The following is a 72,089-nucleotide window of genomic DNA, read 5'->3' as shown; positions in this document are numbered from 1 at the left end:
TGCTTGATGCTCTCGCCTGCACTTGCTCCCTTTGCACCAAAGAGGAAAGGAGGACACTGCGCGGGCTGGCGCCCGCCTGGCGCCCTTGGTCGTCATGGCTTGCGTCACGGGCACCTCGTGCGGTACCCCGCCTTGATCTCTCCGCCTCCTCGCGAGCCAGCCTGATGAGGCCGTGCCTGAGGAAGCTCCATGTCATCCGCCCCGCGTGGCTTGGCCCCTCGCGAGGGTCTTGGGTCTGTGTTGATGAAGACGGGCCGTGCTGGGCCCCCCTTTGAGCCACGCCGCAGGCCGCAGGTAGGCAAGTCTGGGGACCCCCGTTCCCAGAACACCGACAGTAGCCCCCGGGCCCAAGGCGCGCCCGGACTTGGCCGTGCAGGGAGGCGAAAGGGCAAGAGCGAAGTGCCGCGGGCCCTAACAGCCTGCGGCCTTGGGCGCCGCGTGGCGGTCGATTGGACGTGGGCGTTTCCACAACCGCGCGAGTTGATAAAGGAGCGGCATCTACCTAGGCTTTGCTTTTTGCTTTCTCCGGTTGCTGCTCAGATCCCCTTTCTTGCGCCTCTCCTTCCTTCCTCCAAAATTTCCAGATCTACTCCAACCGCGTGACCTAGGAAGCCATGGCGCCTCGTCAGTCCCCGGCCGGAGCTTGGTACTCGTCTGCCCTGGACTCGTCGAACATGTCGGAGGCGAGCCTCGCCCGGTTGCGCCGGATGGCGGCAGCGCAGGGCATCGACGGGGCGAAGGTGTTCAAGGCTGGCTCCGCCACCCCTGAGGGCCAAGGGAGCACCTTCTATCCGTTCTTTGTAAGCGCCATTGCTGCTGGCTTGGTGCCTCCCTTCTCCGAGTTCTTCTTCTCTGTCCTCCGTCATTATAAGCTACAGGCTCTGCATCTCCACCCCAACTCCGTCCTTCTCCTGGCAATCTTCGCCTATTACTGCGAGGCTCACATAGGGGTGCAGCCCTCGGTGGCCTTGCTGCGCCACTACTTCTACCTCCGGACCTCTCGCGGTCCTGCTTCCGCGTGCGCGAGCTTCATCGCGTACGGTGGCGCCATTGCCATTTCAAACCCCGGGAAAAGGATTGATGGCTTCAGGAGCAAGTGGGTCTTGGCAGATGCTGGGCGCATCCACCCTCGGCTGATCTTGCCCATGGAGCAACCCACGAGCTCCAGCGATTGGGGTCGAGCGGAGCTCGCGGACCCCCGCGCGAAGCTGGTGTTGGAGAAGATGGACACAGATCTGAGGCCGGCCAACATGGCGGCGGTGAAGCTGACTGGCGCGTCGCTGCTGAGGGAATTCCTGGAGCACCAGCTGGCTCCGCTTCGGCAGTACTCACCTCTGATGTGGAGGCCCCATCCGAGCACCGCGGCCTTGGCCGACGGATATCTGGCTGCGGTCCTCCAATCTCTGGTCGGGGGCGATGTGGCGAGGTTGGAGGGCGCTCCTACGCCCTTGTTCCTCCGCGACGACTGGGAGCAGGTAGTGGAGTCCATGCCCGTCTTCAATGGGGACGGGCCTGTGCCCATGGAGACTCCCGGGGAATCGGTGGGCGTGTCCTCCGACGACTCCAACGAAGAGGAGGAAGGAGGGGAGCGGGAAAAAGGGCCTGACTCCAAGGCGACTGACGGAGAGTCGAGGGCTCCCCTCCCCCGTTGCAGGTCCCGCGTTCTCCGCCTCTCTCCGAGTGATGACGACGAGGATGATGACGAGCAGGATGGCGGGAGCTTGCCCCCGATCCCGAAGAAGGACAGGACCGGGCTGATCTCCCGCGGGTCTGCCCCGGCCCCAAGGCAGACCGCAGACGCGCCTTCCGCTTCCAAGCTTCCCGAGGTTGACCCTTCCAGCCGGCTTTCAGGCTTCAAATTTGGCCGGAGGCCGCTTGAGCTTACTGGCGACGACCCGTAAGCGCTTGATTCTTGTCTTTATTTCTTGTTCTGCTTTTGAGGCTTGACGTCCGCATCTCTTGGACAGACTAGCGCCCGCAGCAAAGAAGCCGAAGGGAGCTCCTGAGGTTCCATTCGTGGCAGCGCCTCTGCCCGCGAAGGAAGGTGACCGCGACGCGCGGGCTTCTCCTGCCCGGTCGTCCTCGCGAGGCCTGGCTGAGCTGGCTGGGGCGAGCTCAGCCCCCATGGCCCAAGTGACTCCCGAGGTGCCTTTGCCTGCTGCCGCCACTACAGCCGTTGGGACGCAGCAGGCTTCGCCTCAGGATGCTGTGGTCGCGCTGCCGCCTTCTCCTCCTACTCCATCGACTGCTGTCTCTCCGACTCCTGTTGCCGTTCTGGATCGTGCTGCTGCTGAGCTGGACCGGTTGCGGCAGGATCTTCTTGGTGCCGACCCTCGCTTGGTGGCCGGGCGCTTGGATCTGGCTTCAGGATGGATTCGCTCCGACGCTTCGATTCGGGCGGCGCTGGTCCAGGCCTCGACGGCTTGCGATGAGGAGAGGCAGGCCGTCCTTGAGGCGAAGGCTGCTCGTGACGCAGCCCCGGGGGAGGTGGTCGACGTCCGTGGTCGCTGCAAGGCACTGGAGGGCGAGCTGCAAGGCCTGCGGGACCAGCTCGCGAAAGAGGTCTGCCTTCGCCAAGAGCAGGAAGAAGGTGTGAAGGCTCGCGAGGCGGCCGTCGAGGGCCGGGAGGCCAAGCTCAGGAAGCGCCACGACCGCCTAGGCGCGCTGGAGCAGGAGCTGGGGGCGAGGAAGGTCGAGCTGGATGACAAGGCCCAGGTTCTTCCGAGGACCGCGTGGCCTTCGTGGAAATGGAGGCGAAGGCTCGCTCCTCGCTGAGGACGCTTTACGACAGCGGCCTGGAGAGCCCGCTGGCTGGCGCCGAGGACGGCCCCGCCAAGCTGCTTCCCTTCCTGGTTCGCGCTCTTGAAGATGTCGCCCTTGGCCTTGGCCCCATGGCCGAGGCCGAGGCGCGTGTCCTGTCTTCTGCAGCGCTGACGCGGGTCCTCACCCACATCTACCTTCGCGATCCCGGCGTCGACCTCGACAGCCTGCTGGAGCCAGTAAGTGGCGAGCATGCTGCTGCCGCTGCCAAGGCCGTGAAGGGTCGCGCGGAGGCTCTGCTGGGGAAGTTCCGGGCCTTCAGCACCAAGCCGAAGCAAGGCGCTGCCGACCCCGCTGCTCCATGAGGCAAACCCACTCCGTGCTGCTCCACCGTCGACAAGTGACTCCGTTGTGGCTCCTGTCCTGCCTTTAATTCCTGCACATGTATCATGCCTCGGGGAGGCGTCTAAACTTGCGTTTGGCATTGAGATAACAGTGTGGACTGTAATATTTGCTTTTGAATTCCTTGAATTTTACGCTTTTCCTTCCTACTTGCTTATGTTCTACGCCGGCAGAGCCCGGCCCCGCGCATACCTCAGCCGCCGTTAGCCCCGACCGGAAACCAGGACGGGACCAAGGAGTGAGGGGCTACGTGACAAGTTAGGCTCCTGAGTCGCGATGCTCAGGAGTCCCCCTTGGCGCACGAACAACAAGTAGGGAGGTGTGATGTGGGTGGATCTACCGTTCTACGTCTGCAGGGCCCGGCCGCGCGCATACCTCAACCGCCGTTAGCCTTTCGGAACTAAGGAGTGAGGGGCTACGTGACCAGTTAGGCTCCTGAGTCGCGATGCTCAGGAGTCCCCCTTGACGCTCAAACGGCCTTCGTACCTTGGCTCCGCTCGGGGAGAGACGTGTGACGAACCAGGCCCGGGGGGGCCTGGCTGGGTGGCGTGCGTCTGGGCGTGACCCAGGCGCAGCCCCCGTGCCCAGCCCCCTCGCGCGGCACTCCCGAGGGGAGGCATTACGATGAGGCTAGACACTGAGCTCTGGGCTCCCTGAGGTTGATGCGGCCTGGGGGCCGCCCTCAGTTGTTTATCACCAGCGCGGAGCATAGCGCTTCCGTATGTGTACGGGCATAGCCGCTCCTCGGCAGTGTCGTCAGCCAGCGCGGAGCATGGTGCTTCCACTGGTACGTGGGAGGGGGCTCCCCTCCGGGAGGAGCCCCCGGGGCGTGTACAACCCCGCCCTGACACGTGGCTGGCACGGTAGGGCCTGGCGAGGTGTATCTGGGCACCCGTGAGCCAGCGCGGGACTCACGGGGCCCTACCTCTAGGCGGGTTGCGCCTGGCACTGGGCCTTATCTTGTGATGTGTCCCTGCAAACTTGGTTAGATGCCGGTACTCTACGTCCTCGGGTCCCGACCCTCGAGCTGGTCTCAGCAGTCGCTGGTATGCCAGGTCGCGATGCCGTGGACCAGGCCAGAGAGTGAGGGCTGGAGAGCCAGTAAGAGCCCTGAGTCGTGATGCTTAGGTACCCCCCCTTTAACGTGCAAGTGGTTGGCATGGAGAAGAAGAGGTGCCGTGGACAGGCATCAAATAATCAAGCATGGTGGGTCGAACGCATAGCCAGAAATAAAAGCAAAAGGGATACATGCCGCTGGGTCTGGCCCGAGCGACTTGGGGATGATGCAGCCCGTGGGGCGCCCCCAACAAGGTAAGCTAACAACATGAAATAAAAGGGATACATGCCGCAGGGACGGACCCATGCGGCCTGGGAATAATGCCGCCCTAGGGGGGCGCTCCCAGCTGGAAATGAAACTTGAAAGATGTCACCTGACGATGTTGAGGACGAAGGAGTGTTGGTGTAGCTGACTCGATGGGCTGCGGAAGCCGATCCTCATGAGCCCCTAGGCCCAGGGGCCTCGGGAGGCTCCGGAGGCGCTGGTGGCTCCTCGCGGACCATCTCCATCTCCGCCAGGGCTGCGGAACGCCTGGCCTCTTGAGCCTCCATGATGCCCCTCATGAGGCGCTGGTACGTGGCAGCCGCGTTCGGCAAGCCGTAAGGCATGCGAACGTAGCTGTGGGGTGGACCTTCGCAGCGCCCCACTCGCGAGGGCCAGAGGCACTCCAGAGAGGTGACTCAATTGAGCCCTGGTATGTCGATGCAGACGCGCAGCCCACCATCCTCGCCTGGATGGGGAGCCACAGCTGGTAGGCGGTGGCTGCCTCTCATGACTCTTGACTCCTGTAGCTCCTGAATAGCCTTGCTGACGAACTCCTGAGGGTCTGGCCCTCCTTGCCTTACTCCTTCTTGAGGGAAACGTGCTTCGAAACACGCCTCGATGTGGTGCCCAAGCGCCTCCCTCGTGACCTTAGCCAGGTCGGTGGCCCTCCAGGGGAGAGCCCCCGAGCCCTGCCTGAGGAGGGCGCCGGGCGCGCTTTCCTATGCGATGGAAGGAGGTTCCCCCTGCGCAGGCACGGGCCCTGAGGGGCCTGCCTCCTGAGGGGCCGGGTCGGACGATGTCTTTTTCTTCTTGGGGGCGGTCTCGGGAAGCCTCCTGCTTCCGCGATCCGGGTCTTCCAGTGATGCGGCCTGAAAGGCTTGTTCCAGGGAACACACTGCGTCCTTCTCTTCACAGGGCACCGTGATGACTCCGCCACTTCCTGGCATCTTGAGGACGTTGTAGCCGTGGTGAGTTACGGCCATGAACTTGGCCAGTGCTGGGTACCCAAGGATGGCGTTGTACGGCAGGCGAATGTGAGCGACGTCGAAGTCGATGAGCTCGGTGCGGTAGTTGTCGCGTGCCCCGAAGGTGACAGGGAGGCGGACCTGCCCAATCGGGACCGTGGAGCCCTCGGTGACTCCGGAGAAAGGCTTGGTTGGCTGAAGCTGGGTGTAGGGCACTTGGAGATTGTTGAATGTTTCCACGGACAGGACGTTGAGCCCCTCCCCGCCATCGATGAGGGTCCTGGTGACCAGCACGTTGCTGATGATTGGGGAACAAAGCATCGGGAGGACTCCGGCTGTGGCCGCACACTTGAGCTGATCTGCTAAGCTGAAAGTGATGGCGCACGCCGACCACCTGAGAGGGCGCGTGGCTTCCAGCTTGGGGAGGACTGCGTTCACTTCGCGGGCGAACTGCTTGAAGATGCGTTGAGAGGCTGGGGCTTGAGCCCCGCCCCGGATGCAGGCGATCGCGCGCGGCTCCTGGAAGCCCCCAGCCCCTTCGTCCTGATGGCGGTCCTCGTTTCTCCTTGGCTGCGGTGGCAGTGGAGGGAGGCCTGCGTTGCCTTGCGGGCGATCCTCGCGAGGCTGATCCCTCCGGTCTCCCTTGCGAGGCGGGTCTTGCCAGCGATCCTCGTGAGGTCGATCGCGCCACCCCTGGCGCGGGCAGCGGTCTTCCCAGCGTCCTGCGTTCCTTACTCCTCCTCGACCGTAGCCCCGGTCACCGCGGTTGGGGCAACGACCGACCCTTCCTTCCCGCACGGCTCGGAGCTCTTGACACTCGTTGGTGTTGTGGGTGCGGAGGTCATGGTACACACAGTATCGACTGCCCTTGGGAGGTTCGGGCTGATCTCTGCCCCGCTTGGTGTCTGGTTCTGCCGCGAGCACGGCAGCCCCCTTGCGCTTCACATCCTTGGCCTTGGGCTTCTTCTCTTCTGGGTCTGCGGCAGGCAGCTCGTGGAGGGAGAGACGCCCTTCCTCAGCCCTGGCGCACTTGGTTGCCAAGTTGAACAACTCCAAGGAAGTGCACAGGTCTTCATGCATCGCCAGCTCCTCCTTCATCTTGACATCGCGCATGCCGTCGGAGAAGGCTGAGATGATGGCCTCCTCGGTCACCTTGGGAATCTTGAGGCGTGCGTTGTTGAAGCGCTGGATGTACTTCTGCAGGGTCTCTCCGGTTGTTGCTTGATGCGGCGCATGTCGCTCACGGCGGGTGGCCGGTCGCGAGTACCTTGGAAGTTGGCGATGAAGCGGGTGCGCATCTCGTCCCAGGAGGAGATCGTGCCTGGAGCCAGGTTCAGGAGCCAGGTGCGGGCCCCGTCCTTGAGTGCCATGGGAAACCAGTTCGCCATGACCTTCCAGTCTCCGTTGGCAGCTTCGATGCCCACCTCATAGAGCTGGAGGAACTCCGCAGGGTCGGCCGTGCCGTCGTAACGAGGAGGCAGGTCTGGCTTGAACTTGCCGGGCCACGCGATGCTGCGTAGCTCGGCGGTGAAGGCGCGGCAGCCTGCTGTGGCCACGGGAGGCCTTGGGTGATGGAGAGCTTGGTCTTGCATGTCCCCACATGCCGCAGCTGGGAGCAGCGCGGGGTCTTGACGTGCGGGAGCAGGAGCATGGTCGCGACGTGCTGGAGCAGGGAGCGCCCGGGCAGCTTCTTGCGGGCGAGGGACTTCTTGGCAGCTCCGCTCTTGCCGCGCTGGCACCTGACGGAGCGGGTTCCGCCCAGGGGCCACGCGCCTTGGAGCCATGGCGCCTTCTTGAGGAGGAGGCGGCCGGGGCGCCGCCGGAGCTTCGTCGCCCGCGCGGGGCGGTGTGCAGTGCAGCGGAACGGACGGTGCAGGAGAGCCCCCTGCGGCGCGGACGAGCTCGGTGACGCGGTCGAGCCATTCTTCATAGACGTCGTCGACGGGACGGTAGCGCAAGAGCTCGTTTGCCACGATGAGCGCAGCTCGAGCCTCCATGGGTGCGCGGAGCGCGCGGGACGAAGAACCAGCTGGGGTGAGCGAGGGAGTAGCGGTGCGGCCGTCTTGCCGCACGGATGGATGCTGAGACGACGCTTGCTGCTCGTCCCCGGCCGGACCGATGGCAGCGTTGACGGCAGGTGACGGGGAACGGCAAGGACGCCCGCCGACAGGAGCCGTCTGGGCGACGCGGGAAGCGAGAGCGGCCCGGCGCTCGGCACGGGCCCGACGAGCGTCAGACATGGACGTGATGGTCGGAGGAGAATGGGGTGCTGGAAGACGAATTCCGGCACACCCGTACCTGGCGCGCCAAATGTCGGATTTCGGGTTCCGGCAGACCCTTGAGGTTCGAACACTGGGGTGCGCGCGGAGATTTCGCCTTCTACCTACCTGCACCCCTCCGCCTCGCTAAGATCTAAGCTATGGAAAGAACAGCACGAGAGACACAGGGTTTATACTGGTTCGGGCCACCGTTGTGGTGTAATACCCTACTCCAGTGTGTGCTGTGGTGGATTGCCTCTTGGGCTGATGATGATGAGCAATACAAGGAAGAACAGCCTCGCGAGGGTCTGTTCTTGGTTGGGGGGATGAACTGCTAGGGGGAGTTCAGTCACCCTTCTCTCTCTCTCTTCTCGATTGCGATCCTGGCTAGTTTCTGGGTTGGCCGATTCTGGATCCTTCTACCCTGTGGGTGGCTAGTCCTATTTATAGGCAAAGGCCCTGGGCCTCTTCCCCAAATATTGAGCGGGAAGGGCGCCAACAATTGGCCATTTTGAAGGGGAACATATGGTACACTTATCCTGACTAAAGTTGGTCCTCGCCTGGCAAAGACTCTGGTGGTGACGCTGGCTTGGGCTCCACAATGACTTCCTCCCTGCCGTTGGACTGGTCTTGGTCTCGTTGCACCGAAACGGGTGCCTTTGCTTGATGCTCTCGCCTGCGCTTGCTCCCTTTGCACCAAAGAGGAAAGGAGGACACTGCGCGGGCTGGCGCCCACCTGGCACCCTTGGTCGTCATGGCTTGCGTCACGGGCACCTCGTGAGGTACCCCGCCTTGATCTCTCCGCCTCCTCGCGAGCCAGCCTGATGAGGCCGTGCCTGAGGAAGCTCCGTGTCGTCCGCCCCGCGAGGCTTGGCCCCTCACGAGGGTCTTGGGTCTGTGTTGATGAAGACGGGCCGTGCTAGGCCCCCCTTTGAGCCATGCCGCAGGCCGCAGGCAGGCAAGTCTGGGGACCCCCGTTCCCAGAATGCCGACATTGACCACCTTCGGGTTGGTACCTTCGGCATTATTAATCTTGATAGCTCTAGAGTGATAAGCTTCTTCGATGATATATGGTCCTTCCCATTTGGAGAGAAGTTTTCCAACAAAGATTCTAAAACGAGAGTTGTACAATAGAGCATATTCACCAACTTCGAGCTCCCGCTTTTGGATTCTTTTGTCATGCCATATTTTTACTTTTTCTTTAGATACTTTGGCATTTTCATAATCTTGGGTTCTCCATTCATCTAGTGAGCTAATATCAAATAACTTCTTTTCACCAACAAGTTTCAAATCATAATTGAGTTCTTTAATTGACCAATATACCGTATGGTCTAACTCAAGAGATAAATGAAAAGCTTTCCCATAAACCATTTTATCAAGAGACATACCCATAGGATTTTTATAAGTTGTTCTGTAGGCCCAAAGTGCACCATCAATTTTCTTAGACCAATTCTTTTGGGACCTATTGACAGTATTTTCTCTATTGCTAAGTTCAACTTGACCACTAGATTGAGGATGATAGGGTGATGCAATTCTATGGTTAACATCATATTTAGCAAGCAATTTACGAAAAGCACCATGAATAAAGTGTGAACCACCACCAGTCATTAAATATCTGGAGACTCCAAACCTTGGGAAAATAACTTATTTAAGCATTTAAATTGAGGTGTTATGATCAGCACTACTAGTTGGAATAGCTTCTACCCACTTAATGACATAATCAACAGCAACCAAAATTTGTGTATACCCATTAGACGAAGGAAAATGTCCCATATAATCAAAGCCCAAAACATCAAATGGTAGGCATTTCCTGACGCTTACCAATATTACCAATTATTTGACATTCATCACAAGATAAGACAAACTTACGGGCATCTTTTAAAAGAGTAGGCCAATAAAAACCAGATTATAATACCTTGTGTGCAGTTTTATCTCCCGCATGATGTCCACCGTAGGCTTCAGAGTGACATTTACATAGGATTTGTTCATGTTCATGCTCATTTATACAACGTCTAATAATACCATCTACTCCTTCTTTATAAAGATGTTGGTCATCCCAAAAGTAATGTATCAACTCATAGAAGTTTTTTCTTTTCTTTTTTTGGTATGTGAAACTAGGTGGTATAAATTTAGCAACAGTGTAATTAGCATAATGAGCATACAAGGAGTATTATGAGAAGCATTTATTATAGCTAGTTGTTCATCACGGAAGCTATCATCAATGGGTAGTGGGTCATCAAGAATATCTTCTAACCTAAACAAGTTATCAGCTACTGGGTTCTCGGCACCCTTCCTTTCAATAATATGCAAATCAAATTCTTGAAGCAAGAGAACCCACCTAATGAGTCTAGGTTTAGCATATTTATTTTCCATAAGGTATTTTATAGTAGCATGATCGGTGTGCACAATTACTTTTGGAATCAACAATATAAGATCTGAATTTGTCACAAGCAAACACAACAGCTAAAAATTCTTTCTCAGTAGTAGCCTAATTTCTTTGGCACTATCTAGAGTTTTACTAGCATAATGGATAACATTTAATTTCTTGTCAACTCTTTGTCCTAGAACAACACCAAAAACATAATCACTAGCACCACACATAATTTCAAAAGGCAAGTTCCAATCAGGTGGTTGAACAATAGGTGCAAAAGTTAAGGTTTTCTTAAGTGTTTCAAAGGCTTCTACAAAATCATCATAAAAAACAAATGGAACATCCTTTTGTAAAAGATTTTTAAGAGGCATAGAAATTTTAGAGAAGTCTTTAATAAACTTCCTATATAAACCAGCATGACCAAGGAAACTAAGAATACCTTTAATATCTTTAGGACATGGCATTTTCTCAGTTGCATCAACCTTAACTTTATCCAGCTCAATACCTCATTAAGAAATTTTATTGCCCCAAGACAATGCCTTCATTAACCATAAAGTGACACTTCTCCCAATTCAAGACAAGATTAGTTTTTTCACAGCCATCTTCAACAGTTTCTGCCAAAAACTTGTCCCTAAGCTCTAGTCATGTCTGGTCGACCTAGAAACAAACCAAGGGCATCAAGAGGCTCAGTGTTGAAGGGACTTGGGCCTAGACACGGTCGGGCATCCGTGGCACACCGCATTGCTCTAGTGCAAGCGGTGACTGCGTGGATACAAGGTGTTCGACAGGTAGTCGGCACGCTCAGCGCATTGCGACCCCTCTCACCTAGCCCATGCGCCCGCCCCTCGCCACGCTCGCTTGTCCTAGCACTTCTGCAGCCTCGGCCTCTTCCTCCTAGCTATCCACTTCTGCTCGCCGATGCTGGTAGCCTGAGTTGCAGACACAGACACGATGGAGCAGAGAGCACAGTGCCCTCCCGTGACCGAGTCGTCCCTCTCCGCCCCTGTTGCTTGGCTCTTCTCCTCCACTTTGCTTGGATGATTGTCAGTGATCTATCCCGTCGAGCTAGAGCCCTCTCGTTGCCTCTCACCACTCCAGAATCATCTGGGGTATATACAAATATTTTTTTATCTTGGGAAGCAAGTATATGAAAGGAAATTGGAGTTGGGAAGGTGCCCATGGGGCCCACTACCCACCAAGGCGCGCCAGGTGGGGCAGGCGCGCCTTGGTGCCTTGTGGGTACTTGGGTTGCCTTCTCGTTTGTTTCTTATTTTTTTATTTTTATTTTTTTCTAATATTCCAAAAATGATAGAAAATATTTTTACGGAATTTTTGGAGTCTGTTTACTTACCGTATCACGTACCTTTTCATTTTCAGGGTTCTAGAGTGTCCTCGAAGGTGTCGTCTATGTATTCCTCAGGTGTCATGGTTTGTATAATGTTAGTTTCAACATTAATAGGCATACCTGAAATATAGTGTTTAATTCTTTGTCCATTGACCACCTTCGGATTGGTACCTTCGGCATTATTAATGTTGAGAGTCCAGAGCGATAAACTTCTTTGATGATGTATGGTCCTTCCCATTTGGAGATAAGTTTTCCTGCAAAAACCTAAAACGAAAAATGTACAATAGAACATATTCTCCAACTTTGAATTCCCGCTTTTGGATTCTTTTGTAATGCCATCTTTTGACTTTTTCTTTAAATAGTTTGGCATTTTCATAAGCTTGGGTTCTCCATTCATCTAGTGAGCTAATATCAAATAACCTCTTTTCACCAGCAAGTTTGAAGTCATAACTGAGTTTTTGATTGCTCAATATGCTTTATGTTCTAACTCAATACGAAAATGACAAACTTTTCCATAAACCATTTATATGGAGACGTACCCATATGATTTTTATAAGCAGTTCTATAGGCCCAAAGTGCATCATCAAGTTTCTAAGACCAATTCTTTCGTGACCTATTGACAGTTTTTGGTAATATTAATTTTATTTCTATAATGCTATGTTCAATTTGGCCACTAGATTGAGGATGATAGGGTGATGCAATTCTATGGTTGACATCATATTTAGAAAGCAATTTACGGAAAGCACCATGAATATAATGTGAACCACCATTAGTCATTAAATATCTAGGGACTCCAAGCCTCAGGAATATAACTTCTTTAAGCATTTTAATGGAGGTGTTATGATCAGCACTGCTAGTTGGAATATCTTCTACCCACTTAGTGACATAATCAACATCAACCAAAATATGTGTATACCCATTAGAGGAAGGAAAATGTCCCATATAATCAAAGCCCCAAACATCAAATTGTACAATAACAAGTAAATAATTCATAGGCATTTCCTGATGCTTACCAACATTACCAATTCTTTGACATTCATCACAAGCTAAGACAAACCTACGGGCATCTTTGAAAAGAGTAGGCCAATAAAAACCAAATTGTAATACCTCGTGCGCAGTTCTATCTCCCGCATGATGTCCTCCATAAGCTTCAGAGTGACATTTCCATAGGTTTTGTTTCTGTTCATGCTTAGGTGTACAATGTCTAATAATACCATCTACTCCTTCTTTACAAAGATGTGGGTCATCCTAGAAGTAATGACTTAAATCATAGAAGATTATTTTATTTTGTTGGTATGTGAAACTAGGTGGTATAAATTTAGCAATGATGTAATTAGCATAGTCAGCATACCAAGGAGTATTATGAGAATCATTTATGACAGCTTGTTTTTCATCACGGAAGCTATCATCAACATGTAGTGGGTCATCAAGAATATTTTCTAACCTAGACAGTTACCAACTACGGGGTTCTCAGCTCCTTTCCTATCAGTAATATGCAAATCAAATTCTTGTAGCAAGATAATCCACCTAATGAGGTTAGCTTTAGCATCTTTATTTTCCATAAGATATTTTATAACATCATGATCGATGTGAACAATTACTTTGGAATCAACAATGTAAGATCTGAATTTATCGCAAGCAAACACAACAGCTAAAAACTCTTTCTCAGTAGTAGCATAATTTCTTTGAGCACTATCTAGAGTTTTACTAGCATAATGGATAAACATTTAATTTCTTATCAACTCTTTGTCCTAGAACTTCACCATCAGCATAATCACTAGCATCACACATAGTTTCAAAAAGGAAAGTTCCAATCAGGTGGTTGAACAATAGGTGCAGGAGTTAAGGCTATCTTAAGTGTTTCAAAGGATTCTACACAATCACCATCAAAAACAAATGGAACATCATTTTGCAAAAGATTAGTAAGAGGCCTAGAAATCTTAGAGAAATCTTTAATAAACCTCATATAGAACCCATCATGACCAAGGAAACTATGAATACCTTTAATGTCTTTAGGACTGCTACTTCTTGAGCTTGCGTTGATTTTTCCCTTGAAGAGGAAATAGTGATGTAGCAAAGTAGAGATAAGTATTTCCCTCAATTAGAGAAGCAATGTATCAATCCAGTAGGAGAAGAATGCACAAGTCACCTAATACCTGCACAAACAATCAAACACTTGCAGCTAACGCGATAAAGGGGTTGTCAATTCCTTCACGGTCACTTGCAAAGATGAGATCTGATAGAGATAGATAAATAAAACTAAACAAAAGATAAAATATTTTTGGTTCTTTTTTGTTGTATAGATCTGAAAGTAACAATTGCAAAATAGTAGATCAGAAACTAATATGATGGAAAATATAAGATTGGAAACTAGTATGATGGAAAATAGACTCCGGGGCCATAGGTTTCTGTAGAGGCTTCTCTCTTGAAGGCAAATAATACGGTGGGTGAACAAATTACTGTTGAGCAATTGATATAAAAGCGCAAAGTTATGCCGATATCCAAGGCAATGATTATGCAATATAGGCATCACGTCCATGTCAAGTAGACCGACTCCTGCCTGCATCTACTACTATTACTCCACACATTGTCCGACTCCTGCCTGCATCTAGAGTATTAAGTTCATGAAGAACAGAGTAACGCATTAAGAAAGATGACATGATGTAGAGGAATAAACTCAAGCAATATGATGTAAACCCCATCTTTTTATCCTCGATGGCAACAATAAAATATGTGCCTCGCTACCCCTACTTTGTCACTAGGTGAAGACACCGCAAGATTGAACCCGAAGCTAAGCACTTCTCCCATTGCAAGAAAAACCAATCTAGTTGGCCAAACTAAACCGATAGTTCGAAGAGAATTGCAAAGATATCAAATCATGCATATAATAATTAAGAGAATATTCAAATAATATTCAAAGATAATCTGATCATAAATCCACAATTCATTGGATCTCGACAAACACACCACAAAAGAATATTACATCGGATAGATCACCAAGAACATTGAGGAGAACATGGTATTGAGAATCGAAGAGAGAGAAGAAGCCATCTAGCTACTAGCTATGGACCCGTAGGTCTGAGGTAAACTACTCACGCTTCATCAGAAGGGCAATAGAGTTGATGTAGATGCCCTCCATGATCGAATCCCCCTCCGACAGGATGCCGAAAAGGCCCCAAGATGGGATCTCATGGGAACAGAAGGTTGCGGCGGTGAAAATGTGTTTTCATGGATGCCTGTGGAGGTTCGTGAATATATGGGAAAGATAGGAGGAAGAAGTAGGTCAGGGGAGTCATGGGGGGGCCACAAGGTAGGGGGCGCGCCCTACCCCATGGGCGCGCTCTCCACCCTTGTGTCTGCCTCGTGGCTCTTTTGACTTAATCTCCAAGTCTCCTGGGTGTCTTCTGGTCCAATAAAAATCATCGCGAAGGTTTTATTCCGTTTGGTATTCCTTTTCTATGAAGCCAAAAAACAAGGAAAAACAGAAACTGGCACTAGGCTCTAGGTTAATGGGTTAGTCCCAAAAATAATATAAAATAGCATATTAATGCATATAAAACATCCAAAGCAGAAAATATAATAGCATGGAACATTCAAAAATTATAGATACGTTGGAGACGTATCAAGCATCCCCAAACTTAATTCCTGCTCGTCCTCGAGTCGGTAAATAATAAAAACATAATTTTTGATGTGGAATGCTACATAACATATTTATCCATGTAATTTTCTTTATTGTGGCATGAATGTTCAGATCCATAAGGTTCAAAACAAAAGTTTGATATTGACATAAAAACAATAATACTTCAAGCATACTAACAAGGCAATTATGTCTTCTCAAAATAACATGTCCAAAGAAAGTTATCCCTACAAAATCATAGAGTCTGGCTATGCTCCATATTCATCACACAAAATATGCAAATCATGCGCAACCCCGATGACAAGCCAAGAAATTGTTTCATACTTTTGGTGTTCTCAAAGTTTTTCAACTTTCATGCAATACATGAGTGTGAGCCATGGACATATCACTATAGGTGGAATAGAATATGGCGGTTGTGGAGAAGACAAAAGGAGATAGTGTCACATCAACTAGGCGTATCAACGGGCTATGGAGATGCCCATCAATAGATATCAATGTGAGTGAGTAGGGATTGCCATGCAACGGATGCACTAGAGCTATAAGTTTATGAAAGCTCAAAAAAACTGAGTGGGTGTGCATCCAACTTTCTTGCTCATGAAGACCTAGGGAAATTTGAGGAAGCCCATCATTGGAATATACAAGCCAAGTTCTATAATGTAAAATTCCCACTAGTATATGAAAGTGACAAGATAGGAGACTCTCTATCATGAAGATCATGGTGCTACTTTGAAGAACAAGTGTGCAAAAAGGATAGTAGCATTGCCCCTTCTCACTTTTATCTCATTTTTTTGTTTGGCTTCTTTGGCCTCCGCCTTTTTTGTCTTCTTTGGCCACTTTTATTTTTTTCCTCACATGGGACAATGCTCTAATAATGAAGATCATCATACTTTTATTTACTTACAACTCAAGAATTACAACTCGATACTAGAACAAAATATGACTCTATATGAATGCCTCCGGTGGTGTATCAGGATGTGCAATGACTCAAGAGCGACATGTATAAAAATGACGAAAGGTGGCTTTGCCACAAATATGATGTCAACTACATGATCATGCAAAGCAATATGAAAATGATGAAGCATGTCATAATAAACGGAACTGTGGAAAGTTGCATGCCAATATATCTAGGAATGGCTCTGGTAATGCCATAATAGGTAGGTATGGTGGCTGTTTTGAGGAAGGTATATGGTGGGTGTATGGTACCGATGAAAGTTGTGCGGCACTAGAGAGGCTAGCAATGGTGGAAGGGTGAGAGTGCGTATAATCCATGGACTCATCATTAGTCATAAAGAACTCACATACTTATTGCAAAAATCTATTAGTCATTGAAACAAAGTACTACAAACATGCTCCTAGGGGGATAGATTGGTAGGAAAATACCATCGCTCGTCACCGACCGCCACACATAAGGAAGACAATCAAAAAATACCTCATGCTCCAACTTCGTTACATAATGGTTCACCATACGTGCATGCTACGATAATCACAAACTTTCACACAAGTATTTCTCCAATTCACAATTACTCACTAGCATGACTCTAATATCACCACCTTCATAACTCAAAACAATCATAAGGAATCAAACTTCTCCTAGTATTCTATGCACTTTATATGAAAGTTTTTATTATATCCCTCTTGGATGCACCACTAGGGAAAAGCCTAGCAGCAGCACGGGTTTTAGGCCTATGAGTAGCGCGGGATGGTGCGCTACTGGTACGGCGCTACAGCTAAAGGTTAGCAGTAGCGTGGGTTAACCAACGCTACTGCTATATCGACTTAGTAGTAGCGTTTTCTCCAAACAACGCTACTGGTAATTACTAGTAGCGCTTCTCCCTGCACGCGCTACTACTATTATTTCATATTTTATTTCTTTTTTATTTCATGTTTTATTCATCTAGTTAACATCTAGTTAAACCCTACTGCCCTAACCCTACTTCCCTAGTTCTTAAGCATCTACAAGTACTAACTAATTAGATGAACCCTACCTAGGTGCTTAAGCATCTACAACTACTTAAGCACCCATTGATGAACCCTAGGAATTTGTCCTAAAAACTAAGTAAGTATCTACAACTACTTCCCAAATTAACATCTAGTTTACAATTAAGCATCTACAACTACTGCCCTAATTAGCATCTAATTGGACGAACCCTAACTAATTTGATGCACTATAAAATTTGATGAACCCTAGCTAGGCATAGGTAGGGGAGGAGGAGGAGGTGTAGACGTGCTCACCTCGGGCGCCAGCAGAGTTAGGGAGCGGCCGAGGGAGGGGCAGGCGGCGTCGAGGTCGGGGTCGGGCTCAGGCGCGTGACGGAAGGCGGCGATGTAGGGCGGCGGCGAGGGCAGGGTCAGGGGAGGCATCGAGGTCGGGGGCAGCATCGAGGGCATGCGGAGGGCGACGGGAGAGCGCGCGCTGGCCGACGGCAATGCAGGGCGACGACCGCACAATGACAGTAGAGGAGTTGGATTTGGGGGAAGTGGCCGTGGAGAAGAAGAACCGCGCGGTTAAGTCAAAATAGCAGTAGCGCGGTCCAGGAAAAGCGCTATTGCTACATTAGCTATAGCTAACTTAGCTATAGCGTTGTGTGACAGAATGCGCTACTGCTAAGTTAGCTATAGCGCTTGTCCTGAAAGCACGCTGCTGCTACGCCTTTCTCCTTTATTTTTATTTTTCATTTGTTTTCCTTCATATTTTCTTTTTTCCTTCCCCTTTTTCTATACCTTTCATTTTCATTTACTTTTCTATATGTTTTTTAATTTGATTTTCCTTTCATTAGCAGTAGCACTTTCTGCATAAAACACGTTGCTACAACAACCTTAGCAGCAGCGCGCTTTTCTTAAGCTCGCTACTACTATTGGTAGCCTGGCGAGAACAGTAGGGGAATTGTAGTTGCAGCACTTCTTCGCTGAGACGCGCTACTGCTATAAACTTAGCTGCAGCGCATTACTTTGCATCGCGCTAGTGGTAAGTAGTAGTAGCGCTTATTTCTGTCCCGCGCTACTGGTAAGATTCTGTGTATAAGGTTTTCCCTAGTAGTGATGTCTATCATATTAGGACTAAATTCATAACCAAAACAAATTACCATGATGTTTATAAAGACTATCAAAATAATATAAGTGAAGCATGAGAGCTCAACAATTTCTATAAAATAAAACCACAACCGTGCTCTAAAAAGATATAAGTGAAGCACTAGAGCAAAACTGCCTAGCTCAAAAGATATAAGTGAAGCACATAGAGTATTCTAATAAATCACGATTCATGCATGTCCCTCTAAAAAGGTGTGTACAACAAGGATGATTGTGGCAAACTAAAAATCAAAGACTCATATCATACAAGACACTCCAAGTAAAACACATATCATGTGGTGAATAAAAATATAGCCTCAAGTAAAGTTACCGATAGACAAAGACGAAAGAGCGGATGTCTTCCGGGGCATCCCCAAGCTTAGGATCTTGGTTGTCCTTGAATATTACCTTTGGGTGACTTGGGCATCCCCAAGCTTAGGATCTTTCCACTCCTTGTTCCATAGTCCATCCAATCCTTACCCAAAACTTGAAAACTTCACCACACAAAACTCAAGAGAAAATCTCATGAGACCCGTTAGTATAAGAAAATAAATCACCACTTATGGTACTGTTGTGAACTCATTCTTTATTTAAATTGGTGTAATATCTACTGTATTCCAACTTCTCCATGGTTCATACCCCCCGATACTACCCATAGATTCATCAAAGTAAGCAAACAACACAAAGAAAACATAATCTGTCAAAAACAGAATAGTCTGTAGTAATATATAACTCTCGAATACTTCTGTAACTCCAAAAATTCTGAAAAAATAAGAAAACATAGGAAATTTGTATCTTAATCTTATGCAAAAAGAATCAGTATTTTATCACGCTTCTGTTAAAAATTAGAATTGTTTTCCTGAACGCAGACGTTTCTGTTTTTAGCAAGATCAAATTAACTATCACCGCAAGCTATCCCAAAGGTCTTACTTGGCACAAACACTAATTAAACACCAGAACACAATTACTACAGAGTTAATAATGTCTGTTTTATTCAAGAACAGTAGCCAAACAAAAAACACAAAAATAAAATTCGGAGCCTCCCAACAAGTGCTATTGTTTAACGCCCGTAGCTAGGCCTAAAAACATAGATCTAAGCGTTGTCATCTTTGGTATGCAATTACTTTCTCGTCAACCCCTCCAAAACTCGTCTTAGCAAATCTATCCTTTCCTTTATTTCCCTTCTAGTATATGAACTTAAATCATGAAAGGGACTTTGATTAGTAATTTTGACATTCATAAACCCATAGTCGGGATCATAACCATATATATCATCTAATAAAACGCGTATCTTGTTTCTAACGGGTTCCTTCATCATCTTATTCAATCGATCCCTATTAAATCCTACATAATTTCCCCTAGTAATCCAATCAAATTCCTTGTAGGCCTCAAGGTACAAAGCTTGAGAGATTTCTGATAAGGAACTCTCCTTCTAAGATTTTCACTATAAGATTGATAATCCCTAGCTTCCAAACTACCTATAGTTTCTTTATCATGGAGGATATCTTCAATCGGAGGGTGTTCAACATCTTTATTATGGAAAGCAAAAATATCCCTAGCCTCTTGTACTATAAAATCAAATTCTCACATAAGGATAATGGTGGCAATCGTTTTAGCTATAGGATGATTAATGTTGGGATGTTCGTAAAACACCTTTTCCAAAGCAGGATGAATGTGAACAAATTTTATTTCTAATTTCTCAACAAGCATAACAATGGCATATGCATAACAATTTGTATCGAGAAGAATAGATTTTTTTACTAATAGGCATAGATCTCGTGCAATCAAAGAATTCTCAAATAACACTTTTTCCAATAATATTACCTCCCCCCACACGGAAAGTATTTCTTTTCTAATTAGGAGGAGTTTTAGTTTCATGATCCAAAGGCCAAGATCCAAGTTTTTCCTCAAGATTCTCAATGATAACCTCCCCAGATTCAGACATGGTGGCAACAAACCAATCTAGCGAACGAAAAGCAAGCGAAAAGACGAACGGAAGAAGGGCGAAGAAAAGGGCAAATCTTTTCGAAAATCATTTTAGAAGTGGGGGAGAGGAAAACGAGAGGCAAATGGCGAATAGTGTAATGCAAGAGAAGAGAGTTTATGATGGGTACTTGGTGCGTTTGACTTGGCATAGATCTCCCCGGCAATGGCGCCAGAAATTCTTCCTACTACTTCTTGAGCTTGCGTTGGTTTTTCCCTTGAAGAGGAAAGGGTGATGCAACAAAGTAGAGATAGGTATTTCCTCGGTTAGAGAACCAAGGTATCAATCCAGTAGGAGAAGAACGCACAAATAACCTAATACCTGCCCAAACAATCAGCACTTGCACCCAACGCGATAAAGGGGTTGTCAATCCCTTCATGGTCACTTGCAAAGATGAGATCTGATAGAGATAGATAAATAAAACCAAACAAAAGATCAATTTTTGTTGTTGTTATATAGATCTGAAAGTAAAGATTGCAAAATAGTAGATCGGAAACTAATATGATGGAAAATAGAAGATCAAACTAGTATGATGGAAAATTGACTCGGGGCCATAGGTTTCACTGGAGGCTTCTCTCTTGAAGGCAAATAATACGGTGGGTGAACAAATTACTGTCTAGCAATTGATAGAAAAGCGCAAAGTTATGACGATATCCAAGGCAATGATTATGCAATATAGGCATCATGTCCGTGTCAAGTAGACTGACTCTTGCATGCATCTACTACTATTACTCCACACATTGACCAACTCATGCCTGCATCTAGAGTATTAAGTTCATGAAGAACAGAGTAATGCATTAAGTAAGATGACATGATGTAGATGAATAAACTCAAGCAATATGATGTAAACCCCATATTTTTATGCTCGATGGCAACAATACAATACGTTCCTTGCTACCCCTACTTTGTCACTGGGTGAGGACACCGCAAGATTGAACCCAAAGCTAAGCACTTCTCCCATTGCAAGAAAAACCAATCTAGTTGGCCAAACTAAACCGATAGTTCAAAGAGAATTACAAAGATATCAAATCATTCATATAAGAATTCAGAGAAGATTCAAATATTATTCATAGATAATCTGATCATAAATCCACAATTCATCGGATCTTGACAAACACACCGCAAAAGAAGATTACATCGGATAGATCTCCAAGAACATCGAGGAGAACATGGTATTGAGAATCAAAGAGAGAGAACAAGCCATCTAGCTACTACCTATGGACCCGTAGGTCTGAGGTAAACTACTCAGGCTTCATCGGTAGGGCAATAGAGTTGATGTAGATGCCCTCCATGATCGAATCCCCCACCGGTAGGATGCCGGAAAAGGCCCCAAGATGGGATCTCATGGTAACAGAAGGTTGCGGCCGTGGAAAAGTGTTCTCGTGGATGCCTCTGGAGGTTTGAGAATATATGTGAATATATAGGAGGAGGAACTAGGTCAGGGGAGTCACGGGGGGACCACAAGATAGGGGGCATGCCCTACCCCCCTGGGTGCGCCCTCCACCCGTGTGGACGTTTCGTGGCTCTTCTAACTTGATCTCCAAATCTCCTGGGTGTCTTCTGGTCCAAGAAAAATCATCGCGAAGATTTTAATCCGTTTGGACTCCTTTTGGCATTCCTTTTCCGCGAAGCTACAAAACAAGGAAAAAAAGAAACTAGCATTGGGCTCTAGGTTAATAAGTTAGTCCCAAAAATAATATAAAATAGCATATTAATGCATATAAAACATCCAAACATAATATAATAGCGTGGAAAAATAAAAAATTATAGATACGTTGGAGAGGTACCAATGACATGGCATTTTGTCAATGGCATCAACTTTAGCTTCATCCGCCGCAATGCCTTGTTCCGAAATTTTATACCCCAAGACAATGCCTTCATTCACCATAAAGTGGCACTTCTCCCAATTCAATACAAGATTAGTTTGTTCACATCTCTGCAAAACCTGATCAAGGTTGCTTAAGCAATCATCAAAAGAAGTTCTGTAAATGGAAAAATCATACATGAAAACCTCAACAATCGTTTCACAAAAATTAGAGAATATAATAGTCATACATCTTTGAAAGGTAGCAGGTGCATTACATAAACAAAAAGGCATACTTCTATAAGCATAAGTTCCAAAAGGGCACGTAAAAGTGGTTTTCTCTTGATCAGGTTGTGGTATAGGTATTTGAGAGAAACCAGAATATCCATCAAGAAAACAAAAGTGTGTGTGCTTAGACAATCTTTCTACCATTTGATCATGAAAGGCAGAGGGTAATGATATTTTCTAGTAGCTTTATTTAATTTTCTAAAATCAATTACCATTATATAGCCAGTCACTATTCTTTGTGGAATAAGTTCATTTTAATCATTGGGTACAACAGTAATAGCTCCTTTCTTAGGGACACAATGAACAAGACTTACCCATCTACTGTCAGCTATGGGATAGATTATACCGGCTTCCAGAAGCTTTAGTATTTCAGTTCTTACAACTTCTTTCATCTTAGGATTCAATCATCATTGGTGATCAATAACGGGTTTAGCATCAGGTTCCATATTAATCTTGTGCTGACAGAGAGTGGTACTAGTGCCCTTAAGATCATCAATAGTATATCCAATAGCAGCATGGTGCTTCTTCAGAATTTTTAATAATCTCTCTTCTTCATGTTCTGAAAGGTTAGCACTAATAATAACTTGATATATCTTTTTCTCACCAAGATAAGCATACTTCAAAGTGCTGGGCAATTGTTTTAATTCAAACACAGGATCACCTTTAGGTGGAGGAGGACCTTCTAGAGTTTTAATAGGCAAATTCTTTTTGTGGATAGGTTGTTGTTCAAAGAATATTTTTTCTATTTCATTTCTTTCACGCAAGTGCATAACATTTTCACGGTCTAGCAAATATTGCTCTAAAGGATCGGTAGGAGGTACGACAATAGAAGCGAGACCAATTATTTCATCTTTACCAGGTGGTTCTTTATCATGAGGTTGTCTACGAAACTTAGAGAAATTAAACTCATGAGACATGTCGGTGTCAAAACCAGCGGATCTCGGGTAGGGGGTCCCGAACTGTGCGTCTAGGCTGGATGGTAACAGGAGGCAAGGGACACGAAGTTTTACCCAGGTTCGGGCCCTCTTGATGGAGGTAAAACCCTAAGTCCTACTTGATTAATATTGATGATATGGGTAGTACAATAGTAGATCTACCATGAGATCAGAGAGGCTAAACCCTAGAAGCTAGCCTATGGTATGATTGTTGTTTGTAAATTGTCCTATGGACTAAAACCCTCCGGTTTATATAGACACCGGAGAGGGTTAGGGTTACACAAAGTCGGTTACAATGGTAGGAGATCTACATATCCGTATCACCAAGCTTGCCTTCCACGCCAAGGAAAGTCCCTTCCGGACACGGGACGAAGTCTTCAATCTTGTATCTTCATAGTCCAGGAGTCCGGCTGAAGGTATAGTCCTGCCATCCGGACACCCCCTAATCTAGGACTCCCTCTGTAGTCCCCGAACCAGGCTTCAATGACGATGAGTTCGGCGCGCAGATTGTCTTCGGCATTGCAAGGCGGGTTCTCCTCCAAATTCCATGTACCTGTTGAATAAAGTCCGGCTTCTTGTAAATGTTGCGCTCCTTGGCTTCTATGCCCAATAATGGCCGTCTCCCACGTGTCAAACGAATATGAAAAGTCTGAGTGTTTTTACATCCACACCCCTAGCCGGGTAAATGAGCCGCCCATTTAAGGGGACGAGGATTTAGATCCAAACCACACCTTCCCCCCTCGCGAGTGTTCATCAGAGCGCATCCGACAAAGGTCCATACCACCATGGCCAGCCGTCGCAACTCCTCCTTTCGCCCTTCCAGCCCTCAGCCTGGATATTGGGAGAGATGCTCCATCCCGCATAGCGAGCTAGTGACGCTCCAGACCAAGGGATTTCTCCCCCCGGCCTATATGGTCCCAGTTCGAGCCGGTCTTGCCATCTATAATGGCGGAGAGCAAGCGGAGAGTGCCCCTAATCCCTCCAAAGGAGAGTGGGTATGCCTCGTCCCTTATTTAATAAGAGGGCTCGGATTTCCAATCCATCCGTTGCTCCGGGGGCTCCTGGAGTTCTATGGCCTCCAGCTACACAATCTTACGCCTGCCTCCGTATTGCATATCGCGGGCTTCGTAGCCCTCTGCGAGCTGTTTTTGGGTGTTGAGGCTCATTTCGGGCTATGGAAAGAGCTATTCTGCCTTGTGCCCCGTTCTCAGAAGGGGTCGATATATCAAGTGGGCGGAGCCGAAGTGTGGCGCATCGCCGGGACCGGATATCTATCCGGAACCCCAAAGAAGGCGTCCGAGGATTGGCCTTCGGAATGGTTTTACATAGAGGACGTCCCGCTGCCGGATCCTGTCCGGATCGGCCTCCCTGAGTTCGACAGTGCTCCACTAAAGAAGCGCCTAAGTTGGCGTCCACGGAGCCCTCAGAGGGAAAGTGACAAGGACGTCCTTTACCTGATGGGCCGGATAAGATTGTTAGCTCATTCCGGAATGACCATGATCGGGGTCATGGCCGCATGCATCATGCGAGGGGTGCAGCCGCTACAGTATAGAGGCCACCCCATGTGGGATTTCAACGGGGAGGACGACGCTACTCGCTATGACCGTAAGGGACCGGATTCGGCTGCGGCCCTAACAAAGACCTTGTCCGCTTTGTACAAGGGAGAAGAGGAGGATTTTCTCCACGTCAACCCACAGGGTGGATTTTCTATGTACAATCCCCCAAGCTGGGTAAGTGGTCACATTTACTTGCCCATCCATTTTATATTCCCATTGTTAAATATTCAGTCTAACGACTTCAACACAGGAACTGCGCCAGGCTGTTAAAGAAATAAACAACCCTCCTCCACAACCCGAGGACCCAGGACGGTCCCTCGACCCGGCCTCTCAAGAGGATCCGAACTTATCTGTGGAGCTGATTGATGGAGTGTTCCATCAACTGAGCAAGGACAACGCCTTGGTGGCCATTACGGCCGATTACCCAGGGCTAATCCCGGCCTCCCAGGTAACTGAGATCGAAGTCCCAGTACCCCGAATAGGGGTCCGCCCTCTCGTGTTTTTCAGTTTCCTGATTACAACCGAGCTTTGCAGGGGAGGTCTTTGAGACGGGGGGCCGAACCTGCGGCGACAAGCCAACGAGGGGCCGCAGAGCCCCATGGGCAGAAAAGAGGTGCAGTCCGGACCGAGGCGTCAGCGCAAAGGTATGGCGCGACCCCTTATCCTAGGTGTTATACCTTCAAGGCATATTAACACTCGTGGTCTCTTCAGGACAAAGAGACCTCGCCGGACTATATCTGGAGAGGCTGCCAATCGTGCCTCCACCAGCCAGGCTCCAAAGCCTGGTCCGGAGGTGGAGGCGAACACAAGGCGCGCACCAGATGCTCCTCCGACGGAGGATGTGGACAGGTTGTCTGCCACCAACTCTGAGGTGGAGAGTGCCATGAACCACAGGCGTCGCCGGACAATTCTTCGTGACGCTTGTTTCTCCCGAGAGGCATTAGATGCCTTCAGTTCGGGAGATGCGTACCTCCGTGCCGCTCAAAATGGTCTAGCCAGAGCCAAGGAGCAATATGTAAAAGACATACAGGTAAGAAATTTTTGGTAATTACATATATATATATACCAGTAGCCCCCGAGACTTGAAATAGTTAGAATAACTGATTTAAGGATCATTTGTTATGCAGGTTCTTACAGAAAAGAATTCCCTACTGTCCTAGGAGCTGGAAGAGTGCAAAGCCCAACTTAAGGCCGCACTAGCCGCGGCAGGGGAGCCCAAGGAGACCCCCTCTGGTAATATACACTTCGAAAGATAAGTATTTTGCGAAGCATGGCATGGGTGCAAATCTGACAAATGAAATTGCAGATGGCGCCGGATTGAGTCCGGAAAGGCAACAACTCCTACGCCAGCTGAAGGCTGGTGAGAAGGTGCTGACAAAGGTGAGGCGGGAGAAGAATGATCTCCAAGATGCCTACACCAAGCTGGGCGTAGACCTGAAAGATGTTCGTGCCCACCTGTCAAACTCCGTTAAGGAGAATCAGCGGCTTCGGCGCGGCATATTTAGTAAGTGCTTGAACTAACCTTTGAAAAAAGGTTCGGCGGGGAAGTCGACTAACAGAGTAATGTCTGTAGGTGTGCTAACAGGTTGTCCTGCAGAGGAGATGCCCGGTTCTACGGGTGACCTTCTTCCCGAGCTCTCGCAACTGCTCGAGCGAGTTCGGTAGGCGATGCAAGGCGTCGCCCAGGCCTTGTGGCCATCCATATCCATGCCCAAAGGTCTTGGAGAGCTTGCGGAGAAGCTAAAGGGAGCACGGTGGCGCTTCCAATTGTGGAAGATATCGGCTTGCCGTCAAGGCGCTAGGGAGGCCTGTGCCATGGTGAAGACGCGGTACACAAAGGCTGACCCCAACCACATGGCTAAGGTCGGTCCTGTGGGGCCCGATGGGAAGGAGATCCCTATAAGCTTAGTATACGGCCAAGCAGAATTGGCCGCAAAGTATTCCCAGTAGGATTGTAAATTAGACAGCCTGTTAGATGGTATTGAAGAGGAATACAATCAGTCAGAATGACTATGTAATTTAATTGACATTTATAATGCCTTCTAGCCGGATTGTAGATCGTTTGTCATGGCCGACCTTTTCGCTTCAGCCTCGGGACCTGACGGTCCGGAGTGTGTCCGAATTCCCATGCGGTTATGTAAGAACCGGGGAGTGCATGGAGACCAGGCGTCGGGGTAATTAGTGCGTGAACAGACAAGTGCCCGACTAGTTATGTTATTTTACATGGTTAGTAAGAAACATCTTCCAAGAGAATAGTTCCGTTAGGGGTTCCTTTCCCTGGGAGGCATGCCCTAAAGTGCATGCCCATTCTGCGGAAAAGACGCGGGAAAAAGCATCTGGGGGCGCATAAATAAATAAGTGAAAAGATCATCTTTTAGGTCACCGACCGAATATTCCCTTAAGAACGCTAGCTTTCGGCTTCACCCAGTCTGAGGTACACATTCGGCTGATCCGACAGTAACAATCGCAGAGCTGCTCCCTTTACCGCCTAGCCGAATAATCGGGAACGTAGGGGTAAGCACAGGAGCCAGGCAACCCAGCTTGGCCAAAACTTAAGTCATATCGATGCATATAATGGTGAAATAAAAGGTACATGCGGAAGTGTAACACATGTGTTGGGCATGAAGCCCGTATAAATAAGCTTCTGTTAAAAGAAGCCCCAGGTTTAATGAGTGCGAATAGCACGTCATTTGATGAGCCTTTAAAGGCTATAAGATAAAGGAAGGGGAGAAGGAGAGAAATGTAAGATAAACAGTATATAAAAAATGGACAGAGGAAGGAGACGAACACAGCGTCCGGTGCTAGGCATAGAATCTTCGGAGACGGGCTGCGTTCCATGGGTTCGGCTCGAGTCGGTTATCCGATGCATCTCGCAGGCGGTACGCTCCACCAGTCAGGACTTGGTCAATTATGAAGGGACCTTCCCACTTGGGCTTGAGTTTGTCCTTTTTCTTGTCCGGCAGGCGTAGAACTAATTCGCCAACATTGTAATTTTTGGCCCGTACTTCTCTGCTTTGGTATCTTCGAGCCTGCTGTTGATAGAATGCGGAACGGGCTTTTGCCACGTCACGCTCCTCCTCCAATGCATCCAAACTGTCCTGCCGATCGAGATCGGCTTCTCTTTCTTCGTACATGCACACTCGAGGTGAGTCATGAATTATGTTGCAAGGAAAAACTGCCTCTGCGCCGTACACCATAAAGAATGGTGTGTATCCGGTGGTGCGATTCAGCATGGTCTGCAGCCCCCAGAGTACGGAGTCGAGCTCCTCTACCCAGTGCGTGTTAGATTCCTTGAGGGACCGCACTAATCTGGGTTTGATGCCGCTCATGATAAGACCATTTTCACGTTCGACCTGGCCGTTAGTTTGTGGGTGATAGACGGAAGCATAATCGAGCTTGATGCCCATGTTTTTGCACCAGAGTTTTACCTCGTCGGCCGTAAAGTTCGTGCCGTTATCAGTGATGATGCTGTGGGGGACGCCATAACGGTGTACAACCCCGGATATAAAGTCTATCACCGGTCCGGATTCGGCCGTCTTAACAGGCTTGGCTTCTATCCATTTGGTGAACTTATCCACCATGACCAGTAAGTATTTTTGCTTGTGGGTTCCGCCTTTAAGGGGTCCAACCATGTCAAGCCCCCAGAACGCGAAGGGCCAAGTGATGGGGATAGTTTGGAGGGCGGTGGGTGGCATATGGCTTTGGTTTGCAAAGAGCTGGCAACCGACGCATCGTTGGACTAAGTCCTGGGCGTCTGCCCGGGCCGTCGGCCAATAAAAGCCTGTACGGAAGGCCTTGCTTACAAGGGACCAAGCTGCGGCGTGATGACCGCCGAGTCCGGCATGAATTTCAGCCAGGAGGTTCCGCCCTTCCTCTTCGGAGATGCACCTTTGAAGGACTCCGGTAGTGCTTTTCTTATAAAGCTCTCCCCCGTGGACTTTGTAGGCTTTGGATCGCCACACTATGCAGCGTGCCTCATTTTGGTCCTCTGGGAGTTCCTGCCTAGTAAGGTAGGTGAGGAATGGTACCGTCCACGGGGCGATGACAGCCTTTATTACGTGGGCTGAGGGTGTTATTTCATTGGCAGAGCCTCCGATTGTGTCAGGATGTTCGGTGTTGGGCAGTGCGGTTGGGTCCGGGCTGTTATTGTTCGGCTCCCCTTCCCATACTATGGATGGCTTGAAAAACCTTTCCAAGAAGATGTTGGGGGGGACTACATCGCATTTTGCGCCGATGCGTGCCAGGAAATCTGCCGCCTGATTATTTTCCCGGGCAATATGGTGAAATTCAAGCCCTTCGAACCGAGCTGACATTTTTAGGACGGCGTTGCGGTAAGCTGCCATTTTTGGATCCTTGGCATCAAAGTCTCCATTTATTTGGGATATTGCGAGGTTCGAGTCCCCACGCACCTCTAGGCGTTGAATGCCCATGGATACTGCCATCCGGAGACCATGTAAAAGGGCCTCATATTCGGCTACATTGTTGGAGTCTGTGTACATAATCTGGAGTACGCATTGAACTGTGTCTCCTGTGGGGGACGTCAAAACGACGCCAGCCCCTAGTCCGGCCAACATCTTGGAGCCGTCGAAATGCACGAACCAATTTGAATATGTGCCGTACTCTTTAGGGAGTTCGGCCTCCGTCCATTCTGCGACGAAGTCGGCCAAAACTTGCGACTTGATGGCTCGCCGTGGCTTATAAGTTATGTCGAACGGGAGGAGCTCAATGGCCCATTTTGCAATCCGGCCCGTTGCGTCACGGTTGTTTATAATATCGTTAAGTCGTACTTCCGAGGCTACTGTTATTGAACACTCTTGAAAGTAGTGTCGTAGCTTTCGAGATGCCATGAATACCGCGTAAGCAATCTTTTGATAATGCGGGTACCGTGATTTGCATGGAGTGAGGACAGTGGACACATAATAGACCAGCTTTTGAAGGGGGAATTTGTGTCCGTCCGTTTCTCGTTCGACGACGAGCACTGCGCTTACAACCTGATGTGTTGCTGCAATGTACAATAGCATTGGTTCACCAATGTTTGGCGCAGCCAGGACTGGGTTTGTTGCCAATATGGCTTTTATTTTGCCGAGTCCGGCCGTGGCTACATCCGTCCATTCGAAGTGTTCGGTGCGCCGAAGGAGGCGGTAAAGGGGTAGGGCCTTTTCTCCCAAGCGGGAGATAAAGCGGCTTAGAGCCGCCACGCATCCGGTTAACTTTTTTATTTGTTTGAGGTCCTTTGGGATATCCAATTGTGATAGATCTCGGATCTTGGCTGGATTTGCTTCAATTCCTCTACCGGATACAATGAAGCCCAAGAGCTTTCCGGCTGGGACGCCGAAAACGCATTTTTTCGGGTTGAGCTTGATGTCGTATGTTCAAAGGTTATCAAATGTGAGCCTCAAGTCGTCTACTAGAGATTCGACATGTCTTGTTTTGACGACCACATCATCTACATATGCCTCCACTGTTTTGCCGATCTGGTTTACCAGACATGTCTAAATCATGCGCTGATATGTTGCGCCGGCGTTTTTGAGCCCGAAGGGCATTGTGTTGAAGTAGAATGGGCCGTATGGTGTGATAAATGCCGTTGAGGCTTGGTCTGATTCTGCCATCTTGATTTGATGGTAGCCGGAATATGCGTCGAGGAAACACAACGAATCGTGTCCTACGGTAGCGTCGATAATTTGATCGATGCGGGGGAGGGGGAAGGGATCCTTTGGGCAAGCCTTGTTAAGGGCTTTAAAATCAACGCACAGGTGCCATGATTTGTCCTTCTTTGGTACCATCACCAGGTTTGCTAGCCAGTCCGGATGTTTTATATCTCTGATGAATCCAGCCTCCAATAGCTTTGCTAGCTCCTCTCCCATGGCCTGTCTCTTAGGTTCGGAAAAACGCCGAAGAGCTTGTTTGACAGGTTTGAATCCTTTTAGGATATTTAAGCTGTGCTCGGCCAGCCTGCATGGGATTCCTGGCATGTCTGAAGGGTGCCAGGAGAAAATGTCCCAGTTCTCTCATAGGAACTCTCGCAGTGCGGTGTCTACATTAGGGTTTAATTGTGCCCCGATGGAAGCTGTTTTATTGGGGTCCGTTGGATGGACCTGGAATTTGACTATTTCGTCCGCCGGTTTAAAGGAGGTGGACTTGGATCTTTTGTCGAGTACCACATCGTCCCTATTCACCGTAGAGCGCAGCGCAGTCAGTTCCTCAGCCGCTAGGGCTTCGGATAGTGCCTCAAGGGCCAGTGCGGCTGTCTTGTTTTCAGCACAGAGTGCTATGTCCGGATCACTAGCGAGAGTGATGATCCCATTAGGCCCGGGTATCTTGAGCTTCATGTACCCGTAATGGGGTATTGCTTGGAAGATTGTGAACGCTTCCCGCCCTAGCAGAGCGTGATAACCACTGCTGAACGGAGCCACATGGAACGTGACCTCTTCGGACCTGTAATTATCCGGCGTGCCGAACACCACATCTAGTGTGATTTTTCCTATACAGCGCGCTTCCCGACTGAGGATTATTCCTCTAAAGGTTGTGCTGCTTCGCTCAATGCGGTTCCAGTCTATTTCCATTTTTTGAAGGGTTTCCTCATAAATGAGGTTCAATCCGCTGCCGCCGTCGATGAGTACCTTGGTAAGACGAAAGCCATCCACTATTGGACTGAGGACCAATGCGGCTGGTGCTCGGGCTGTTCGGAATTTAGGTTCATCACTCGCGTTAAAGGTAATAGCCGTGTCACTCCATGGGTTTATTCTTGCTACTTGGTAGACTTCGGCCAGGCTGCGGAGTGTCCTTTTTCGCATATTATTTGATGCAAAAGTCTCGAAGACCGTTAATACCGTATTGGTGTCTCTGGGGTGGCTTTCTGTGGCCTTCGGAATTAGGAGATCTTCGCCAATTTTGGCCACCTGCCGGAGTATCCAACATGCTCTAAGGCTGTGAGTTGGTGTGGCGTCCTCTGTACTGTGAATTTTACAGGTTCCATTAAGCCATCCTTCCAGTACGGTTCCATGCCCTGTAGAGGGTTTTTGCTTTTTGGTGTTTGACCCGGGTGTCTGGCGATGATGCACCCTTTTATTTCGTACTGGGTTTGTATTCAGGGCCGGATCGTCCCAGAATTTTATTTCGGTTTTCCAGGTGCTTTCCATCGCACAGTACTTTCGTACAATGGACGCTAAGTTAGCGAAGCGTGTAATATCACAGCGACTTATGGCGTTGAGGATTCCCTTGTCCGTGCAATTATTGCAGAAGATTGAGATTGCGTCTTCCTCGCGGCAGTCCCTTATCCTGTTCCTAACCAGGAGGAATCTGGCCCAGTAGTGATGTACTATTTCATCGGGCTCTTGCCTGATTTGGGATAGATCGCTTATGTTCGGGTGGGTGGGTGGAATTAAATCCGAAGCCTCACCCAATCTGAGGCTCAGAGACCGAGGAATTTGCGAACTCGAAAATATGGATTCCTGGATGTTGTCCAATGAATCCAGCCTATCGCCTGACTCTAAGTTCAGGTCTTGAGTGATATCCTCCCCTCCGCGGGTATCCGGCTTGGAGGGATCGGGAATCCGGACGTAGCTAGTACTTAAGATAGATGAAGGGTCGCCGCACTGTCCCTCTACCACGGCAATGTGATGGGTGACTTGGGGAGAGTTAATCTCTCTCAGATCGGGTTTAGGCCCAATCTGGTCGTAATCCGTAGAGACTCCTAGGGCGGCGATGCGATCCAAGAGCTCGTTTATGGAGGAGAGCTCCATTGGATCTAACTGCTCGGTGAGTTCCGAGCTGACATGAAGATTGTTTTCGATGGCTCGAGAGGTCATCATCGGCGCAGAAGCCGAACAGGCGGTCATAAGAAAACCACCTAGCCGGAGGGTTTGGCCGACAGCCAAAGCTCCCTTAGCAACGTTGCCGTCTTTAGAGACGGGGTGAGGCATCCTTCCTGATGGTGACGACACAAAGGAACTCTCAATGAAAGCACCAATGTCGGTGTCAAAACCGGCGGATCTCGGGTAGGGGGTCCCGAACTATGCGTCTAGGCCGGATGGTAACAGGAGGCAAGGGACACGAAGTTTTACCCAGGTTCGGGCCCTCTTGATGGAGGTAAAACCCTACGTCCTGCTTGATTAATATTGATGATATGGATAGTACAAGAGTAGATCTACCACGAGATCGGAGAGGCTAAACCCTAGAAGCTAGCCTATGGTATGATTGTTGTTCTGTATGTTGTCCTACGGACTAAAACCCTCCGGTTTATATAGACACCGGAGAGGGTTAGAGTTACACAAAGTCGGTTACAATGGTAGGAGATCTACATATCCGTATCACCAAGCTTGCCTTCCACGCCAAGGAAAGTCCCTTCCGGACACGGGACGAAGTCTTCAATCTTGTATCTTCATAGTCCAAGAGTCCGGCTGAAGGTATAGTCCGGGCATCCGGACACCCCCTAATCCAGGACTCCCTCAAGACACATCACCAAAGTTGACACTTATTGTTTCTTTATGGCAATCTATCTTAGCATTGACGGTGCTGAAGAAAGGTCTACAAAAAATTGTGGGACAAAAGTCATTTGTGGGGAACCAAGAACTATAAAATCAGTAGGATATTTTATTTTCCCACACAAGACTTCAACATCTCTAACAATCCCAAGTGGTGTGATGGTATCTCTATTAGCAAGTTTATTAGTGACATCTATATCTTCTATTTCTATGGGTGCTATATCGTTCATAATTTCTATTTTCCCACACAAGACTTCTATGTCTTCTATTTCTACGGGTGCTATATCGTTCATAAAATCAGTAGGATATTTTATTTTCCCACACAAGACTTCAACATCTCTAACAATCCCAAGTGGTGTGATGGTATCTCTATTAGCAAGTTTATTAGTGACATCTATATCTTCTATTTCTATGGGTGCTATATCGTTCATAATTTCTATTTTCCCACACAAGACTTCTATGTCTTCTATTTCTACGGGTGCTATATCGTTCATAAAATCAGTAGGATATTTTATTTTCCCACACAAGACTTCAACATCTCTAACAATCCCAAGTGGTGTGATGGTATCTCTATTAGCAAGTTTATTAGTGACATCTATGTCTTCTATTTCTACGGGTGCTATATCGTTCATAATTTCTTGGTATAAAGTAAAAGGGATAGCACTCACACTAGCACCTAAATCAGATGGGACACGATAGCAATGATCTCCTGTTTTAACTGAGACAAAAGGCTTGCCAACAACAGGTCTTTGTTTTATCTTTTTCATCGGGTTTGGCAATTCTATCAGCTTCATCATAGAAGTAAATAACAGGCCCATCAATATTATCGACCAAGATATATTTAACCATAGTAACAGTAGGTTCTACTTTAAATTGCTCAGATGGTTTAGGTGCTTTAGTATTACTTTTGCGAACTACTCTTGATACCATAGCATGTTCCTTTATCCTAACAGGGAAAGGTGGTTTTTCAATATAAGCAGTAGGCACAACTGGATCAACATTGTAAATGATAGTTTAATCTTTAGTTATAACTGGTTCTTTAATTTCTTCTTTAATAAGTGGATGGTATTTAAACCAGTTCTCCTTGGGGAGACCAACATGAATAGCAAATGATTCGTAGAAAGAGGCTACTATCTCACAGTCAAGCCCATATTTAGTGCTAAACTTGTGAAAAGCATCGATATTAATAAAAGATTTAACACAATCATACTCAAGCTTAATACCTGACTCTTTACCTTCGCCGAGTTCCTAATCTTCAGAGTTGTGTTTAATTCTTTCTAAAAGATCTGACCTAAATTCAATAGTCTTCTTCATAAAAGAACCAGAACAAGAAGTATCGAGCATGGATTGATCATTATGAGAAAGCCGAGCAAAAAAATCTGAATGATAATTTATCTTGAGAGCTCATGATTGGGGCATGAATATAACACTGAATTAAGCCTCCCCCAAGCTAGAGTGATACTTTCTCCTTCACGAGACCAACAATTATATATATAATTCCGATCACGGTGAACTAGATGCATATAATTCCAATTTCCATCGATTCCAGTTCCAAGATCCAATATCATCGCATAACCTATACCATGTCAATGCTTTTACCCCCAAAGATAAAGTGAAAACCTTCTTCTTGACTTCATCTCCAGACAAACCTGCAAGCTTAAACAATCCAAAATTTTCATCCGCATGTATTAAATGCATATTGGGATGCGTTGTTTCGTATCCTACATAAGCATTAGCTAGCATTTGTTGTATCATACCCAAAGGAATTTCATAACTAATATTTTCAGTAGGTCTAGTAGGTGGAGGGGCAAATATTTGTGCTTCTATTCGAGGTGAATATACCCCGAACAAACCCCTCAAAGGATGGTTTTGCATAGTAACAAGTAACAATAAATTTCAGCACGTAATATAAATTTATCCTCACCGATTTCGAGTTACCAAGAGCGGTTCACTCCCTGGTAGTTAGCAGCAGTTGTGCATGCCTTAAAATTTTGGAGGCATTATCTCATCGGCAAGAGGTGCCAAATCTTCACCGACCACAAGAGTCTCATGTACATATTCAACTAACCAAACTTGAATCTCCGACAAAGGAATGGCTTGAATTGGTCAAAGACTATGACCTCAATATCAATTACCATCCTGGGAAAGCTAATGTGGTTGCCGATGCTCTCAGCCGCAAACCACCCACATTAAACACATTAATGGAATCCTTGCCTCCCGAGCTACAAGAAGAGATGGCTCAGCTCAACTTGATTATTGTTGAGGCCATCTACACCGCTACTCTAGAAGTTACCCCTACTTTGGAAGAAGAGGTCCGCAAGGCCCAAGCAGATGATTCATTACTACAAAGCCATGTCGCTCGAGTACAAGCCGACAAGACTCAAGACTTCCATGTGGATGATCAAGGTACTCTGAGATTTCAAGGGCAAATTTATATATGGAATCCGGAGATCTGAGGCAAAAGATATTAAAGGAAACCCATGAGTTACCATACTCGATCCATCCTAGTGATACAAAAATGTATGAAGACCTAAGGTAGATATATTGGTGGGACGGAATGAAGAAGAACATTGCATATTTTATTCCCTGTTGCGGCATCTGCAATAAGGTAAAGGCGGAGCACCAGAAACCCTCGGATAACTTCAACCCTTACCTGTTCCACAATGGAAATGGGATGCTGTCTGCATGGATTTCATCATGGGACTACCCAAAATGTCTCAAGGAAACCATGTTGTATGGGTCGTAGTGGACATGCTGACCAAAGTAGCCCACTTCATTCATATAAGAACCATATATCGGGAAGATCAACGAGCACAACTATATGTATCACGGATCGTCAGTTTGCATGGAGTGCCTAAAACCATCACCTCTGACTGAGGAGGACTATTTACCTCAGCATTCAGGTCGCGTCTTCACCAAGCTTTGGGATCTGCTTTGAAATATAGCATCGATTATCATCCCCAGACAGACGGGTAGACCGACAAAGTAAAACAGATTCTCGAAGACATGCTTCGGGCATGTGCAATCGCTCAAGGACCTAAATGGGAAGACAGTTTGCCCTATGCGGAGTTTTGTACAACAACGGCTATCAGGCCAGCCTCATGATGTCACTGTTTGAGGCTCTGTATGGAGGCAAGTGTTGTACCCCTTTAAACTGGTCTCAGACTGGAGATAGTCGCATCTTTGGCACTGATTTGATGATGGAAGCTGAAAAACAAGTAAAGGGAATCCGGGACAGACTTCAAGTATCCAAGTCTCGACAAAAGAGCTATTACGATTCAAAACACCGGCATATCAGTTTTGAACCAGGGGAGTATGCCAATCTTCGAGTCACACCCATGAAAGGAGTCAAAAGATTTCAAACTCGAGGAAAGCTTGCATAAAGGTACATTGGCCCATTCCCCGTCCTGTCCAAAGTTGGTGCAGTGGCATACCAACTGGAACTTCCACCCGAGTTATCCAAAGTGCACGATGTCTTTCACATGTCACAGTTACGAAAATGTATCCCACCGCCAGAGAAACGAACTAATATGACAGAAATAGAGCCTGCTCGGGATTTGACTTATGAAGAGAAACCTTTTCGAATATTGGATGATATGGAAAGAGTCACCCGCAGCAAGTCAGTTAAGTTTTACAAAGTACAGTGGGAACATCATACTGAGGATGAAGCTACCTGGGAAAGATAGGATTTCTTAAGGACTGCAAACCCTGAATTCTTTCCCGAGCAACCGAATCTCGAGGACGAGTTTCATCCTAGGGGGGGGGAGTTTTGTGACACCCTAGATTTAGAAAACTTTCTCTTTCTAATGTTTATTTAATATCTGGTTTGAGTTTGAATTTTCAATCAACTCTTTTGGACTTGCCACTTGAGAATTATTTTTTGATTTTCTTCCAAGTGGATCCTAGTACTCTCAAATCATCTCCACACTCCATACCTCTCAAGATCATGTCATGGAATAATTTTCTTAAATGACATAATATTCATTTCCCCCCTGAAAATGGATATTTTCTCTTTCTGTTATGAAGCAACCCTCATTTTTATTGCTCCCAAAATCGTAAATAAATCCCTAATATTCTTTGGGTCATGTATCACCTTCCTAGGAAAAAACATCCCATGGTCATGTGGACAATTTTGGCTCAAGAAAATATTTTCATTTCTGGACAGCAAGGTTACTTTGTGTAGGAAGTGTATTTTTGCTTGGTCCATTTGAGCTAAAAATTTTATAGCATGACTAACTTCCAACCTGAATATTATCCCCCAAGTTTAAGACCTTATCTCTTTATAGATTTTTCACAACCTTCTTCAACAGTTTTTGCCCAGAAACTTGTCCCTAAGCTCTAGTCATGTCTGGTCGACCTAGAAACAAACCAAGGGCATCCAGAGGCTCAGTGTTGAACGGACTTGAGCCTAGACACGGTCTGGCAGCCCTGGCGCACCGAGTCAAATAGCAATGATTCGAAGCACTTCTTTTTCCATTACACTATTTAGGAAACCTACGAACTCGATCGTATGGATATGCAAAATACAGGATTTCCGATCCTAGCAGGAAAAGGAGGGAAACAAATACTAAATTTAAGGGCCATTTGCATTTGTGTCCCTAACTCGAACCACTTAATCAGATATACCCCTAATTCGAAAGCCTGCTCAAATTTGCCCCTCCGCCGTTAGGTGCCCTTATAGAAATGCCCTTCTGCGCCGTTACCGTCCAGTCAAACAGCTTTGACCGTCCTGAGAAAAAATAGCAAAAAAATCTAAAAAATCTAAAATTTTCTGAGATCAAAGATACTCATGTGCCCAAGGTGTGTGCAAATTTTCGTGCTATTTGGACATTCCAGGAGCTCATGGCGAGGAAAAACAGTTAATCTGCACGCTTGTGAACAATAAATTTGAAATAAAATAGCAAGAAAATTTAAATAAATATGAATTTTTTTGGCATGAAAGTGGCTTGGGTGCACAAGGTGCTTGCAAGTTTTTGTGATCAAATGACATGCGAGGAGCTCTAGCAAGAAAAAGCAAAATAGTCATTTTTCCCCAAGTTTTTTCCCGAGCCAATTTTTTTCCACAAGCCCCTCCAATGTCCAAACACAACAACAATCTGCACGCAGCTTGCAGACTCGCTCCTCTTTGATGCCAAAATATTTTATATTTTTTTGAATTTTCTTGCTATTTTTTTGAATTTACTGTTCACATGCTTACATATTTATTGTTTTTCCTCTAACACGAGCTCCTAGAATGTACAAACAGCATGAAACTTTTCACACACCTTGCAAACCTGAGTATCTTTGATCCCACAAATTTTTAGACTTTTTAGAATTTTTTTGCTATTTTTTTCAGGACGGTCAAAGCCCTTTGACCTGCTTTGACCTGCTTTGACCGTACGGTAACGGCACAGAAGGGTATTTCTGTACGTGCACCTAACGGCGGAGGGGCAAATTTGAGCAGGCTTTGAAATTAGGGGTAAATCTGAAAGTGGGCGCAAATTAGGGGCGTAGATGTAAATGTCCCATAAAAAGTGAGTAAGCAGAATTCCATACTCTATGTCATAAATCCCTATTGCACCAGTGCAGGCGGTGACTGCGCGGATACAAGGTGTTCGACTGGTAGTCGGCGCGCTCAGCGCGTCGCGACCCCTCTGACCTCGCATGTGCGCTCGCCCCGTGCCACCCTCGCTTGTCCTAGCACTTCTGCAGCCTCGGCCTCTTTCTCCTAGCTATCCTCTACCGCTCCCCGACGCAGGCAACCTGTGTGGCGGACACGGACACAGCGGAGCAGAGAACATAGTGCCCTCCCATGACCGAGCCGTCCCTATCCGCGCCATGTTGCTTGCCTCTTCTCCTCCAATGTGCTTGGATGATTCTCAATGATCTATCCCGTCGAGGTAGAGCCCTCTCGTCACCTCTCGCTGCTCCATAATCATCCGGGGCTATATACAAAGATTTTTTTATCTTGGGAAACAAGTATATGGGAGGAAATCAGAGTCGGGAAGGTGCCCATCGGACCCACCAGGGCGCGCCAGGTGGGGCAGGCGCGCCCTGGTGCTTTGTGGGCACTTGGGTTGCCTTCCCGGTTGTTTCTTATTAATTTTTATTTTTCTAATATTCCAAAACTGATAGAAAATATTTTCTGCGGAATTTGTCGAGTCCGTTTACTTACTGTATCACGTACTCTTCATTTTTAGGGTTCTGTGTGTTCTGGAAGGTCCCTTTTATGTATTCCTTAGGTGTCATGGTTTGGATAATGTTAGTTTCAACATTAATAGGCGTACCTCAAATATAGTATTTAATTCTTTATCCATTGACCACCTTCGGATTGGTACCTTTGGCATTATTAATCTTGATAGTCCAGAGCGATAAACTTCTTCGATGATGTATGGTCCTTCCCACTTGGAGATAAGTTTTACTGCAAAAAAACTAAAACGAGATTTGTACAATAGAACATATTCATCAACTTTGAATTCCCGCTTTTGGATTCTTTTGTAATGCCATCTTTTGACTTTTTCTTTAAATAGTTTGGCATTTTCATAAGCTTGGGTTCTCCATTCATCTAGTGAGGTAATATCAAATAACCTATTTTCATCGGCAAGTTTGAATTCATAACTAAGTTATTTAATTTCCCAATATGCTTTATGTTCTAACTCAAGACGAAAATGACAAACTTTTCCATAAACCATTTTATATGGAGACATACCCATAGTTTTTTCATAAGCTGTTCTATAGGCCCAAAGTGCATCATCAAGTTTCTTAGACCAATTCTTTCGTGACCTATTGACAATTTTTCATAATATTAGTTTTATTTCTCTATTGCTAAGTTCAATTCAGCAAGCAATTTACGGAAAGCACCATGAATAAAATATGAACCACCATCAATCATTAAATATCTAGGGACTCCAAGCCTCGAGAAGATAACTTCTTTAAGCATTTTAATGGAGGTGTTACGATCAGCACTACTAGTTGGAATAGCTTCTACCCACTTAGTGACATAATCAACAACAACCAAATATTTGTATACCCATTAGAGGAAGGAAAAGGTCCCATATAATCAAAGTCCCAAACATCAAATTGTACAATAACAAGTAAATAATTCATAGGCATTTCCTGCCGCTTACCAATATAACCAATTCTTTGACATTCATCACAAGTTAAGACAAACTTACAGGCATATTTGAAAAGAGTAGGCCAATAAAAATCAAATTATAATACCTTATGCATAGTTCTATCTCCCGCATGATGTCCTCCATAAGCTTCGGAGTGACATTTCATAGGTTCTATTTCTGTTCATGCTCAGGTATACAATGTCTAAGAATACCGTCTACTCCTTCTTTATAAACATGTGGGTCATCCCAGAAGTAATGACTTAAATCATACACTATATTTTTATTTTGTTGGTATGTGAAACTAGGTGATATAAATTTAGCAATGAAATAATTATCATAGTCAGCATACCAAGGAGTATTATGAGAAACATTTATGATAGCTTGGTGTTCATCGGGGAAGCTATCATCAATAGGTAGTGGGTCATCAAGAATATTTTCTAACCTAGATAGTTATCAACTACGGGGTTCTCAGCTACTTTCCTATCAGTAATATGCAAATCAAATTCTCGTAGCAAGATAAACCACCTAATAAGTCTAGCTCTAGCATCTTTCTTTTCCATAAGATATTTTATAACAGCATGATCGATGTGAACAATTACTTTGGAATGAACAATGTAAGATCTGAATTTATCATAAGCAAACACAACTGCTAAAAACTCTTTCTCAGTAGTAGCATAATTTCTTTGGGCACTGTCTAGAGTTTTTCTAGCATAATAGATAACATTCAATTTCTTATCAACTCTTTGTCCTAGAACTTCACCAACGGCATAATCACTAGCATCACACATAATTTCAAAAGGCTAGTTCCAATTAGGTGGTTGAACAATAGGTGCATAAGTTAATGAGTTCTTAAGTGTTTCAAAGGCTTCTACACAATCATCATCAAAAATAAATTGAACATCATTTTGTAAAAGATTAGTAAGAGGCCTAGAAATCTTAGAGAAATCTTTAATAAACCTCCTATAGAACCCAGCATGACCAAGGAAACTACGAATACCTTTAATGTCTTTAGGACATGGAATTTTCTCAATGCATCAACTTTAGCTTTATTCACCTCAATACCTCGCTCCAAAATTTTATGCCCCAAGACAATGCCTTCATTCACCATAAAGTGGCACTTCGCCCAATTCAAGACAAGATTAGTTTGTTTGTTGGAATTCCACCCTCAGGATCAATTACATCAAATACGGGGAACACACGCATACAAAAAACTGATAACCAAGGGCCCTTGCCGTGCCCTCTTTTCTCTTTATTTTCTTGTTTCTCAACTCACGGTTACAAATCTCACGCACACACCATGTATATATAGGTGCAGGACCTAGCTTAGACCACCGACGCAGACTCCTTTTGCCTAACCTATACAGACTAGTACTACTACCATACTAGGACACGACCAAGCTAACACCAATTCCAATCGGTCTCAACTTCCCTATAATCTACTAACACACGTAGACTACTAGTACAAAGGTATCGTACACTTTCCTAACTAATCATCGGCAAGCCTGATTACGCTTCCAATTCCTTCAAAACTCAACTAGTAAAGCTCACGCACGTTTAATTGTTTGGATTATCCAACATTCACCCCCTAATCCAAATATCTCTTTATCTGACTCTTTATTTGACGAGACACACAAACGATCACCTCTTTATCTTGTCCCGCTGATTGCCTCCGGTGATGCGACTTACCGGATCACAACTTCGCTCTTCTTGCAATGAGGATCACCACTGCAGCATCATCTTTTCTATTGATGCTGACTTGTAGATTGGACCAACGATTACCTGGACTACCAGCCACGCTGCCACATCTTAGCGTGCTACATGCAGACTAAACACATAGCCTCATGTAGGAACTCAACTTAACTGGTGTGCGTCCATCTTCACATTGATCTTCGTCTTCTCATCGGTTGCTCGCACATGGAGGGACACAACTCTTCACCCGCCACATCTTTACATCTTTCCTTTATCGTTGGTGACACAACTTACCAAACGACACTTCACGTCCGACGGCATCACAACTCGCCATATACGCGCAACTCAACTTCATCGTATATGAACTCGCCGGAACTCCTTGATCACGAATGGAAATGCAAGGGACGAATTCCTTTTTCCCCCACTCTCGCTCGCAATTCTCCTCCGCCAGTGAGGCATCTCAACTGCAGCAGAAGACTCACACACCTGAGCTCTTGGACGCACCTTACAAGAACTCATGTGCACACCTAGACGACAGCTCGCAACTTTGTCGCCTCTTCCTCGCTCCTCCGAATGATGATCTCAATGATTTTCTAGGTGTCGTAACTTCTGCACCTCCATAACCATCAACGATCACCAACGCCTTGCTGACGACAACCCTATCGCCCTCCTCCAGGTTGTTCCGCAGAACGACCATCACCTGTCGCCTCGCTTACGACCATGTCCTCGCCACCTTATCGTCGTCGCTCCGCCGAACGACTACCGCCTGATCCTCCACGTCGCTGCACCACCCAGCGACTATATCGCCCACTCCTCGTCATCACTACACCAGCAATTGTATCGCCCGCTCTGAGGCGCTAGTCGGGTCGCCACCCCGGGGCAAGCGCAGCTTCACTCGAACCTTGCTCTGATACCAATTGTTGGAATTCCACCCTCAGGATCAATTACATCAAATACGGGGAACACACGCGCATAAAAAATGATAACCAAGGGCCCTTGTCGTGCCCTCTTTTCTCTTTATTATCTTGTTTCTCAACTCACGGTTACAAATCTCACGCACACACCATGTATATATAGGTGCAGGACCTAGCTCAGGCCACCGACGCAGACTCCTTTTGCCTAACCTATACAGACTAGTACTACTACCATACTAGGACACGACCAAGCTAACACCAATTCCAATCGGTCTCAACTTCCCTATAATCTACTAACAAACGTAGACTACTAGTACAAAGACATCGTACACTTTCCTAACTAATCATCGGCAAGCCTCATTACGCTTCCAATTCCTTCAAAACTCAACTAGTAAAGCTCACGCACGTTTAATTGTTTGGATTATCCAACATTGTTTACATCTCTACAAAACTCGATCAAGGTTGCTTAAGCAATCGTGAAAAGAAGTTCCGTAAATGGAAAAAGCATCCACGAAAACCTCGACAATCGTTTCACAAAAATCGGAGAATATAGCCGTCATACATCTTTGAAAAGTAAAGGTGCATTACATAAACCAAAAGCATCTGTCTATAAGCATAAGTTCCAAAAGGGCAAGTAAAGGTGGTTTTCTCTTGATTAGGTTGTGAAATAGGTATTTCAAGACGGAGCCCAAAAGGGAGTTGCTAGTGGTTCCCTGGACCTCCATCTTCCTTGTAGAGTGGAGGTATATATGGCCATGCAAGTGGCCACATTACGCCTTCATGAGTGAAGCCGGATACTGATACGTTGATGACCCACAAGTATAGGGGATCTATCGTAGTCCTTTTGATAAGTAAGAGTGTCGAACCCAACGAGGAGCAGAAGGAAATGATAAGCGGTTTTCAGCAAGGTATTCTCTGCAAGTACTGAAATAAGTGGTAACAGATAGTTTTCTGATAAGATAGGTTGTAACGAGCAACAAGTAACAAAAGTAAATAAAGTGCAGCAAGGCGGCCCAATCCTTTTGTAGCAAAGGACAAGCCGGAACAAACTCTTATAATAGGAAAAGCGCTCCCGAGGACACATGGGAATATCGTCAAGCTAGTTTTCATCACGTTCATATGATTCGCGTTCGATACTTTGATAATTTGATATGTGGGTGGACCGGTGCTTGGGTGCTGTTCTTACTTGAACAAGCATCCCACTTATGATTAACCTCTATTGCAAGCATCCACAACTACAACAAAAGTATTAAGGTAAACCTAACCATAGCATGAAACATGTGGATCCAAATCAGCCCCTTACGAAGCAACGCATAAACTAGGGTTTAAGCTTCTGTCACTCTAGCAACCCATCATCTACTTATTACTTCCCAATGCCTTCCTCTAGGCCTAAATAATGGTGAAGTGTTATGTAGTCGACGTTCACATAACACCACTAGAGGCAAGACAATATATATCTTATCAAAATATCAAACGAATACCAAATTCACATGACTACTCATAGCAAGACTTCTCCCTTGTCCTCAGGAACGAACGTAATTACTCACAAAGCATATTCATGTTCATAATCAGAGGGGTAATAATATGCATATAGGATCTGAACATATGATCTTCCACCAAATAAACCAACTAGTATCAACTACAAGGAGTAATCAACACTACTAGCAACCTACTACCACCAATCCCGGACTTTGAGACAAGAATTGGATACAAGAGATGAACTAGAGTTTGGAGATGAGATGGTGCTGGTGAAGATGTTGATGGAGATTGCCCTCTCCCGATGAGAGGAGCATTGGTGATGACGATGGTGATGATTTCCCCCTCCCGGAGGGAAGTATCCCCGGCAGAACAGCTCTGCCGGAGCTCTAGATTGGATCCGCCAAGGTTCCACCTCGTGGCGGTGGAGTCTCGTCCCAAAAAGTTCCTTTCTATTTTTTTCTCATCAAAAGACCTCATATAGGAGAAGATGGGCGTCGGAGAGCCACCAGGGGGCCCACGAGGTAGGGGGCGCGCCCTAGGGGGGCGCCCCCCACCCTCGTGAGCAGGGTGTGGGCCCCCTGGCCTTCATCTTTGGTGTGGATTTTTCTTTATTTCTTTTAAGACGTTCCGTGGAGTTTCAGGACTTTTGGAGTTGCGCAGAATAGGTCTCTAATATTTGCTCCTTTTCCAGACCAGAATTCCAGCTGCCAGCGTTCTCCCTCTTTATGTAAACCTTGTAAAATAAGAGAGAATAGCCATAAGTATTGTGATATAAAGTGCAATAACAGTCCATAATGCGATAAATATCGATATAAAAGCATGATGCAAAATGGACGTATCAACTCCCCCAAGCTTAGACCTCGCTTGTCCTCAAGCGAAAAGCCGATAACAATAAATATGTCCTCATGTTTAGAGGTAGAGGCGTCGATAAAAATAAAATACAGACATGAAGGCATCATGATTATTTTCATAACATCAACATATATAGATTTTGTCATATGATTACTTATGTTCAAGTGATGATCTATTCACAATGCAAAAGTATAAATCGTAAACCTTATTGGGCTCCGACAAACTATAACCTCAGTCATTCAAGCAATTGCAATTTATCATAACATCGGAAAGAGTCTATGTCAGAGCTAAAAAGCAAGTCCACATACTCAACTATCATTTAGTCCTCCATAATTGCCAACACTAACGCGATACTTGTGGTTACGGAGTATTAATCGGACACAGAGAAAGATAGGGGATTATAGTTTTGCCCCACAACCTTTTACCTCAAGGGTAATGTCAACAATAATGGTTCATGCTCCCCTATATCCAATTAGATATATATATATATATATCATGTTCTTTCCAACATGCTGAGCTTGCCAAAGGATAAAATGAAAAAGAAAAGGTGAAGATCACCATGACTCTTGCATAAGGTAGAAGATAATAATAAAGGATAGGACCTTCGCAGAGGGAAGCAGAGGTTGCCCTGCGCTTTTATGGTTGGATATATATAAAATCTCAGTGCGACAGAACGTCACTTTGTATTGCCCCTTGTGATATGAACCTTTATTATGCAGTCCGTCGCTTTTATTACTTCCACATCACAAGATCGTATAAAGCTTATTTCTCCCACACCAATCAATCATACATATTTAGAGCAATTTTTATTGCTTTGCACCGATCACAACTTACTTGAAGGATCTTACTCAATCCATAGGTAGATATGGTGGACTCTCATGGCAAAACTGGTTTAAGGGTATTTGGAAGCACAAGTAGTATTTCTACTTAGTGCTGAGAATTTGGCTAGCATGAGGGGGAAAGGCAAGCTCAACAAGTTAGAGGATCCATGACAACATACTTTATCTCAGATATAAGAAATACATAACTCATTACGTTGTCTTCCTTGTCCAACATCAACTCTTTAGCATGTCATATTTCAATGAGTGCTCCCAATCATAAAAGATGTCAATGATAATATATCTGTATGTGAAAACCTCTCTTTCCTTATTACTTCCTATTAATTGCAACAATGACCAAAGCTATGTCTGCCAACTCCCAACAACTTTTAATCATCATACTCTTTCTATGTGAAGTCATTACTCTCAATAAGATCAATATGAACCTTTTGTTTCTTTTTATTCTTTTTCTCTTTTCTTTTATTCACCCAAGATCATAGCAAAATAATCAAGCCCTTGACTCAACACTAATCTTTATTATATATAGCTCATGGACTCAATTACATAGAGAGATCATAAAGCAAAACTCAAAACTAGATCATGCCATAAACTTTATTCTACTAGATCAAGATACTACTAATAGGATCGAACTAAGAAAAACGGTAAAGATAGGAGTTGTGATTGTGATATGATACCGGGGCACCTCCCCCAAGCTTGGCAGTTGCCAAGGGGAGTGCCCATACCCATGTGACTATATCTCCTTTGTCGGTGAAGCTTAAGAGGTCCTCCAGCTTGCGAATAATGCCCTTGAGTGCGACAATATGCTCCTTCAACAAAATATTTTCTTGTGTGAGATACTTGTTTTGTATACGAGCTAACTCAATCATCTTGAAAGCTTCAATGTCAGTTGGGGTAAGAAGGTTATGATCAAGTTGTAGGATGTCTTTTGTTGCCGGAGCTTGATCCTCCGTGGCCTTCTTGATCCTTTCATCCTTGTTGACCCTCGTGGGTTCTTCCCTCTTCAGATCTATCTTCATTAGCCAAGCATCATTGTCACAATTGTTGGAGGAGGGAGACGACATGATGCCTAGCCTGGAAAACCCTGACAGAAAACAGCTCGAAACAAAGACAGGAGATTTTTGCGTGATACGGGAGTCAAAAACTTCGGGAGAATATATAATGAATTTTTACCGACCAAAATACATAATGTGCAAGAAAACGGAGTCCGGAAAGCACACGAGGTGCTCACGAGGTAGGGGCGCGCCTAGGGGGGTAGGGCGCGCCCACCACCCTCGTGGGGCCCTTGTGTCCTTCCCGGACTGCTACTTATTTTTCTATTTTTCTAAATATTCCAAAACGAAGAAATATTGCCTTAAAAATTGTTTTGGAGTCGGTTTACTTACCGTACCACATACCTATTCCTTTTCGGAGTCTGAAACGTTCCGGAAAGTGTACCTTATGTATTCCTCCGGGGTTACAGTTTCAATAATATTGGTTTCAACATTTATGGGATTACCTGAGATATAATGTTTAATTCTTTGACCGTTTACCACCTTCGGATTTGTGCCCTCGAAGTTGTTGATCTTTATGGCACCGAAACGATAGACCTCTTCGATAACATAGGGGCCTTCCCATTTAGAGAGATGTTTTCCTGCAAAAAATCTTAAACGAGAGTTGTATAGCAATACATAATCACCTACATTAAACTCACGCTTTTGTATCCTTTTTTCATGCCATCTTTTAACTTTTTCTTTAAACAACTTGGCATTTTCATAAGCTTGGGTTCTCCATTCATCAAGTGAGCTAATATCAAATAACCTCTTTTCACCGGCAAGTTTAAAATCATAGTTAAGCTCTTTAACAGCCCAATATCCCTTATGTTCAAGTTCGAGAGGTAAGTGACATGATTTTCCATAGACCATTTTATACGGAGACATACCCATAGGATTTTTGTATGCAGTTCTATAAGCCCATAATGCATCATCAAGTTTCTTAGACCAATTCTTTCTAGACCTATTAATAGTCTTTTGCAAACTTAATTTGAGCTCTCTATTGCTCAACTCTACTTGACCACTAGACTGTGGGTGATAACGAGATGCAATTCTATGATGAACGTCATATTTAGCAAGCATTTTACGAAAAGCACCATGAATAAAATGTGAACCACCATCAGTCATTAAATATCTAGGGACTCCAAACCTTGGGAAAATAACTTCTTTAAGCATTTTAATAGAAGTGTTATGATCAGCACTACTAGTTGGAATAGCTTCTACCCACTTAGTAACGTAATCAACAGCAACTAGAATATGTGTGTATCCATTAGAGGAAGGAAAAGGTCCCATATAATCAAAGCCCCAGACATCAAACGGTTCAATAACAAGTGAATAATTCATAGGCATTTCTTGGCGTCTACTAATATTACCAATTCTTTGACATTCATCACAAGATAAGACAAACTTACGGGCATCCTTGAAGAGAGTAGGCCAATAAAAACCAGATTGCAATACCTTATGTGCAGTTCTTGTTGGAAATATGCCCTAGAGGCAATAATAAATTGGTTATTATTATATTTCCTTGTACATGATAATCGTTTATTATCCATGCTAGAATTGTATTGATAGGAAACCCAGATACATGTGTGGATACATAGACAACACCATGTCCCTAGTAAGCCTCTAGTTGACTAGCTCGTTGATCAATAGATGGTTGCGGTTTCCTGACCATGGACATTGGATGTCGTTGATAACGGGATCACATCATTAGGAGAATGATGTGATGGACAAGACCCAATCCTAAGCCTAGCACAAAGATCGTGTAGTTCATATGCTAAAGCTTTTCTAAATGTCAAGTATCATTTCCTTAGACCATGAGATTGTGCAACTCCCGGATACCGTAGGAATACTTTGGGTGTGCTAAACGTCACAACGTAACTGGGTGGCTATAAAGGTACACTACAGGTATCTCCGAAAGTGTCTGTTGGGTTGGCATGAATCGAGACTGGGATTTGTCACTCCGTGTAAACGGAGAGGTATATCTGGGCCCACTCGGTAGGACATCATCATAATGTGCACAATGTGACCAAGGAGTTGATCACGGGATGATGTGTTACGGAACGAGTAAAGAGACTTGCCGGTAACGAGATTGAACAAGGTATCGGGATACCGACGATCGAATCTCGGGCAAGTATCGTACCACTAGACAAAGGGAATTGTATACGGGATTGATCGAATCCTCGACATCGTGGTTCATCCGATGAGATCATCGTGGAACATGTGGGAACCAACATGGGTATCCAGATCCCGCTGTTGGTTATTAACCGGAGAACGTCTCGGTCATGTCTACATGGTTCCCGAACCCGTAGGGTCTACACACTTAAGGTTCGATGACGCTAGGGTTATAAGGAATAGATATACGTGGTTACCGAATGTTGTTCGAAGTCCCGGATGAGATCCTGGACGTCACGAGGAGTTCCGGAATGGTCCGGAGGTAAAGATTTATATATGGGAAGTCCTGTTTTGGTCACCGGAAAAGTTTCAGGTTTTACCGGTAGTGTACCGGGACCACCGAAGGGGTCCGGGGGTCCACCAAGTGGGGGCGCAGCCCCTCCCCTTCCCCTATATATACTTGAGGTTTGGACTGCCCAAGACACACGAGTTCCTCTCCTTCTTGGCGCAGCCCTACCCCTCTCCCTCCTCGTCTCTTGCGGTGCTTGGCGAAGCCCTGCTGGAGTACCACGCTCCTCCACCACCACCACGCCGTTGTGCTGCTGCTGGATGGAGTCTTCCTCAACCTCTCCCTCTCTCCTTGCTGGATCAAGGCATGGGAGACGTCACCGGGCTGTACGTGTGTTGAACGTGGATGTGCTGTCCGTTCGGCACTAGGATCTCCGGTGATTTGGATCACGACGAGTACGACTCCTTCAACCCCGTTCTCTTGAACGCTTCCGCTTAGCGATCTACAAGGGTATGTAGATGCACTCTACTTCCCCTTGTTGCTGGTTTCTCCATAGATAGATCTTGGTGACACGTAGGAAAATTTTGAATTTCTGCTATGTTCCCCAACAGTGGCATCATGAGCTAGGTCTATTGCGTAGATTCTATGCACGAGTAGAACACAAAGTAGTTGTGGGCGTTGATTTTGTTCATTATGCTTACCGTTACTAGTCCAATCTTGTTTTGACAGTATTGTGGGATGAAGCGGCCCGGACCGACCTTACACGTAATCTTACGTGAGACAGGTTCCACCGACTGACATGCACTAGTTGCATAAGGTGGCTAGCGGGTGCCAGTCTCTCCCACTTTAGTCAGAACGGATTCGATGAAAAGGGTCCTTATGAAGGGTAAATAGCAATTGGCATATCACGTTGTGGTTTTGCGTATGTAAGAAATGTTCTTGCTAGAAACCCATAGCAGCCACGTAAAACAAGCAAACAACAATTAGAGGACGTCTAACTTGTTTTTGCAAGGTATGCCATGTGATGTGATATGGCCAAAAGGATGTGATGAATGATATATGTGATGTATGAGATTGATCATGTTCTTGTAATAGGAATCACAACTTGCATGTCGATGAGTATGACAACCGGCAGGAGCCATAGGAGTTATCTTAATTTATTTATGACCTGCGTGTCAACATAAACGTCATGTAATTACTTTACTTTATTGCTAACCGTTAGCTGTAGTAGTAGAAGTAATAGTTGGCGAGACAACTTCATGAAGACACGATGATAGAGATCATGATGATGGAGATCATGGTGTCATGCCGGTGACGATGATGATCATGGAGCCCCGAAGATGGAGATCAAGAGGAGCAAAGTGATGATGGCCATATCATGTCACTATTTGATTGCATGTGATGTTTATCATGTTTATGCATCTTATTTGCTTAGAACAACGGTAGTAAATAAGATGATCCCTCATTAAAATTTCAAGAAAGTGTTCCCCCTAACTGTGCACCGTTGTGAAAGTTCGTCGTTTCGAAGCACCACGTGATGATCGGGTGTGATAGATTCTTACGTTCGAATACAATGGGTGTTGACGAGCCTAGCATGTACAGACATGGCCTCGGAACACATGCAAAACACTTAGGTTGACTTGACGAGCCTAGCATGTACAGACATGGCCTCGGAACACAAGAGACCGAAAGGTCGAGCATGAGTCGTATGGTAGATACGATCAACATGAAGATGTTCACCGATGTTGACTAGTCCGTCTCACGTGATGATGGGACATGGCCTAGTTGACTAGGATCATGTAATCACTTAGATGACTAGAGGGATGTCTATCTGAGTGGGAGTTCATAAGATGAACTTAATTATCCTGAACATAGTCAAAAGGTCTTCGCAAATTATGTCGTGGCTCGCGCTTTAGTTCTACTGTTTAGATATGTTCCTAGAGAAAATTTAGTTGAAGGTTGATAGTAGCAATTATGCGGACTAGGTCTGTAAACTGAGGATTGTCCTCATTGCTTCATAGAAGGCTTATGTCCTTAATGCACCGCTCAGTGTGCTGAACCTCGAACGTCGTCTGTGGATGTTGCGAACATCTGACATACACATTTTGATAACTACGTGATAGTTCGGTTAAACGGTTTAGAGTTGAGGCACCGAAGACATTTTGAAACGTCATGGAACATATGAGATGTTTCGAGGGCTGAAATTGGGATTTCAGGCTTGTGCCCACGTCAGGAAGTATGAGACCTCCGACGATTTTCTTAGCCTGCAAACTAAGGGAGAAAAGCTCAATCGTTGAGCTTGTGCTCAGATTGTCTGAGTGCCACAATCACTCGAATCGAGTGGGAGTTGATCTTCCAGAGATAGTGATGTTTCTCCAAAGTCATTGCCACCAAGCTGCTAGAGCTTCGTGATGAACTATAACATATCAGGGATAGATATGATGATCCTTGAAATATTCGCGATGTTTGACACCGCGAAAGTAGAAATCAAGAAGGAGCATCAATTGTTGATGGTTAGTGAAACCACTAGTTTCAAGAAGGGCAAGGGCAAGAAGGGATACTTCATGAAACGGCAAATCAGCTGCTGCTCTAGTGGAGAAACCCAAGGTTGAACCCAAACCCGAGACTGAGTGCTTCTGTAATAAGGGAAACAGCCACTGGAGCAGAATTACCCTAGATACTTGGTAGATGAGAAGGCTGTCGATAGCAGTATATTGGATATACATTATGTTAATGTGTACTTTACTAGTACTCCTAGTAGCACCAGGGTGTTAGATACCGGTTTGGTTGCTAAGTGTTAGTAACTCGAAATAAAAGCTACGGAATAAACGGAGACTAGCTAAAGGTGAGATGACAATATGTGTTGGAAGTATTTCCAAGGTTGATCAAATATCGTACGCTCCCTCTACCATCAAGATTGGTGTTTGCGTTGAGCATAGACATGATTGGATTATGTCTATCGCAATACAGTTATTCATTTAAGGAGAATAATGGTTACTCTGTTTATTTGAATAATACCTTCAATGGTCTTGCACCTAAAATGAATGGTTTATTGAATCTCGATCGTACTGATACACATGTGCATGCCAAAAGATATAAGATAGTAATGATAGTACCACCTACTTGTGGCACTGCCACGTAAGTCATATCGGTATAAAACGCATGAAGAAGCTCCATGTTGATGGATCTTTGGGCTCACTCGTTTTTGAAAAGCTTGAGACATGCGAACCATGTCTATTGGTGTATATGCATGAAGAAACTCCATGCAAATGGACCGTTTGGACTCACTTGATTTTGAATCACTTGAGACATGCAAATCATGCCACATGGGCTAGATGACTGAAAGCCTCGTTTTCAGTAAAATGGAACTAGAAAGCAACTTGTTGGAAGTAATACATTTTGATGTGTGCAGTCCAATGAGTGCTGAGGCGTGTAGTGGATATCGATATGTTCTTACTTCACAAATGATTTGAGTAGATGTTGAGTATTTTTACTTGATGAATCACGAGTCTGAATTATTGAAAGGTTCAAGTAATTTCAGGGTGAAGTTGAAAGATCGTCGTGACAAGAGGATAAAATATCTCTGATATGATCATAGAGATGAATATCTGAATTACGAGTTTGGCATAGAATTAAGACATTGTGGAAATTGTTTCACAACTAATACAGCCTGGAACACCATAGTGTGATGGTGTGTCCGAACATCATAACTGCACCCTATTGGATATGATGCATACCGTGATGTCTCTTATCGAATTACCACGGTAGTTTATGGGTTAGGCATTAGAGACAACCACATTCACTTTAAATAGGGCACCACATAATTCCGATGAGATGACACCGTATGAACTATGGTTTAGAGAAACCTAAGCTGTCATTTCTTAAAAGTTTGGGGCTGCGATGCTTAAGTGAAAAAGTTTCAGGCTGATAAGCTCGAACCCAAAGCGGATAAATGCATCTTCATAGGACACCCAAAACAGTTGGGTATACCTCCTGTCTCAGATCCGAAAGCAATAAGGGATTGTTTCTAGAATCGGGTCCTTTCTCGAGGAAAAGTTTCTCTCGAAAGAATTGAGTGGGAGGATGGTGGAGACTTGATGAGGTTATTGAACCGTCTCTTCAACTAGTGTGTGGCAGGGCACATGAAGTTGTTCCTGTGGCACCTACATCAATTGAAGTGGAAGCTTATGATAGTGATCATGAAACTTCAGATCAAGTCACTACCAAACCTCGTGGGATGACAAGGATGCGTACTACTTCAGAGTGGTACGTAATCCTGTCTTGGAAGCCATGTTGCTAGACAACAATGAACCTACGAGCTATGGAGAAGCGATGGTGGGCCCGGATTCCGATAAATAGCTCGAGGACATAAAATCCGAGAGAGGATCCATGTGTGAAAACAAAGTGTAGACTTTGGCAGAACGGCTCGATTGTCGTAAGGCTGTTGAGTACGGATGGATTTTAAAAGGAAGACGGACAATGATGGTAAGTATCACCATTAAGAAAGCTCGACTTGTCGTTAAGATTTTTTCCGACAAGTTCAAGGAGTTGACTATGATGAGACTTTCTCACTCGTAGCAATGCTAAGAGTCTGTTGGAATTATATTAGCGATTACTGCATTATTTATGAAATCTTGCAGATAGGATGTCAAAACATTGTTTCCTCGACGATTTTCTTGAGGAAAGGTTGTATGTGATACAACCGGAAGGTTTTGTCAATCCTGAAAGATGCTAATAAGTATGCAAAGCTCCAGCAATCCTTCTAAGGACTAGAGTAAGCATCTCGGAGTTGGAATGTATCCTTTGATGAGATGATCAAAGATTTTGGGTGCATACAAAGTTTAAGAGAAACTTGTATTTCCAAAGAAGTGAGTGGGAGCACTATAGAATTTCTGATGAGTATATGTTGTTGACATATTGTTGATCAGAAATGACGTAGAATTTCTGGAAAGCATATAGGGTTATTTGGAAAGTGTTTTTCAATGGAAAGCCTGGATTAAGCTACTTGAACATTGAGCATCAAGATCTATAAGGATAGATCAAAATGCTTAATGGTACTTTCAAATGAGCACATACCTTGACATGATCTTGAAGGTGTTCAAGATGGATCAGTCAAAGAAGGAGTTCTTGCCTGAGTTGTAAGGTATGAAATTAAGACTTAAAGCTCGACCACGGCAGAAGAAAAAGAAAGGACGAATGTCGTCCCCTATGCTTTTGTCATAGGCTCTATACGGTATGCCATGCTGAGTACCGCACCTAATGTGTGCCTTGCCACATGTCTGGCAATAGGGTACAAAGGTGATCCAGGAGTGGATCACTAGATAGCGGTCAAAATTATCCTTGGAGTAATGAGGACATGTTTCTCGATTATGGAGGTGATAAAGAGTTCGGCGTAAAGGGTTACATCAATGCAAGCTTTAACACCTATCCGAATGACTCTGAGTAGCAAACCGGATATGTATAGTGGAGCAACCATTTAGAATAGCTCCAAGTGGAGCGTGGAAGCAGCATTTATAATATGACCTAGAGATTTGCAAAGTACATACGGATCTGATTGTTGCAGACCCGTTGACTAAAACCTCTCTCACAAGCAAAACATGATCAAACCCCAGAACTCATTGAGTCTTAATCACATGATGATGTGAACTAGTTTAGTGACACTAGTAAACTCTTTGGATGTTGGTCACATGGCGATGTGACTTGTGAGTGTTAATCACATGGCGATGTGAACTAGATTATTGACTCTAGTGCAAGTGGGAGACTGTTGGAAATATGCCCTAGAGGCAATAATAAATTGGTTATTATTATATTTCCTTGTTCATGATAATCGTTTATTATCTATGCTAGAATTGTATTGATAGGAAACTCAGATACATGTGTGGATACATAGACAACACCATGTCCCTAGTAAGCCTCTAGTTGACTAGCTCGTTGATCAATAGATGGTTGCGGTTTCCTGACCATGGACATTGGATGTCGTTGATAACGAGATCACATCATTAGGAGAATGATGTGATGGACAAGACCCAATCCTAAGCCTAGCGCAAAGATCGGGTAGTTCGTATGCTAAAGCTTTTCTAAATGTCAAGTATCATTTCCTTAGACCATGAGATTGTGCAACTCCCGGATACCGTAGGAATACTTTGGGTGTGCCAAACGTCACAACGTAACTGGGTGGCTATAAAGGTACACTACAGGTATCTCCGAAAGTGTCTGTTGGGTTGGCACGAATCGAGACTGGGATTTGTCACTCCGTGTAAACGGAGAGGTATCTCTGGGCCCACTCGGTAGGACATCATCATAATGTGCATAATGTGACCAAGGAGTTGATCACGGGATGATGTGTTACGGAACGAGTAAAGAGATTTGCCGGTAACGAGATTGAACAAGGTATCGGGATACCGACGATCTAATCTCGGGCAAGTATCGTACCACTAGACAAAGGGAATTGTATACGGGATTGATCGAATCCTCGACATCGTGGTTCATCCGATGAGATCATCATGGAACATGTGGGAACCAACATGGGTATCCAGATCCCGCTGTTGGTTATTAACCGGAGAACGTCTCGGTCATGTCTGCATGGTTCCCGAACCCGTAGGGTCTACACACTTAATGTTCGATGACGCTAGGGTTATAAGGAATAGATATACGTGGTTACCGAATGTTGTTTGGAGTCCCAGATGAGATCTGGATGTCACGAGGAGTTCCGGAATGGTTCGGTGGTAAAGATTTATATATGGGAAGTCCTGTTTTGGTCACCGGAAAAGTTTTGGGTTTTACCGGTAGTGTACCGGGACCACCGGAGGGGTCCGGGGGTCCACCAAGTGGGGGCGCAGCCCCTCCCCTTCCCCTATATATACTTGAGGTTTGGGCTGCCCAAGACACACGAGTTCCTCTCCTTCTTGGCGCAGCCCTACCCCTCTTCCTCCTCGTCTCTTGCGGTGCTTGGCGAAGCCCTGCTGGAGTACCACGCTCCTCCACCACCACCACGCCGTTGTGCTGCTGCTGGATGGAGTCTTCCTCAACCTCTCCCTCTCTACTTGCTAGATCAAGGCATGGGAGACGTCACCGGGCTTTACGTGTGTTGAACGCGGAGGTGCCGTCCGTTCGGCACTAGGATCTCCGGTGATTTGGATCACGACGAGTACGACTCCTTCAACCCCGTTCTCTTGAACGCTTCTGCTTAGCGATCTACAAGGGTATGTAGATGCACTCTCCTTCCCCTCGTTGCTGGTTTCTCCATAGATAGATCTTGGTGACACGTAGGAAAATTTTGAATTTCTGCTACGTTCCCCAACAGTTCTATCTCCAGCGTGGTGTCCTCCATAAGATTCGGAATGACACTTGCGTAGGATCTGTTCCTGTTCATGCTCAGGTACACAACGTCTAATAACACCATCTACTCCTTCCTTATAAAGATGTGGGTCATCCCAAAAGTAATGTCTTAAATCATAGAAGAACTTTTTCTTTTGCTGGTATGTGAAGCTAGGTGGTATAAATTTAGCAACAATATAATTAGCATAATCAGCATACCATGGAGTACTACGAGAAGTACTTATAACATTTAATTGTTCATCAGGAAAGCTATCATTAATAGGTAGTGGGTCATCAAGAATATTTTCTAACCTAGACATGTTGTCTGCAACGGGGTTCTCAGCTCCCTTTCTATCAACAATATGCAAATCAAATTCTTGTAGCAAGAGAACCCATCTAATAAATCTAGGTTTAGCATCTTTCTTTTCCATAAGATATTTAATAGCAACATGATCTGTTTGAATAGTTACTTTAGAATCAACAATATAAGATCTGAACTTATCACAAGCAAATACAACTGCTAAAAGCTCTTTTTCAGTAGTAGCATAATTTCTTTGAGCATTGTCTAGGGTCTTACTAGAATAATGAATAACATTTAATTTCTTATCAACTCTTTGCCCTAGAACAACACCTACAGCATAATCACTAGCATCACACATAATTTCAAAGGGTAAATTCCAATCAGGTGGCTGAACAACAGGTGCAGAGACTAATGCTTTCTTAAGTATTTCACATGCTTCTACACAATCATCATCAAAGACAAATGATATATCTTTTTGCAATAAATTATTCAGAGGCCGAGAAATTTTTGAGAAGTCCTTAATGAACCTCCTGTAAAATTCGGCGTGACCAAGGAAACTTCTTATACCTTTGATGTCCTTGGGGCATGGCATCTTTTCAATAGCATCAACCTTGGCTTTATCAACTTCAATACCTCGTTCAGAAACTTTGTGCCCCAAGACAATACCTTCATTAACCATAAAGTGGCACTTTTCCCAATTCAAGACAAGATTAGTTTCTTCACATCTGTGCAAAACTCGATCAAGATTGCTCAAGCAATCATCGAAAGAGGAACCATAGAAGGAAAAATCGTCCATGAAAACCTCACATATCTTTTCACAAAAGTCAGAGAATATATCCATCATACATCTTTGAAAGGTAGCAGGTGCATTACATAAACCAAAAGGCATACGTCTATAAGCAAAAGTACCAAAAGGGCATGTAAAAGAAGTCTTTGATTGATCTCTAGCCGACACAGGTATTTGAGAGAAACCAGAATAACCATCTAGAAAGCAATAGTGCGTATGTTTGCATAATCTTTCTAGCATTTGATCAATAAAAGGTAAGGGGTAATGATCTTTCTTAGTAGCTTTATTTAATTTGCGGAAATCAATTACCATCCTATAACCTGTGATAATTCTTTGTGGAATCAATTCATCTTTATCATTAGGAACAACAGTAATACCTCCCTTCTTAGGGACACAATGGACATGACTTACCCACTCACTATCAGCAACGGGATAGATTATACCTGCCTCGAGAAGATTTAGTATTTGTTTTCTTACCACTTCTTTCATTTTAGGATTGAGACGTCGTTGAGGATCACGAACTGGTTTGGCATCTGCTTCCAAATTTATTTTATGTTGACATAGAGTGGGACTAATGCCCTTAAGATCATCAAGAGTATATCCAATAGCAGCACGATGCTTCTTCAGAGTTTTTAATAATCTTTCTTCTTCATGCTCTGAAAGGTTAGCACTAATAATAACAGGATATATCTTCTTTTCATCAAGATAAGCATATTTAAGATTATCAGGCAAGGGTTTGAGCTCAAACACGGGGTCACCCTTGGGTGGAGGTGGATCCCCTAAAATTTCAACATGCAAGTTGTGATGCAGAATAGGTTCCTGTTTAAAGAATACTTCATCTATTTCCCTTCTTTCTTTCATGAACATGTCATTTTCATGGTCTAGCAAATAGTGTTCTAAAGGATCACTAGGAGGTACGGCAATAGAAGCAAGACCAATAATTTCATCCTTACTAGGTAATTCTTCCTCACGATGTTGTTTACTAAATTTAGAGAAATTAAACTCATGAACCATATCATCCAAGCCAACAGTAACAATATTCTTAGTGCAGTCTATGGTAGCATTGACAATATTTAAGAAGGGTCTACCAAATATAATTGGACAAAAGCTATCTTGCGGAGAAGTAAGAACAAGAAAATCAGCAGGATATTTAGTTTTCCCACACAAGACTTCAACATCTCTAACAATTCCAATTGGTGCAATAGTATCTCTATTAGCAAGTTTAATAGTAACATCAATATCTTCTAGCTCAACAGGTGCAATTTCATTCTTAATTTCTTTGTATAAGTCATGAGGTATAACACTAGCACTAGCACCCATATCACATAGGCCATGATAACAATGATCTCCTATTTTAACAGAAATAACAGGCACGCCTACCACAGGTCTATGTTTATCCTTATCACAAGGTTTAGCAATTCTAGCAGTTTCACCTTCGAACTGAATAACATGCCCATCAATATTATCATACAAGAGATCTTTAACAATAGCAATATTGGGTTCTACTTTAACTTGCTCAGGAGGTGTATACGTTCTAATATTGCTTTTACGAACAACAATTGAAGCTTTAGCATGATCCTTTATTCTAACAGGGAAAGGTGGTTTCTCAATATAAGAAGTAGGAACAATAGGATCATTATAAGTGGCAGTCTTTTCTTCAACTTTAATAGGTGCAACTACTTTTACTTCTATGGGAGGATGATATTTAAACCACTTCTCCTTAGGGATATCAACATAAGTAGCAAAAGATTCACAGAAAGAAGCTACTATCTTAGAGTCAAGTCCATATTTAGTGCTAAACTTACGGAAAATACCGGTATCCACAAAAGATTTAACACAATCAAACTTAGGTGTCATACCTGACTCCTTACCTTCGTCGAGGTCCCAATCTTCAGAGTTGCGTTTAATTCTATCCAAAAAAATCATCTGAATTCAATAGTCTTCATCTTAAAAGAGCCAGCACAAGAAGTATCGAGCATGGTGCGATTGTTTTCAGAAAGCCGAGCATAAAAACTTTGCATAATTATTTCTCTTGAGAGCTCATGATTGGGGCATGAATATAACATTGATTTAAGCCTCCCCCAAGCTTGAGCGATGCTTTCTCCTTCGCGAGGCCAGAAATTATATATATAATTGCGATCACGATGAACAAGATGCATAGGGTAATACTTTTGATGAAATTCCAGCTTCAATCTTTTATAGTCCCATGATCTCATATCATCACATAGCCTATACCATATCAATGTGTCTCCCTTCAAAGATAAAGGGAAGACCTTCTTCTTAGCAACATCATCGGGTATACCTACAAGCTTAAATAATCCACAAACTTCAACTACATATATTAAGTGCTCATCAGGATGCTTTGTTCCATCTCATGTAAAGGGATTAGCTAGCAGTTTTTCTATCATACCCGAAGGATACTCATAAGGAATTTCATTTTCAATAGGTTCAGTAGGTTGAGGAGCAACTCTTTGCTCTACTGGTCGGGGTGAAGATACCCCGAACAAGCCCCTCAGAGAATCACTTTCCATAGTAACAAGTGACAGTAAATTTCAGCACACTATATAAATTTTTCCTTACCAAATTCCACCTACCAAAGGCGCTACACTCCCCGGCAACGGCGCCAGAAAAGAGTCTTGATGACCCACAAGTATAGGGGATCTATCGTAGTCCTTTCGATAAGTAAGAGTGTCGAACCCAACGAGGAGCAGAAGGAAATGATAAGCGGTTTTCAGCAAGGTATTCTCTGCAAGTACTGAAATAAGTGGTAACAAATAGTTTTGTGATAAGATAGCTTGTAACGAGCAACAAGTAACAAAAGTAAATAAAGTGCAGCAAGGTGGCCCAATCCTTTTGTAGAAAAGGACAAGCCGGAACAAACTCTTATAATAGGAAAAGCGCTCCCGAGGACACATGGGAATATCGTCAAGCTAGTTTTCATCACGTTCATATGATTCACGTTCGATACTTTGATAATTTGATATGTGGGTTGACTGGTGCTTGGGTGCTGTTCTTACATGAACAAGCATCCCACTTATGATTAACCTCTATTGCAAGCATCCACAACTACAACAAAAGTATTAATGTAAACCTAACCATAGCATGAAACATGTGGATCCAAATCAGCCCCTTACGAAGCAACGCATAAACTAGGGTTTAAGCTTCTGTCACTCTAGCAACCCATCATCTACTTATTACTTCCCAATGCCTTCCTCTAGGCCCAAATAATGGTGAGGTGTTATGTAGTCGACGTTCACATAACACCACTAGAGGCTAGACAACATACATCTTATCAAAATATCAAACAAATACCAAATTCACATGAGTATTCATAGCAAGACTTCTCCCTTGTCCTCAGGAACGAACGTAATTACTCACAAAGCATATTCATGTTCATAATCAGAGGGGTAATAATATGCATATAGGATCTGGACATATGATCTTCCACCAAATAAACCAACTAGCATCAACTACAAGGAGTAATCAACACTACTAGCAACCTACTAGCACCAATCCCGGACTTTGAGGCAAGAATTGGATACAAGAGATGAACTAGAGTTTGGAGATGAGATGGTGCTGGTGAAGATGTTGATGGAGATTGCCCTCTCCTGATGAGAGGAGCGTTGGTGATGACGATGGTGATGATTTCCCCCTCCCGGAGGGAAGTATCCCCGGCAGAACAGCTCTGCCGGAGCTCTAGATTGGATCCGCCAAGGTTCCGCCTCGTGGCGGTGGAGTCTCGTCCCAAAAAGTTCCTTTCTATTTTTTTCTCATCAAAAGACCTCATATAGGAGAAGATGGGCGTCGGAGAGCCACAAGGGGGCCCACGAGGTAGGGGGCGCGCCCTAGGGGGGCGCCCCCCACCCTCGTGAGCAGGGTGTGGGCCCCCTGGCCTTCATCTTTGGTGTGGATTTTTCTTTATTTCTTTTAAGACGTTCCGTGGAGTTTCAGGACTTTTGGAGTTGCGCAGAATAGGTCTCTAATATTTGCTCCTTTTCCAGACTAGAATTCCAGCTGCCGGCATTCTCCCTCTTTATGTAAACCTTGTAAAATAGGAGAGAATAGCCATAAGTATTGTGATATAAAGTGAAATAACAGTCCATAATGCGATAAATATCGATATAAAAGCATGATGCAAAATGGACGTATCATACGTCTCCAACGTATCTACAGTTTTTGATTGTTCCATGATGTTATATTATCAATCTTGGATGTTTTATAATCATTTTATAGTCATTTTATATTATTTTTTGGTACTAACCTATTGACATAGTGCCAAGTGAAAGTTGCTATTTTTTGCATGTTTTTTTACATCGCAGATAATCAATACCAAACGGAGTCCAAACGCAGCAAAACGTTTTGTGGATTTTTTTTGGACCAGAAGGCAACCAATGGGCTGAAGAAGCACCCGGGGGATGCGCCGAGGGGAGCACAACCCACCAAGGCGCGCTTGGGGGCCCAGGTGTGCCCTGGTGAGTTGTGCCCACCTCGGGTGCCCCCGGACCGCCTCTTTACTCTATAAATACCCCAATATTCCAGAAACCCTAGGGGAGTCCACGAAAATCAATTCCAGCCGCCGCAGAGTCCAGAACCACCAGATCCAATCTAGACACCATCACGAAGGGGTTCACCACTTCCATTGGTGCCTCTCCGATGATGTGTGAGTAGTTCTTTGTAGACCTGCGGGTCCGTAGTTAGTAGCTATATGGCTTCCTCTCTCTGGTTTGATTCTCAATACAATTGTCTCTTGGAGATCCATATGATGTAACTCTTTTGCGATGTGCTTGTTGGGATCGGATGAACTTTGAGTTTATGATCAGATATATCTCTTTTTATCCATGAAAGTTATTTGAGTTTTTTGATCTCGTATATGCATGATTGCTTATAGCCTCGTATATGTTCTCCGATATTTGGGTTTTGTTTGGCCAACTTGATCTATTTATCTTGCAATGAGAAGAGGTTCTTTGTAGTGGGTTTGATCTTACGGTGCTTGATCCCAGTGACAGAAGGGGAACCGACACATATGTATCGTTGCTACTAAGGATAAAACGGCGGGGTCTATTTCTACATAAATAGATCTTGTCTACATAATGTCATCATTCTTATTGTATTACTCCGTTTCTCCATGAACTTAATACACTAGATGCATGCTGGATAGCGGTCGATGTGTGGAGTAATAGTAGTAGATGCAGGCTGGAGTCGGTCTACTAATCTTGGACGTGATGCCTATATAATGATCATTTCCTGCATATCGTCATGAGTACTTGAAGTTCTATCAATTGCCCAACAGTAATTCGTTTACCCACCATTTGCTATCTATTATATAATTAAAACAGTAGGCAAACAAGCGATCACGTCCGTCCACATATGATAATATTTTGTACACCATTTGATTAGGATAATAACAGTTGAGATTTAAAGATTCTTATGTAACATCGTATATATACGTACATGCAGTATTGAACTGTCATGTTGTCACGTTATACGTCTGAGCATACGTCACGTTGACATAGGAGAGGAAGTGCACGTGCATGTTGCCTGGCAAAAGAAAAAACAACAGATGTGTTAGTATTGTACTAGGACTTTGTAATGTTAACATAGGAGAAGTACACGTGCATGTTGCCTAGCCAAAGAAAAAAACAGCGTATTGGTTAGTATTATAATCGGACACAGCTGATTGGTGTTAGTATCCTGGCCAGACAACCTGATTGATGGACGTTGAATTTCCTAAAAAAGGTACAGTTCCTGGACCTATACTTAGGTTTTTTTTAGAATCAACATATATCTAGGTTATTATGCATTCTATAGGTGTCGAACCTTTGATTTCTGAAAAATATTAGCTAGAGATCTCCTTGAAGACATATTCCTCAAAGAAAAAGAGTCAAAGATTCCTCAAAAAAAAAGAGTCATAGGGAACACCCATTATAAAATCCTCATGTCATGAGTTGAGCACAGGAATCATAATGCGCGAGCGTGTGCTGCGACAATCTTACAGCACGATTGTATTTAGGACCACACGATCAGCCACACATGTTGCGTGAGTGTATGCGGATGAATATAGATGGGGCGTCACATAGACATGGCAGCCGGTGCACGGCCGTTGCATCCGTATACGGTCGTGTTGTAGTGAGTCTCTTCAAATACATATGCATTCTTTTAGAACTTCAAATACATATAGTGTGTCAAAAAAACTTGTTTTACCTCAAGCAAAGGAAATGTGGCTTAAATTGATTATTTAAAAAATCAAGGTAGCCAACACATTCATGGCGAGACAAGCATGTGTGCAATTCGAGAATAATTCATATTTCATTCGTGAGCAAAATATGGACACATATATTGAATAATTTACAGACTGTCCAGTGCCAGATCTAATCAATTGAAAACGTAAACGGAGACCACGGTCTACGAGCGTTCTTCCACGTTTTTTCCATCTCAAAAGCTTTGGCTATTTTTGCAAAATCTTTTTGTTTGGCTCTTTGCTTCTAAAAACAAGCTACAAAATACTAAAAACATTTTATACAATGAGCTAATGATTATGTATTAACCTTTTCAAGGTAGGGAAAAGTCTCCGATTAAAATTAAAAAGAGCATACAAAAAATATGAATATTCTAAATCACATGCAACAATTTTGTTAGTAGTCATCCAATAGTTAAGAGCATGCAAATCTAATATTCCCTTGCACAGTAGACAACATACGACCTTTTATGTTTGAACGACATATCGGTGGTAATATAGCAAGATGATTTGAGCCTGCTATTGGACACAATGAACATGGTTTGGGCTGAGAACAAAATACAATTAGTAATATGCAATCAACAATGAGCATTTTGAATAATAAATAATTGAAATTAACAAACCAGTTGGACGAAGTGCGCCTGAAATCCTTAATTACATACTAAATTCAAAAAATAATTTCTACCGAAAAGCCATATTAGGTAGATATAACATAAAAGGACATTTTCTTAATATAAAAGTCTAAGTAAGTAAGAAAATAAAAAAAAATACAAAAAACTTTAAAAGGCCTCTAAGCGACGTACATATCTGTGCTAATGTATTGACAATTAAGTATGAAAATACTTTGTTTTAAGATAAATAACTTAGAAAAATAATAATATGAGCGATTGCCATCCTAAACTAATTGTGACTCTAGAAAAATTATCAGAAAGAGGAAGCCAAATGAGCAATAATAATGGTTGAAGTAACAGACTATATCAACTAAGCTACAAAGAATAGACTATATATCAACGGTCTCAACATATTTTATTGGTGTAAAATATTATCGGCAAGGTAAAATGCATGTTATAACAGTGGGTGAAAATAACTTTTAGAAGTTTTGATAGATATACAATGGAATAACATTGACTTGGATGTTTTAATAAATACAACAATGTTTATATAGACAAAACTAGGTATTTAATAACAGTTAATTATAGATGACAACGATGTTTGAAAGAAGTTATTCAACAACATTAATATAGATGGCAACAATGTTTCACTGATGTATAATAATTCTTCCGGAGGGTTTAATCGGCCAAGAAAGAATGAGAAGAATCACGACATAGTGTTTTCTTGGAGGAATGTTACATAATCTTCTTAAATATTTACAAGTGAGCTACCAATATAATAACAAACCGAAAAATACAAATATCACAACTTTTTAAATCTAGCCGCGCAAATGCGCGGGTCACCCTACTAGTTTTTCTCAAGAGAAGCCACTAGTGAAACCTACGGTCCGGGTCTCTTCTTCATATTATTTGCCTTTGCGATCTATTTTCCTTTGCTTTTATTTTTAGATCTATTAAACTAAAAATACAAAAATACATTGCTGCAATTTATTCTTATTTATTTTATTTGGCGGTCGATCTATCAATCTACTACAATTTATTCACGTCTGTTTGCCAATTTCTGGCGCCGTTACCCGAAAGGGATTGACAATCCCTACGTCAGGTTGCGAGTATTTGTTATTTGTGTATAGGTGTCGTCTACGTGTTGTTGCTTGGTCCTCCTACTGGTTCTATAACTTTGGTTTCATCACTGAGGGAAGTACCTACCGTCGCTGTGCTGCATCATCCCTTCCTCTTTGGGGAAATCCGACGTAGCTTCAAGCCGCTAGCAAAAGGAATTTTTGGCGTCGTTGCCGGGAGGATCATCTACATATATCAGGTTCCTAATCACAGATCTCATCTCCTCACAATTTACATTATTCGCCATTTGCCTCTTATTTTCCTCTCCCCCACTTCACAAAAATTTGTCGTTTTATTCGCCCTCTTTTTCGTTCGCCGTTTTCTTGCCGGATCTGTTTTTGTGTGCAATCTTATTTGCCATTATTATCATTATGGATAGTTCTTCCTCAATTGTGTGTACCCCCGAGAACGAGGTTCTCAACTTTAAACAAAGGGGAGGAGAAAATTTAAAAGATGCCTGGTATAGAATTTGCAATGCTCATAATAGATCTATCCGTAAGCAATCTACCGTTATTCTTCTTCGTTGCTTTTATGTGGGCACCATCACTTGGTATAGATTCGTCCTTGATATGATTACCGGTGGAAATTTCTTGACGTGTCCCTCTCTTGATGCTTTCAATGCTATGGGATATTTAGTGGGTTCACCACCTCTTATGGTTAATGAAACAACTTTGACTCTTGAACATGTTATGGAAAGATTAGATGCTATTGAAAAGAAAATGCTTACTGAAGAACATATTGAAAACTTGGATAAAAAGATGCATAATTTTGCTACTAAGATTGGGTCAAAAGCGGGAGAAGTTTGTAAGTTGTTAAAGGAAAAGGAAACCGTAATTCATGAAAGAATTGAAGAAAGTCTGTCTCGGATTGATAAACTAGAAGAAATCTTTAGTAATTTGAGCATGGCTTTTGCTTCCGCTAAAACTATTGAAAAACTCCCATCAATATTGGCAAGACTACTCAAGTTACTGAGAACAAGGGTGCAACTTCTAGTAATAGTAAAGAGAATCTTAAGATGATTAGCATCCACCCAGATTTTGTTGAAGTTATAAGAGATCCCTTTGGCAAGAATGAATTATTTAAAATTGTCCCTAGGAGTATTGTCATTGAAAATATTTATGCTAAATCTTTGAAGAATTCTAAATGTTTGATAGAAGAGTTGAACAAAGATGACAAAACTTAGATCCTTGCTTTATGCCTAGCTAAGGGTGTAAAACTATAGCGCTTGTTGGGAGGCAATCCAATGAATAAAATTTATTTTTGCTTTTTGCTTTCTATTCTTGAGTGTCAGCACAATTATGCTACTGTTATAATTGTGTTTTTGTGTTTTAATTAATGTTTGTGCCAAGTAAAGCCTTTAGGATCTTCTTGGGTGATAGTTGTTTGATCTTGCTGAAAAAATAGAAATTTTTGCACTCGCGAAAATAATTTTCGTTTTTAACCAGAGAGAGATAAAATACCAATTCATTTTTAGTAGATTAATATACAAATTTCCCAGGTCGTCCTCATTTTTCAGAGTTTTTGGAGTTACAGAAGTATTCGAAATATCCAGATTGCTAGAGACTGTTCTGTTTTTGACAGATTCTGTTTTCTTTGCGTTGTGTGCTTGTTTTGATGATTCTATGGTTTTCTTTGATGAGTTTTTGCCATAGGAAAGTTGGAATACAGTAGATATAATGCAAGAACAAAATATGAATTGGTTTTCTATAGCACTTATAGTAGTGATTTGTTTTCTTATACTAACGGATCTCACAAAGGCTTTTGTTGAGTTTTGTGTGATTGAAGTTTTCAAGTTTTGGGTTATCTTACGATGGATGAAGGAATAAGGACTAAGAAGATCCTAAGCTTGGGGATGGCCCGGCATCCCAAGATATTATCCAAAGAGAGCAAGCAACTAAGCTTGGGGGTGCCCCGAGTGGCATCCCCTCTTTCTTCTAACGATCATCGGTATTTTACTCGAAGCTATATTTTTATTCGTCACATACTATGTGTTTTGCTTGGAGCATCTTGTATGATATGAGTCTTTTCTTGTTTTATTTTGTGTTTTTAGTCTTCATCCCTTGCTGGACACACCTATTTGAGAGAGCCAAAATTATGTCATGACTTGTTAGAATTGCTCTCTATGCTTCACTTAAATTTTTCTAAGCTATGGATTTGCTCTAGTGCTTCACTTATATCTTTTTGAGCACGGTGTGCTTTAGTATTTTTGAAGAAATGCTCTCTTGATTCACTTAGATTTATTTGAGAGTTATTAAAATTTCCAAGAAATTCTCTCTTGCTTCACTTCAATTAATTTGAGAGAAAGAAATTTTATGCTCATGATCTTCACTTATATTTGTTTGAGGTTATCAAAAGCAACACATGAAAATTAGTCCCAAAGTGATAGATATCCAAGAAGGATATAATAAAAAATTTCATGAAGATCATTGGAAAAAATAAACTTGATTCTTAGTAATAGTTATGAGATATGATGATGTGATATGTGAGTCATGTTGATGAGTAATTATGCTTTAGTAAGAATATTGGCGTTAAGGTTTATGATTCCCTATGCAAGCATCAAAGTCAATAGTCATGCAATGAAATTATATCCTACTTGTGGTGCATTATTCGGTGTTAATTATGCTTAATGCTCGCTTATGAGATTATTAGTTTCATGGTTGGTCGCTTCTCAATATTTTGCTAGCCTTCATTTTGCACTAAGTATGATCACTACTTGTGCATCCAAAATCCTTTAACCTGGTTTTGCCACATGAGTCCACTATACCTAGCTATATGTGGTATTCTTTTGCCGTTCTAAGCAAATTTGTATGTGACATCTCTAATATTCAAAATAGACTTCACTTTTGTGTGCTCGTACCGCTCGCGAGCCAGTGAGGGTGGCTAATATTTTCCATGCTAGATGTGTTATTCTCAGGATGAGTGTTTATTCACTTTTCATTGCATGAGAGTAAGGCAAAGGTTTAGGGATTCCCAGTCCCGAAATAAAAAATGAACTTACTTTATGTTGTCAAATAAAAAATTCCTTGGAAAGTGTTGGTATGGAAGGCACCTGTGGATACGGTTAGCCATGGAAAGTGGAAGTATGGTGGAAAAAGGAATAAACTTTAATTTCTATTTGGGAACCGCCTATGGTATATCTAGCATGGAAAGTGTCGGAAACTCTAAGTCGTTTTTGTTGGTGGGAAAACTATGCCTCTCAAAATGCTCTTACCTCTCAATTTTCGCTTTGAGCTCTGACACTCTACAAATCCCTACTTCCCTCTGTGAAGGGCCTTTCTTTTACTTTATGCAATTTTTATATTTGAATTTGAGTCTCCATCTTCTCTTATAAAAGCGCCAACTAGGAGGCACTATGATCGTACTTGAGCATCGGGTGTAGTTAATATGCGAGTGTGTTTCATGAATGGATCAATGATTGAGCATGACGGGCTAGGGATAGCTTATTTTAGTGTTGATATTTTGAAAGACATGGTTGCTTGTAGATATGCTTGAGTATTTAAGTTATCATGTCAAAACTAGACTATTGCTTTGAACAATATAAAAGTCCAAATTTCCATGCTATAAAGAAAAAATATGATATGACATGTTAGGCAGCATTCCACATCAAAAATTCTATTTTTATCATTTACCTACTCGATGACGAGCAGGAATTAAGCTTGGGGATGCTGATACGTCTCCAACGTATCTATAATTTTTTATTGTTCCATGCTGTTATATTTTCAATCTTGGATGTTTTATAATCATTTTATAGTCATTTTATATCATTTTTTGGTACTAACCTATTGACATAGTGCCAAGTGCCAGTTGTTGTTTTCGCATTTTTTTACATCGCTGATAATCTATAGCAAACAGAGTCCAAATGCGGTGAAACTTTTTGTGGATTTTTTTGAACCAGAAGACAACCGATGGGCCGAAGAAGCACCTGGGGGCTGCTCCGAGGGGAGCACAACACACCAGGGCGCACTTGGGGCCCAGGCGTGCCCTCGTGGGTTGTGCCCACCTCGGGTGCCCCTCGGACCGCCTCATTACTCTATAAATACCCCAATATTCCAGAAACCCTAGGGGAGTCGACGAAAATCATTTCCAACCGCCGTAGAGTCCAGAACCACCAGATCCAATCTAGACACCATCACGGAGGGGTTCACCACTTCCATTGGTGCCTCTCCAATGATGCGTGAGTAGTTCTTTGTAGACCTTCGGGTCCGTAGTCTGTAGCTAGATGGCTTCCTCTCTCTCGTTTGATTCTAAATACAATGGTCTCTTGGAGATCCATATGATGTAACTGAGGGAGTCCTGGATTAGGGGGTGTCCAGATAGCCGGACTATACCTTCGACCGGACTCCTGGACTATGAAGATACAAGATTGAAGACTTCGTCCCATGTCCGGAAGGGACTTTCCTTGGCGTGGAAGGCAAGCTTGGCAATACGGATATGTAGATCTCCTACCATTGTAACCGACTCTGTGTAACCCTAGCCGTCGGTTACAATGGTAGGAGATCTACATATCCGTATCGCCAAGCTTGCCTTCCACGCCAAGGGTTACACAGAGTCGGTTACAATGGTAGGAGATCTGGGTAAAACATCGTGTCCCCTGCCTCCTGTTACCATCCGGCCTAGACGCACAGTTCAGGACCCCCTACCCGAGATCCACCGGTTTTCACACCGACATTGATGCTTTCATTGAGAGTTCCTCTGTGCCGTCACTTTTAGGCCCAATGGCTTCTCCGATCATCAACAGCGATGCGATCTAGGGTGAGACTTTTCTCCCCGGACAGATCTTCGTATTCGGTGGCTTTGCACTGCGGGCCAATTCGCTTGGTCATCTGGAGCAGATCGAAAGCTACGCCCCTAGCCATCAGGTCAGATTTGGAAGTTTGAACTACACGGCCGACATCCGCGGAGACTTGATCTTTGACGGATTCGAGCCACAGCCAAGCGCGTCGCACTGTCACGATGGGCATGATCTAGCTCTGCCGCCGAACAGTGCCTTGGAGGCCGCACCTGTGTCTGCTCCGACCCCTAGCTCGGAGCCGATCACACCAACCGAGGATGGGTGGTTAGACACCGCCTCGGGGGCTGCAATCTCTATGGTGATCGAGCCGAACACCAGCCCTATTCTCTGCGAAGCCCGTGACTCCAAGGAGCCGGACTCCTCTCCAAACTCCGAGCCCTCCGCGCCCCAACCGATCGAACCCGATTGGGCGCCGATCATGGGGTTCACCGCTGCGGACATCTTTCAGCACTCGCCCTTCAGCGATATTCTGAATTCACTAAAGTCTCTCTCTTTGTCAGGAGAGCCCTGGCCGGACTATGGTCGGCAAGGTTGGGATGCGGATGGTGAAGAAATTCAAATCCCACCCACCACCCACTTCGTAGCCACTATCGATGATTTAACCGACATGCTCGACTTCGACTCTGAAGACATCGACGGTATGGACGCCGATGCAGGAGACAATCAAGAACCAGCGCCTATAGGGAACTGGAAAGCCACCTCGTCGTATGATATATACATGGTGGACACCCCAAAAGAAGGCAATGACGATGGAACAGCGGAGGATGACCCCTCCAAGAAGCAGCCTAAGCGGCGGCGTCAGCGGCGCCGCTCTAAATCCCGCCAAAACAAAAACGGTGATTCTGGCACGGGGGATAATAACACCCCGGACAGTGCCGAAGACAACCACCTCCAGCAAGATTCAGCACATCAGGATAGAGAAGCCAGCCCTCATGAGAGAGCGGCAGACAGAGAGGTCGAGGACGATAATTATATGCCTCCCTCCGAAGACGAGGCAAGCCTCGATGACGACGAATTTGTCGTGTCGGAGGATCCCGTCGAACAAGAGCGTTTCAAACGCAGGCTTATGGCCACGGCGAGCAGCCTCAAGAAAAAACAGCAACAGCTTAGAGCTGATCAAGATTTGCTAGCCGATAGATGGACTGAAGTCCTTGCGGCCGAAGAGTATGAACTCGAACGCCCCTCCAGGAGCTACCCAAAGCACAGGTTGCTACCCCAATTAGAGGAGGAAGCACCTAAACCTACATCACCAACGCATGATACGGCCGACCGGCCACCCCATGGCCGCGACAGAGAGGCCTCTCGGCCCTCCACTCAAGCCGCACCCCGGCGCCGCTCAAAAACTACCAAGGCATGGGAAAATGCGCCAGACCTGCGAGATATATTGGAGGACAAGGCAAGGCAAACAAGATCGATCTACGGATCACGTGGGCGCCCCATGGCACGATACGGT

Source organism: Triticum urartu, chromosome 5, assembly GCF_003073215.2.
Source record: "Triticum urartu cultivar G1812 chromosome 5, Tu2.1, whole genome shotgun sequence".
In the NCBI taxonomy this organism is placed as follows: domain Eukaryota; kingdom Viridiplantae; phylum Streptophyta; class Magnoliopsida; order Poales; family Poaceae; genus Triticum; species Triticum urartu.
The sequence above is the reverse complement of the archived record's forward strand: the minus strand, read 5'-3'. Positions refer to the sequence as shown.